The sequence below is a fragment of the Mauremys reevesii genome, linkage group 8 (genome assembly GCF_016161935.1).
Source record: "Mauremys reevesii isolate NIE-2019 linkage group 8, ASM1616193v1, whole genome shotgun sequence".
Classification (NCBI taxonomy): domain Eukaryota; kingdom Metazoa; phylum Chordata; order Testudines; family Geoemydidae; genus Mauremys; species Mauremys reevesii.
Genome location: NC_052630.1, coordinates 45,469,622 through 45,540,801, shown reverse-complemented (window position 1 = coordinate 45,540,801; position 71,180 = coordinate 45,469,622). Strand labels below are relative to the sequence as shown.

At 46.1% G+C, this 71,180-nt stretch overlaps 2 protein-coding genes across 5 annotated transcripts; both read left to right on the top strand.

Annotated features, from left to right (window-relative positions):
• Nucleotides 1-5,633: 5,633 nt before the first annotated feature.
• LOC120370805 (dimethylaniline monooxygenase [N-oxide-forming] 3-like) lies at nt 5,634-31,208 on the top strand. Of its 2 annotated transcripts, none has more exons than XM_039486009.1 (9): nt 5,634-5,713; nt 6,072-6,209; nt 18,091-18,279; nt 19,388-19,550; nt 21,077-21,219; nt 21,729-21,928; nt 24,120-24,478; nt 24,771-24,843; nt 29,365-31,208. In XM_039486009.1, exons 2-9 carry the CDS (start codon nt 6,078-6,080, stop codon nt 29,702-29,704), a joined length of 1,599 nt encoding a protein of 532 aa, XP_039341943.1. In that variant the 5' UTR covers nt 5,634-5,713; nt 6,072-6,077; the 3' UTR covers nt 29,705-31,208. The 2 variants fall into 2 exon arrangements, with proteins under 2 accessions (XP_039341943.1, XP_039341944.1); XM_039486010.1 differs by having other exon boundaries at nt 5,660-5,713; nt 6,033-6,209.
• Nucleotides 31,209-47,292: 16,084 nt separating this feature from the next.
• On the top strand, nt 47,293-70,395 carry LOC120371096 (dimethylaniline monooxygenase [N-oxide-forming] 2-like). Of its 3 annotated transcripts, none has more exons than XM_039486606.1 (9): nt 47,293-47,370; nt 48,934-49,187; nt 54,380-54,568; nt 57,461-57,623; nt 59,316-59,458; nt 61,771-61,970; nt 64,230-64,585; nt 66,948-67,020; nt 69,116-70,395. In XM_039486606.1, the coding sequence occupies exons 2-9, from the start codon at nt 49,056-49,058 to the stop codon at nt 69,462-69,464; spliced, it is 1,605 nt and encodes a 534-aa protein (XP_039342540.1). In that variant the 5' UTR covers nt 47,293-47,370; nt 48,934-49,055; the 3' UTR covers nt 69,465-70,395. The 3 variants fall into 3 exon arrangements, with proteins under 3 accessions (XP_039342540.1, XP_039342541.1, XP_039342542.1); XM_039486607.1 differs by having other exon boundaries at nt 47,320-47,370; nt 48,787-49,187; XM_039486608.1 differs by having other exon boundaries at nt 47,326-47,370; nt 49,043-49,187.
• Nucleotides 70,396-71,180: the final 785 nt, after the last annotated feature.

Here is a 71,180-nt window from a genome sequence, read left to right as displayed (position 1 = left end):
GCTGCAGGGCCCCCTTCCACCCCTCCCGCTGCCCACACCCCCAGCCCCACCCCTACCCCAGGCCCCCTCACTCCCCCTTCCCCCACAGCCCCCCTTCCCCAAACCCCCCCCCACCCCCCACACCCCTCGCCAAACCCTGTGCCAAACCCCCCTATGCAAAAACCCCCCTTCCACACACCCTCCAAACCAACCGTCACCACACCACCCCAAATGTCCCCACCCAGGAGACCCGTGTAGAGCAGGACAACCTTCAGTACATCAGCTGTTTCCAGATGGCCAACACATTTTGAGTATGTTTCAACCAACCAACAGAAAACAAAAGTCAACAAAAGATTTGTAATTAGACAAAAAACACAAAGTAGTATTTATTTATGACTGTGATTAGATTCATCTTTGCAAACCGGGTTTTGAGTGGGTGGAAAACAAGACATGGAACAGCTCAGGAGATCCAATCTCATGATCAGACACTCTAAGACTGCACTGCTCAGCACGCTACTCTCGGGGATCAAGTCTTCAAGCGCCTGTCCTCTGCTTCGCTTCAAAGCCCTGTCTGGATGATCTCCTCCCTGGGTATTCGCTGGCTGGGCACGCCTTCCTCTGCTCTCACAAATGCAAGCGGCCACTGATGCAAACTCCTCCCCCCTCAGATTCATCTCGCACACAGCTGCAGAGCATGTGGAGCAGGCAGCAGCGAGCCAAGCTGTTTCCGAGCGAGTCAGTAGCCAGCGCCAAGCCCGAGCACTCCTAGCCAAGACTCCCGTCACGCCACAGCACCAGCAGCCACACCGGCACGAGCACAGAAGGGGTCTCAGAGTTCCTCACTGTAGTTCGCTGCTGTCCCCGATTAGCGGAGTAGGCCAGGGGATCCCCACTGTAGGGTGTCCCACTTTGAAGAGGAGAGTTTTAGGTCCAAAGACAAGGGGCCAGAAGGCCAGTGAACAGAAAAGAAGCCCTTCCATTGCGTCACACGCCCCAGAGTTCCTGAACACCACCCATGAATTGAGAGAGCTATGGCCACTCGCTTATGCACACTCAGGGCTGCTCGCATGCGTGTGTCCTGGCGCTTCAGGGCAGGGGACATCAAGTCACACAGTTCAAGGAAAGTGCCCTTACGCATCCTGAAGTTTCGCAGCCACTCTGTGTCATCCCAGACCCGCAGACCACCAGTCTGTGCTTGTTTCCCGGGCCCAGAATCGCCATTCCACACCATGAACGTGACCCATTGCCACCATGATCTCCACTGCGCGGCGTACCCTGCTTTCTGAGAGGTCTGCGCCACTCTCCTCACCGCGCTGCCGGAGCCTCCTCACCCGGTTTCTCAGCAGCTGACTGTGGAAGAGGTGGACGATAAGGTGCGAGGAGTTGACAACGGCCATAAGTGCAGCGATGATCGCAGCGGGCTCCATGCTCGCAGTGCTGTGGCGTCCGCGCTGTAACCGACCAGACAAGGGCGCGAACAGATTTCCCGCCGGCGCTTTCAGGGAGGGAGGGCGTGATTGACGGTTCAATGACGACAGTAACCCAAAACCACCCTCGACACATTTTTTCCCCCAGCAGGCATTGCGAGCTCTACCCAGCATTCCAATGGGCAGCGGGGACTGCGGGAACTGTGGGATAGCTTCCCACAGTGCACCGCTTCCAAAGTCGACGCCGGCTCCCTTAATGTGGACTCAGAAGTTCGAATTAGTGTATTTAGTGTGGATACACAAATTCGACTTCATAAGGTCGAATCCACAAATTCGACTTAAGTAGATTTGAAATAGTCTTGTAGTGTAGACAAGGCCTAAGATTGTAGCGCTTGTAAGTTTCACCTGCCTTGCTATAGTTTGCTGTTTTGTTGCTCCGTATAGTTGCTTGTTATAGTTTTGCTTAGAATTGTGATATTTGTTGTTTTGCCTAGTCATTGGTTAAGATAGATTTAAAAAAGCCATTGCCTGGTTGTATTCTGTACCTGTTTTGTTACTTTGTATAAGCTGCTTGTCATTTTATATAAGTTTAATTAAGTTAGACGATAGATAAGGTTTTTTGCTGTTTGAATTCGTCTTCCCGCTGTCCCGATCTCTCCCTGAACTTTCCCGTGTCTGTTTTTCCCCCGCTCCAATCTCCCCCTCTGTGTATTTCTCCCTGTCTCCCTGTTGTAACCCTTTGCTGCTTTTTCCCCCGCGTCTGCATCACCCTCTGAACTTCCCAAACCCCTTGCTGCTTCTCCCCCTGTGTAACTTCCCAAACCCTTTGCCGCTTCTTTCCTTTTTTGGGGGGGGGGGGTGTCCACTTGTTGCTTAAACCTCCCTCTAGCCCTTCTTTACACTTCTCTGCTGCCTCTCCCTGTATCCCCTGTGTTCGTGCTCCCGCTTCTCTGCTGCCCCTCCCCTACCGAAGATCACCATCACACTGCTCCGTTTGTCTTCACCCCGCTGCTCCGCAGCTTGCCTGAAGTGCTCTCCGCTGCTGCAACCTGTTTCTTCCCTTAGCCGCTCCCCCATTCTCCACGTGCCTTCCCATCGCTTGCACGTTCAGCGCCCTCCCCTCTTGCTGCTCCCAGACTCCCCTTAAGTGCGCTCCAGCTGCTCTTGTCTCCCGTACGTCCAGCCTGCAGGCTCCTGAAGACTGCTCTGGGCTTCACCCCGCAGGGCTCCAGAGTCTCTCACTGCTTGCAGCTGCACTCTCCTCTCATCAGTTGCCACTGATCATTCGCCCCCCCTCCCCACTCCTGGTTCTCAACCCAGCCTTTGGGTACACTCTTGCAGATTATCTGCTATCACAGCCTCACAGATTAAGTCATTAATTTTCTTTTATACTGTTACATTGCATAATTTCACTTATCACCCATATTGTATCATTGCACTGTGATTCACATTTTACTTGTGGTTATAACACCCCATTGGTTGCCTCCACTTTCCTGATATACTTTGTATTTGCATTGAAGCTACCATTTTACTTTGCATTTCTTTTGGGTACATTTTGCATTCCACACTGTATCTAAAGTTGTTCCTATATAAAGTTGAGTTGCTTATTGACTGTACTGTATCCCATTGTGCTGAACCCCACTTACTGTACCCCACTGTTAGAACTCCCTACACTGTTCAATAAGAACCCCCCCATCATTGTCTATTGTAAACACCCTATACACCCCATCCCATCGTATTTCATTGTTAAATTCCCACCACTTCCTTTTTCCTTTAATAAAGAAATTAATTGGCACCCCTCCTGTGTGGTAATTGCTCCCCAAGATCCCATATACCTGTGGGCAGGGACACCCATCTCTGCCACTGCCTAGCTATGTGACCTTGGGCAAATCACTTTGCTTCTCTGTCACTCAGTTTCTCCCCGCACCCTTTGTCCAGTCTAAGACTGTAAGCTATTTGGGATAGGGACTGCCTAACTGTGGCCACATCTTCACTATGCACCACTGACGGTGGCGTGTAAGGTACGTGTAGCTATGCACCGTGATGAAAGCAGATTGCGTCCATGTTATAGTATGTAGCTACAAGTGTCAATGAAAGGCTCTGGCAGAGGAAGGCAGCAGAGAAAGGCTCCATCTCTGCTGCCGGAGGCTTTTCCTGCTGGGGGTTATGCATGTATGTACATTACACACCACTGAAAGACGCACGCAGAATAGTTATACCCCCTATATATGTACAGTGCCTAGCACAACTGAACCCCAAACTCTTCTGAAGCTCCAGGTATTGCTGTAATACAAATATGTAATAGGCTATCTGGGCAACATGCATCCATGTGCTTTACTCTGCCCTTTTTTCCATAGCTGTCATGACTGGGACGTGGGCAGGCTGACCCAGTAGGGGCAGGTAGCACAGTGGATGCAGCCCTGAGCAGGAGAAACCCAATTGCACAGACAATTTCCTGCTCCTCTGCTTGGTTTCAATAGGAGAAGGGAACCAATCAAGACTCCTGGAGTTCCACCAATGAGAGCCCAGGACTAGAGTCCTCTGTCAGGGTTGAGCTTCTCATTCTGGCAATTGTTACCAGGTCTCTAGGAGCCAAAAAGTTCTGATTGGCTACCTCAGAGCCCTGTAGACCAGGGTTTGGGACCCATGGTCCCTGATGACACCTAATGATTTTTCTCCCCTTGTCCATTGCACTCTCTGTCCCACCAGCCACTGTGCTGGTTCTCTGCTCTCCTGGATTAAGTCCCATTGATCTTCCTGACTGGCCCCTGTGTACGATTGTCCTTCAGCTCTCACGCACTCCTATCCTTCAGAGCCTCAGCAGCCACTCTCTGCTTCAAAGCTCTCCTTTACAGATGTGATTATGCAAATAATTTTCAATAAATAGCCACATAAAAAAAATGGCAAACTGGTCCCAGACTACTCGTGAACAGCGAATGAGGCTGAATGTGCCAGTTACAGCATGTGGCGGGTGCTCTATGTTTGTATCCATATGAACAGATGAAGGGCCAGTCAGTGGCCCTCAAAAATATGCCGGGTCAGTCCTGGTTTTTGAATAACCAACACAACTTCTTCTTGTCCGCTGCTACTAACCAGCTGCACACAACAAGTTACTTGCCGTGGATTATTCATGCAGCTCCAGCATTGTGCAATCTCTGACACACAGATCTACTGCAGGGAGATGTGTACCCCATGGATCTAGGGCCAGGCAATGACTTACGGGTTTGTTCAGGTCTAGCACTCGCCGGCGAGAGGACTCTGTGCCTAGCTTGTGGCTGGTCAGAAGGAAGTGCCTGCTCACTCGGAGCCAAAGGAAGGCATGTGGAAAATCTGGACGAGCCAGACACCCTGAAGAGTGTATAAATAGGGTTTCACTAGATACCTCAGCTTTCTTTAGCACAGGCTGACAGGTGAATATACACCCATTTCGCTGCTGGTGGGGTTTGTGCTGTGTGCAAACCAGGACTAGAATCATCACTAGTGTCCCAACAATCCCTCTCTAGGGCTGAAATGAGGAGCAGCACACTCCTAACAACCGCTTTGCATTAACAACATGGCAAGAACTAACCGAGGTATTGGGACTCCACCATTCTGGGAAGAACCGGCAGCTGGCGGGACAGTGGGGATCAGGCAGACAGCATATAAGAAGCCTTCTATAAAATAACCCTTGGATGAATGGGTGGTTTAGGTTCCCCAGATGCTGAGCTCCATCCCGCTTCCTCTCAGAACATGACCAGATCACCCCACTTCCGTGTATTCCTTTCTCTCCCTGCTGTTACCACAACTCTGGGGATGTGATCTAAGACTATTTCCAGCCTGTTTGCAGGGTCTGTGGCTTCTAGGGACCACTCTGCGTGGGCTGGAAAGTGGAGTCAGAGCCAAGTGGGACGTGGAAGGAGGGCATTTAGGGAATCACTGTCATGCTATATCCCGATGGGAATCAGGGTTGGTCACCACTGCCCAATGACCCCAGGTGCTCTCTGGAATAGCATCACCTAGACAATTTATTTCTGAAGCAGACAGCTCAAATCTCCCAGCTCCTCCTCGCTTTCCACTCCAGGGATGCTAAGTTCCAAAAATCACCACCAATACTGTACAGACACACCCTTACACAGCCCTGCCAGCGAGGCCTTCCCCCTGTGATATGGTGTGTAAAAGTGGCTTGTTCTTTAAGGGAAGCTCCTCCCACATTTCAGTTGCTTTTCTGAAAATAATAGGTTCCAGGAAAGGCATTTGCTTTCCCCGGTGCCTGCCTGAAACCCACTCACAGGCATCACAGACTGGGCTGGAGAAGAGAAGGAGCAAAGGTAATGGTGAAAGCGGGACATCGCTTTGGGGAGGCTAAAAAGAGAGAAATGGCTAAAGTGATTGTAAAACTGAAATGCAGAGTGGACAGCTGACAACTGTGAGTTTAACATTCCTGCAGATCTTGGGCAATCAATCACCTCCATTTCATTCCATTATCTGTTTCACATCACTGGGTGTTAATAGGAATCAGAACAAGCTACCACTATATTTATAGAGTGAACTTGTGTGCGATATTTCTGCCCATAAAGGTGGCCTAGTCTTCTCTAGTAAAGTTCTAGGCCATTCTGCTGAAATGCTGTGGTTTCTGCTCACCGACAGCTCTATGCACTGAAGAGGTGTGCTTCTTCTCTGCTGCAGGAGACCATGGTACAGAGAGTGGCAATCATTGGAGCTGGCGTGAGCGGACTGGCCTCCATTAAGTGTTGTCTGGACGAGGGATTGGAGCCCACCTGCTTCGAGAGAAGTGATGACATCGGAGGGCTCTGGAAATTCACAGTAAGTGGGAAGCTCATTGGCGGATGACAAAACATTCTGATTTCAGAATATGTCTGGTCTTGTCACATCCCAGCTGTCACTCCATTCTGCATACGCCCTGTCTTGTATCTTGCTTTCCCTGATGCCTATAGACTGGTTTGCTCTTCAGGAGAAGCATCTGTTAATTGTTTAGAACAGATCACTAACTTTTGAGCACCATGTCTTTCTATGGCACTTGCACAGGGTGGTGAAATCTGTTCTAATGGTCACTTTACTAACCACAGTCATAGCCACAGACTGATTTGGAGAAAAGCTGTGCACCCCCAACTTCAGTTTAAGTAGAGGGGAGCTGCGGGTGCTCTGAAAATCAGCCGGTCAGTCCCTGTAAAAGTTCCTTTGTGTTAATCACAAGGTGCTGTGCAACCACGTGTTAGAACAGCCAGAAATATAACTGACCCTGTGGAAGCTCTATTGAGATTTCACTGCTTAAGCAGGGCTGGCCAGAGGGTGGGGCAAGTGGGGCAATTTGCTCCGGGCTCCGCAGGGGCCGTCACGAGAATATAATATTCTATAGTATTGCAGGAAGTGGGGGGGGTCAGATAGGGGGCAGGGCCAGGCTGTTTGGGAGGCACAGCCTTCCCTACCCTAAAGCTCTTCAGCAGTTTGAGGCTTGCAGAAGAGCCAAGCTGTTAGCTTTTCCATTAGGGCTACCATCCCTTTCACTTCTCAAATGCCAAATTATAGTCTGTATTTAATTTCAGGGTCATGGGGAGATTCGTGTCAGGGGAGGGTAGCTTCATTTAAAATTAGCCACTGGGGGAGGGATCACATGAGAAGAGCAATATCCTACAGCACCTACCTCCTTCCTGACCCTACCAAGGGAGACCCGCCCCCCTCCGCTGCATTCCCTGAGGCTTCAGAGGGGTTAATTCAGTGGTTCTCAAACTTTTGTCCTGGTGACCCCTTTCACATAGCAAACTTCTGAATGCGACTCCCCACCCCTTATAAATTGAAAACACTTATTTATATATTTAACACTATTATAAATTCTAGAAGCAAAGCGGGGTGTGAGGTGGAGGCTGACAACTCGCGACCCCCAGTAATAACCTTGTGACCCCCGAGGGGTCCCAACCTCCAGTTTGAAAACCCCTGGGTTAATTTAATTTTAGCATCCTGTGTCCATTCACATGCATGTGCTATTTTGAGCATGTCAGTTTTCACAACATAAGCTCATCCCAGATTCTGGAACAAGCTCAAATGCTCAGTTCGTGGAGTATGTACATAAGCTATACTAAAGACAAACCCACAGTAACCATCTCTAGTTTGTGAGGGACCCCATGGAGCCAATCTCTAGGAAACAGATAAATGCATGGAGGTTAAGTCCATGAATGGCTATTAGCCAGGATGGGTAAGGAATGGTGTCCCTAGCCTCTATTTGTCAGAGGGTGGAGATGGATGGCAGGGGAGAGATCACTTGATCATTACCTGTTAGCTTCACTCCCTCTGGGGCACCTGACATTGGCCATTGTCTGGGCTGGATGGACCTTTGGTTTGACCCAGTATGGCTGTTCTTATGTTCTAACTTAAATGAACCCAAAGTTATGGAGACAGATATGAGTCAAGGAAGCCAGTAGAGTATCAGAAACCTGGAAAAATCTCGGACTGGATGGGCTCAGGTGTTTGGTCACAAGCCGAGGTGGTTCAAAAGTTTTGAATTTTTTTTAAGCAGACTTTTTTATTGTTTCTTTAAACAATCAAACACAGCAAGCAGCCAATATTTGGCCACACACTTCTGAAACCCCAAACCATATTCAGGTTTTGGCAGACTAATTTCACCTTTTCAATTAAAAAAACTACAACAAATTTTGAAGGAAAGCAGATATTGTCTGTGATTTTTTTCTGCTTTTTAAAAACCCTTAGTTTTCAATCCAAAAAAAGTTTGACGGAAAATATTTGTCCAACCATTTTAATGAGCTTTAGTGCCTTTTAGCACTAGCTGATTCTGAGAACCAGTGATACCTTGCAAAGAATTTTTCTCAAAACTGGGTTTGTGCCAAGATGTGGAAGGTTTATTTTCCCAGGGCCGCCCGTGGGGGGGAGCAAGTGGGGCAATTTGCCCGGGCCCCACAGGGGCCCCCATGAGAATATAGTATTGCAATTTTTTTTATAGAAGGGGTCCCCAAAATTGCTTTGCTCCAGGCCCCCTGAATCCTCTGGGCGGCCCTGGTTTGTCCTGCCTCTCGGCCCTTCTTGAAGGTCTACAAAGCACGTGGCATATCCCGGGTGCTGCCCTAAACAGCAGCTATATGCTGATTTGCACCCACTCTGAGATAGGGTGACCAGATGTCCTGATTTTATAGTGACGGTCCCGATTTTGGGGTCTTTTTCTTATATAGGCAGCTATTATCCCCCACCCCTGTCCCAATTTTTCACATTTGTTGTCTGGTCACCCTACTCTGAGAGCTAGGATGACAAAACCACACATGCGTCTTGACTGTGATTCAACGCAGGATTTCAACTCAGGCTTTCAGAGGGACAAGGCTAGTGCCTTAATCTACCTCCCTTTAATACGAATATGAGAGTTTGAAATGTAGAAAATGCAGAAAATTAAGAACATAAGAATGGCCATACAGGATCAGACCTTTGGTCCATCTAACCCAGTATCCTGTCTTCCAACAGTGGCCAATGCCAGGTGCCCCAGAGGGAATGAACAGAACAGGTAATCATCAAGTGATTCATTCCCTGTCACCCATTCCCAGTTTCTGGCAAACAGAGGCTAGGGACAGCATCCCTGCCCACCCTGGTTAATAGCCATTGATGGACCGATCCTCCATGAACTTATCTAGTTCGTTTTTGACCCTGTTATGTGTGGCTATTTGGCTTTGTCTGCTTGTGAAATGCAAAGGTCTAATGCGACTCTATGGAATTAGTGCTAAAAATCCCATTGATTCCAGTGGGTGCAGGCTGTGGCCGGAGTTGGTTAGGATGGTGCAGGGGGAACTAGCTGGGAGCAATAGGATGTAATTTAGAAAAAAAGAGTTGGACTGAACATCCCAACAGATCTATTTTGTTGTGTACTAGTCTCACAGGGCAAGTGGTGCATGTCATGAGATATGGAATCGCTGACTGTCTTCACTGGGAGGCATTTATTAAAGAAAACAGCTACATGTTACTGAAAAACAAACAGGCTTCCACACAGCTTGAGTTCCAGTCTTGTCTCTCCTGTTTGACATGGGGTGGGTTTCCGAGACAGAGCTCCAGCCCAACCCAGAAAGTCTACGTGGCTATTTTTAGTGCTGTAGCCTAAGCTACGAGATTCTCTGCCATGGGTTTGTTTTATTGTTTGCTGTATAGGCGTACCTAGAGACAGTGAATGGCTGACTATCATACTGCAACCTGTTACAGGGCAATCACTAATCTCCTAGGAGGTTTAAAACTTGACCAAGGCGTTGAGAAATAAAACGGGTGGGAAGAACCTTGCATTGGCAAGATGGGCATAAAACAGAGAGCCCCACTGATACTTCTCTGCTAAGCATTAATTTGATCAGTAGTTGGGAAGCTGCCAGTGACCTAAGGGTTAAAGTAGGCTGTTGCCAATTCATGCTGAGTGTTTAAAGTTACCTGATATGTGTGCATTTGGACTTGTGCTCTGCAAATGGGAATGTGAAGTAAGAAGGGTTATGTAATGAAAACAGAACAAAACACATAGTTCCCTATTAACAGGCAATGAGGTGCAAAAAAGGGAGTTGAACCTTTGTCAACTGCACGCTTCTTAGCTGCATTTTCGTTGCAAATACAGGAGTATCTTTACCTATTAAGATAAGGAGCTTTATAAACATCTGTCATGGGCCCTGCTTTTATTCACCGCACTCAGTTTAACTGATTAAAGAAATACAGGATCCCCCTAAAGTTCCTCTGCTTTGTCTCAGATGCTAACAGATTAATGACTCTTTGCGTGACAGCCTGGCTATTCTTAAGTGACAGGCAGAGAAACCACAACTGTGTTGTTTAAACACAATATCACTGTCAACAAGTTTGAACAAGCAATGGCCAGGAGAACTGCACAGTGAATTGTCTGCCAGATGCAAAGCTTGGGGATTTCGAGACATCTAGACAGACTTATGTGCAGTGCTGGGGAGGAGCCGATGGTCATGCTACATGAAAGAACCAGTGACATAGGGAAAGGTAGGAGAGAGAGCCTGGCGGCCAAATTTAGGATTGAAATCCAGGACCTCCATAGTAGCATTCTCTGAAATGGTTCCAGTTCCACAACCAGGGCCAGTAAAGCAGGCAGAACTGCAGGGTCTCAGTGTGTGGATGAGGTGATGGTGCTGGGAGGAGGGATTTAGTTTAATTAGGGAATGGAGAACCTTTTGGGAAAGGAGGAGCCTGTACAGAAAGAATGGGCTCCACCTACACCAGAACAGAACCAGACTGCTGGCATGTAAAATTAAAAAGGTCATAGAGGAGTTTTTAAACTAAGGGCTGGGGGAAAGCTGGTGTGGAGGAGCTCATGGTTCAGACAGAGACATCCCTTAGGGGAGGATTTATTAAAGAGGACATAGGTGCCAACTCTGTGGAAAAGGGATTCTCTATATCTTAGTGGAGAGGAGAGGACAAAGTACAGGTAGGAACTGAAGAGCAATAGTCAAATGAAAAAGAGTCCCAGACAATTACACCACAGGAGGGCAGAGAACTAAATACGGACAAGTTTTATGAGTGTTTGTACACAAATGCTAGCAGTCTAAATACTAAAATGGGTGCCTGATAGTAAATGAGGATATTGATATACTAGGCATCACAGAACCTTGGGGGAACTATGGTAATCAATAGGACACAGTACTACCAGCGCACAAAATATATAGGAATGAAGTGTTGGTCGTGCAGGTGGAGGAGTGGCACTGTGTGTGAAAGAAAGCATAAAGTCAAATAGAATAAACATTTTAAGTGAATCAGACTGTACCACAGAATCTCTATGGACAGAAATTCCATGCTTGAATAATAAAGAGTATAGAGAAGGAATGTACTACTGACCACCTGATTAGGATGGTGATTCTAAAATGCTCAGGGACGTTAGAGAGGTTACAAAAACAGAAAATCCAATAATAATGGGGGATTTCAACTATCCCCATATTGACTGGGTACATGTCATCTCAGGACAGGATGCAGAGATAAAATTTCTAAACACCATTAATCACTGCTTCTTGGAGGAGTTAGTCCTAGAATTCACAAGGGGAGAGGCAATTCTTGATTTAGTCCTAAGTGGCACACAGGATCTGGTCCAAGAGGTGACTATAGCTGAACCATTCGGTAATAGTGACCATAATATAATTAAATTTAACATCCTGATAGGGGGAAAATACCAAATAAACCAATCACAGTAGCATTTTACTTCAAAAAGGGGAACTACATAGATATGAGGAGGCTAGTTAAACAGAAATTAAAAGGAACAGTCACAAGAGTGAAAAGCTTGCAAGCTTCATGGAAACTTTTTAAAAACACCAAAAAAGAGGCTCAAACTCAGCAGGGTCACTGGACAATCAAGGTGCATAAGTAGCACTCAAGGAAGACAAGGCCATAATGGAGAAGCTAAATGAATTCTTTGCATCGGTCTTCACTACAGAGGACATGAGGGAGATTCCCATACCTGAGCCAGTCTTTTTAGGTGACAAAGCTAAGGAACTGTCCCAGACTGAGATATCAGTAAAGGTGGTTTTGTAACAAATTGATAACTTAAATAATGATAAGTCATCAGGACCAGATGGTATTCACCCAAGAGTTCTGAAGAAACTCATATATGAAATTGCAGAACTACTAACTGTCGTGTGTAGCTTATCACTTAGATCAGCCTCTGCACCATATGGCTGGTGGACAGCTAATGTGACACTGATTTTTTAAAAAGGCTCCAGAGGTGATCCTGGCAATTACAGGCCAGTAAGCCTGACTTCAGTACCAAACAAATTGGTTGAAACTATGTAAAGAACAGAATTATCAGACACATAGATGAACACTACATGATGGGGAAGACTCACCACTGCTTTTGTAGAGAAATCATGCCTCACCAATCTATTAGCATTCTTTGAAGGGATCAACAAACATGTGGACAAGGGTGATCTAATGGATATAGTGTACTTGGACTTTCAGAAAGTCTTTGTCTAGGTTCCTCACCAAAGGCTCTTAAGCAAAGTAGGCAGTCATGGGTTCAGTAACTGGCTAAAAGATATGAAACAAAGGGTAGGATTAAACGCCCAGTTTTCACAATGGAGAGAGATAAATAGCAGAGTCCCCCTAGAATCTGTACTGGGACCTGTGCTGTTCAACATATTCATAAATGACCTGGAAAAGGGGGTGTCATAGGTCTTCTCCCCCACTTGGAGCTGTTGGGTTCCAAGATGGGGACCTGCATGGACTCCTCTAAACTAAAATCCTAGTTTAGATCTGGTTCTCACTGCCACCAGTCAGTTTTAAGTGTCTGACACACTCCCTGTTCCCCCAAAAACTTCCCCTGGGGAACACAGATTCAAACCCCTTGAATCTCACGAGAGAGAGAGAAACAGCCAGTTCCCCTCCCCCCCTCCTTCCCTCTCTCCAGCCTGCTCCGGAGAGATTACACACCGAGTCAAATCCTTGACTCAACACAAAGAGGGACTCACCTCCCCCTCCCCTTCCCTAGTCCTGGAGAGAGATACCTTGATTCAAACTCCTTGAATCAAACAAAGAGGGATTCCCTATCCCCCCCATCCCTTTCCCCTAGTCCTTGGGAAAAATACCTTGATTCAAACTCCTTGAATCAAACAAAGAGGGATTCACTTTTTCCCCCTCCCCTTCCCCTGAAAATCCAAACAAGGGAAGAAATCAATCAAGTTTTAAAAAGAAAAGATTTTATTAAAGAAAGGAAAAAAAGTACACTCTCTCTGTATTACCAGGATGCAAAAATACAGGGTCTAACTTATAAAAACTGGAGAGACTTCCCCCTCCCTCCTCCTCAGAATAATCAGTAACAGCAACAGAAATAAAGAATTTCCTTCAGCAAACACACAATTGCAAATATAGAAAGCAACTCAAAAGACTAATCCACCTTTTTAACTAATACTCACTATACTGGATAGTAGAAAATACTCCAGGAGAACTTGGAGACATGTCTGGCCTCTCTTAGATCCAAAGAGAGCACACAGAGCAAACAAGGAACACAGACATTGAAATTATCCTGTCCCTTGATTGGTCCTCTGGTCAGGTCTTCCTCAGGTTACTGAGCTTGTTAACCCTTTCCAGGTAAAAGAGACCTTAACCCTGATCTGTTTATTTATGACAGGGGGTAAATGGTGAAGTGGCAAAATTTGCAGATGTTACAAAATTACTCAAGATAGTTAAGTCCAAACCAGACTGCGAAGGGTTACAAAGGGATCTCACAAAACTGAGTGACTAGGCAAGAAAATGGAAGATAAGAACATAAGAATGGTCATACTGAGTCAGACCAAAGGTCCATCTAGCCCAGTATCCATCTTCTGTCAGTAGCCAATGCCAGGTGCCCCAGAGGGAATGAACAGAACAGGTAATCATCAAGTGATCCATCCCCTGTCGGCCATTCCTAGCTTCTGGCAAACAGAGGCTAGGGACATCATGAATGAAATTCAGTGTTGATAAATGCAATGTAATGCACACTGGAAAACAATCTCAATTATACTTACAAAATGCTGGGGTCTAAATTAGTTGCTTCGCAGCCATGGCCACTCTGGCACAATTAAGATCAGACAGAAGTTGGCCGGGGACCAAATGCCATTTCCATTCGAAAGCTCTGGATGTGATGGAATTATTGCAACTTTCGCCCGAGGAGTTTAATGTGCAAGAGTTTAATGAGGAGTTTAAGATCTGGCTTGACAAAGCCCTGGCTGGGATGATTTAGTTGGGGACTGGTCCTGCTTTGAGCAGGAGGTTGGACTAGATGACCTCCTGAGTTCCCTTCCAACCCTGATATGCTATGATTCTATGCAGGACCCCAGGAGGTGGGTTAATGATCATGTGTCCCATGGCAGCTGTGTCCCTAGCCTGTCGGCCATTCCTAGCTTCTGGCAAACAGAGGCCATCACCTCATCCACACACAGAGACCCTGCAGTTCTGCCTGTTTTACTGGCCCTGGTTGTGGAACTGGAACCATTTCAGAGAATGCTACTATGGAGGTCCTGGACTTCAATCCTAAATTTGGCCGCCAGGCTTTCTCTCCTACCTTTCCCTATGTCACTGGTTCTTTCATGTAGCATGACCATCGACTCCTCCCCAGCACTGCACATAAGTCTGTCTAGGTGTCTCGAAATCCCCAAGCTTTGCATCTGGCAGACAATTCACTGTGCAGTTCTCCTGGCCATTGCTTGTTCAAACTTGTTGACAGTGATATTGTGTTTAAACAACACGGTTGTGGTTTCTCTGCCTATCACTTAAGAATAGCCAGGCTGTCACGCAAAGAGTCATTAATCTGTTAGCATCTGAGACAAAGCAGAGGAACTTTAGGGGGATCCTGTATTTCTTTAATCAGTTAAACTGAGTGCGGTGAATAAAAGCAGGGCCCAATCTCAGATGTTTATAAAGCTCCTTATCTCAACAGGTAAAGATACTCCTGTATTTGCAACGAAAATGCAGCTAAGAAGCGTGCAGTTGACAAAGGTTCAACTCCCTTTTTTGCACCTCATTGCCTGTTAATAGGGAACTATGTGTTTTGTTCTGTTTTCATTACATAACCCTTCTTACTTCACATTCCCATTTGCAGAGCACAAGTCCAAATGCACATATATCAGGTAACTTTAAACACTCAGCATGAATTGGCAACAGCCTACTTTAACCCTTAGGTCACTGGCAGCTTCCCAACTACTGATCAAATTAATGCTTAGCAGAGAAGTATCAGTGGGACTCTCTGTTTTATGCCCATCTTGCCAATGCAAGGTTCTTCCCACCCGTTTTATTTCTCAACGCCTTGGTCAAGTTTTAAACCTCCTAGGAGATTAGTGATTGCCCTGTAACAGGTTGCAGTATGATAGTCAGCCATTCACTGTCTCTAGGTACGCCTATACAGCAAAAAATAAAACAAACCCATGGCAGAGAATCTCGTAGCTTAGGCTACAGCACTAAAAATAGCCACGTAGACTTTCTGGGTTGGGCTGGAGCTCTGTCTCGGAAACCCACCCCATGTCGAACAGGAGAGACAAGACTGGAACTCAAGCTGTGTGGAAGCCTGTTTGTTTTTCAGTAACATGTAGCTGTTTTCTTTAATAAATGCCTCCCAGTGAAGACAGTCAGCGATTCCATATCTCATGACATGCACCACTTGCCCTGTGAGACTAGTACACAACAAAATAGATCTGTTGGGATGTTCAGTCCAACTCTTTTTTTCTAAATTACATCCTATTGCTCCCAGCTAGTTCCCCCTGCACCATCCTAACCAACTCCGGCCACAGCCTGCACCCACTGGAATCAATGGGATTTTTAGCACTAATTTCAATAGGGTCGCATTAGACCTTTGCATTTCACAAGCAGACAAAGCCAAATAGCCAAACATAACAGGGTCAAAAACGAACTAGATAAGTTCATGGAGGATCGGTCCATCAATGGCTGTTAGCCAGGGTGGGCAGGGATGCTGTCCCTAGCCTCTGTTTGCCAGAAACTGGGAATGGGTGACAGGGAATGAATCACTTGATGATTACCTGTTCTGTTCATTCCCTCTGGGGCACCTGGCATTGGCCACTGTTGGAAGACAGGATACTGGGCTAGATGGACCTTTGTTCTGACCCTGTATGGCCATTCTTATGTTCTTAATTTTCTGCATTTTCTACATTTCAAACTCTCATATTTGTATTAAAGGGAGGTAGATTAAGGCACTAGCCTTGTCCCTCTGAAAGCCTGAGTTGAAATCCTGCGTCGAACCACAATCAAGACACGTGTGGTTTTGTCATCCTAGCTCTCAGAGTAGGGTGACCAGACAACAAATGTGAAAAATTGGGACGGGGTGGGGATAATAGCTGCCTATATAAGAAAAAGACCCCAAAATCAGGACCGTCACTATAAAATCAGGACATCTGGTCACCCTATCTCAGAGTGGGTGCAAATCAGCATATAGCTGCTGTTTAGGGCAGCACCCGGGATATGCCACGTGCTTTGTAGACCTTCAAGAAGGGCCGAGAGGCAGGACAAAGACAAACAGGAGGAGGTTAGAGGAAGGGGAATGCTATATTGGGATCTTTATCCACATCAGTTAGGTTCACTATTGGCAGCACAGTAAAAGTGGATCTTTAAATAGGGACAGGTGAGACCTTGTGGAGGAGCTCAGAGAGGTTGAACCAGGCATAGGTGGCTGCGAAGAAGGAGGGGATTGTGCAAAAATCTGACGAACAAGCAGACAAGGAGGGGGGTGTTGGTGGAACAGCGGGGATTGGGAGCCAAATTCCTTGCCCTGCTTTGAGCATTGGTTTTATGTTAGCAGCTCTCTGCAGCAAAGCAACCACAGACCTCCTGAAGATCTGAACTATGGTCTCAGCCAGTAAATGGAGGAGGAGTTGATTACAATAGTCTGCATCTGTTTAGAGTCTTTCATCTGAGGATCTCAAAGTGATCTTAGCTAGCGTAGTTTTATTATCCCCCTTTTATAGATGGGGAAACTGAGTCACGGCAGCCTTGTCTCTCTCAGCAGTGAAGTAACTTTCCCAAAATTTCACAGCTGGCCCGTGGCAGAGCTGGGAATATAACTCAAGTCCTGGTTACTGGTCACCTTCCCCAGACAACACTCCCTCCAACTTTGTTTTAAAGAGTATTGATTTGAAGTTATGCATATGTTCTTCCTTCCCTGCCTGTGATAGAATCTGAGAGCCGCTATGAAAGGAGCATAGGATTGGAGAAGGCAACAGCACTTCTGTACATCTATTATATTAAAGCTTGGAGTCGTCTTTCTTGACTGGATTTATTTTTATACCAAACATTTCTGTCCGTCCTTAGTGGGATTTGACTGGTGAATTCTGTACTCTGTAACTACATGGTAAAAACATGGGCCCTGATTCAGCAAAGCACTAAAACACACACTTAATTTTAATCCCATTGAAGATGGGATTTAAGCATCTGCTTAATTTGAAGTACATACTCAAGTCCATCCCTATTCAGCAAAATGTGCTTAAGTGCCTTGTAGAATTGGGGCTTAGGGGTCTGATCCTGCTCCCATTGAAGTCAATGGGAATTTTGACCTTCTAGCATATTTCTCTGTAATTGTGGGATAGCTGACATTTTGACTAGCACACTGGAGTTCAAACCAGGCAGGTATCTCAGGAACTAAAAGGATGAGTTTCCCCACCTGGAGCTGAAGAGTCACAGCAGACTCACCCAGATAGAGAGGGGAAGATGGCATGCACACGGAACATGGGTTACAATGGCACGTCTCCAAATAACCCAGTGTTGCTAACCCCAGGTGTTCAAAAATCATAAATCAGGCCTGAAAAGATCACGAGATTGGCATAAAAATCATGATTTTGTTTAAATGGTAAATCTGGGGTTCTTATTACTTGCCTCCAGGGGACACTCAGGTCACATTTTCAAGCTTTTCTCTGCAACCATGGGCTACAGCTTATTCTGTTAAAAAATGAAAGATTGATTCTCATGTCATCACTTGCTTCCAGGAGCGGGGGCTTTAAGATAAACACAAAATGTTGCAAGCTGGCAACACTGGTAGAACACTGTAACTCATCATCAGCTCACGCTTCTCATCTTATGTGTGCAGGAACGCTGGATGAAGCATCCCAGATAAGCTGAGAATTGTGTCTCTGTGGCTAATTCTTTAGTGAGTGAATCTCCACCATGTTACAGCAAGGATTGCAGCCACCTTCTGCGTGGATGTTTCTGCTGTTTTGTTAATTATTATTATTCTCTGTAGGAATGTGCCGAGGAAGGCAGAGCCAGCATTTACCGCTCTGTGTTCACCAACTCCTGCAAAGAAATGATGTGTTTCCCTGACTTCCCTTTCCCTGATGATTTTCCAAATTACATGCACAATTCAAAACTCCAAGAGTACATCAGGATGTATGCCAAGCACTTTGCTCTTTTAAGATATATAAAGTTCAAGGTAAGACTTAGAGCCGCTAAGGCCAGTGCATGGAGGGCCGGAGCCATGGCTTTCCCTACTTCCTGTCCCCATTAGAAGAGTGGCTCCTAGTGGTGGAGTAACTCACTCCCAGCCCCTTACTCCTCTGAGGGCAGAGGCTGGAGTTCTACCCCTACTGACCTCCTTAGATGGGCACCATCAGGACTTAACTGACTAATTCAGAGTAACCAACAAATATAATCAGTCTGTCTGCTGGTAATTCACAAGGGCAAATGGCTCACACTGTGCTTCTCAAAACATCCCCTCTGAGTCTGGCTTCTATGTACACGATGTTTTGGTGGTGGAGTAATTGAATTTTAAACAGGAGACGCACAGGGATTAAATACGAGTTAAGCCTTCCTCCTGTTTATAAAATAAATGTTTCGGTCATCCAAGCAAAACAATCCCGTGTGGCTTAGATGACATCACACAGCGAGAACAATGAATTAGGTATAGCAAAGAACTGGTCCTTAGCAATCCATTCACGGGCTGAAATTTACCAGAAGCATTAATTGACTGAGTTTTAATAATGAACAAACCTGTGAAAATCAGTCTGCTATTGGGTAAACACATACCAAAAGGCTACATTTGTCCAACTCTGATTCCAAAAGGTCACCCAGCTCAAAGTGATTATTATTATTTATCTTTATTAGCACCTAGGACCCCAGGCATGGACCAGGACCCCATTGTGCTAGGAGCTGTACAAACAGAACAGAGAGACAGTCTTTGCCCCAAAGAGCCTACCTTCTAAGAATGGTACATCACTGAAAACACATCGCTGTAACTGACTTCCATCTTTGTAAGATGTCGCTTTGGCGAAGCAGTAAGAGAACACCAGGCAGGAGAATCAAAATAATTTGGCACATTGTTATTGGGGTCAAGGCCAGTTTATTAGCTCTTACACATGTATTCCAGAATGAAATCCTGGCCCTATTAAAGTCAATGGCAAAACTCTTGTGGACTTTAGTGGAGCCAAGATTTCACCCAGCTCTCTATTGTGAATCCAGTAAGACTGATGACACTTACAAAGCTATCTGCCTGCAGAATCATGTGCCAATGAATATAAACTGATGTGTTTGTTTCTTTTAAGACTATGGTCAGCAGTATAAAAAAACGCCCCGATTTCCCAGTCACCGGACAGTGGGATGTTATTACAAAACGGGACGGGAAGGAGGAGTCAGCTGTATTTGATGCGATTATGGTTTGTTCGGGGCATCATGTGTATCCAAATTTCCCAGTTGATTGCTTCCCTGGTGAGTTGTGTGTGTTCAGTGCATATATTATAGCAAATACTAGTCAAAACATTTTCATCAGCACATTGGGGAGGTTTTTTAATTGAAAAAACTAAAATTTTGGAAACAAATTCAGTTTTCAAAAACTTCACCAAAACCTGAAAATTTGTACTAATAATGATTTTTTGAAAACAAAATCATTTCAGTTTCCTCTCTTTCATAGGAAATTCAAAACAAAATTGCAGAAAATTGTGTAAAATAATTTTACAATTTCACACAAAAAATATGTTGTATGCCTTGTAGCTGTAGCTGTGTCAGTCCCAAGATATTAGCGAGACAAGGTAGGGGAGGTCATATCTTTTATTGGACCAATTCCTGTTGTGAGAGAGACACTTTCAAGCTTTGCAGATCTGCATAAGAGCTTTGTGTGGCTCGTAAACTTGTCTCTCTCACCCACAGAAGTTAATCCAATACAAGATATCACCTTGCCACCCACAAAAAATAAGCATTTTTCAATTTGTTCTAATTATAGCTTTAAAAACTTGCCAGGCTTTCGTAATAACTGTTTAGTTCAGAACTATAAGCAGTATTAAAAACCAAGACCATATAATTGTCAAGTACAATGTTAGCAATTACGGTATATAAACCCTAGCTTTTTGTTTAGAGAAACATTATGCAACGGTATAGTCATCAAATTTTACTATTTGGCAGGGCATTACGAAAGCACAGGATTAATCTCTTTAGAACGACTTGGAGAGGTTGTTTCTGGGGATTTTGTTCTGCCCTTTGTTCATGTTAACAATTCAAATCCTCTCAAATAATCAAGGCCTATTGTCAAATGCAATGTTTTTTTATGCAAGCAAGTTTTCTCGTCTTGAGGTTGGAAGTCTCACCAAAAAATGTCAGCAAAATGTGCAGGGCCAGGTTCTGCTCTCAATGACCTCTGAGTGCTTCTATTATCTGCGATTTCATTGGAGTAACTGGGTTCTTGATGTGGTAATCAACTAAGATGCTGTGGCAGAACCTTTATGCCTGGTGAGGATGAGGATGCTTTGCATTTACATAGTGCTTTCTGTCCAAGCGTCTCAACATTCTTTACCAGTGTGAGTGAATTCAGCCTCACCATACATGATTTTACAGTTGGGAAGACTGAATCTCAGAGGGGTGATGGGCCTCATTTGCACAACTGCTGAGCACCCACCACTCCATCTGCAACTTCTCAGAACTTCGAAAAACCAGAAAAACTAGACAAGCTGGAAGAGCTGGACACGGAACCAGTGCTACTGGCTTCTTGTTGTGTGCCTTAGATTGTTTCCAAGGCAAAAAAGAACCCCCTTGAACTATCAAATCCTAGGAGGAGTTTGTAGCATGAGTAGTTTGAACCATCCTTTTTGTGACTTGTGAAATGAGCAAATCTGCTGTGGAAATCAGATAGTGACTAAATGCCGAACCCCACAAATTACTGCAAAGGGGTCCAGCCGCAAGTGGGTAAAATCTATCCCTTTAAATATCCAGATGAACTCATTTTACTTTCCACTTTTCCTCAGGGTTACTGAAGTTTAAAGGTAGCTACTTCCACAGCCGGGAATACAAGGAACCAGAAAAATTCAAGGGGAAGAGAGTGCTTGTGATTGGACTGGGAAACTCTGGTTCGGACATTGCTGTGGAACTCAGTCACACGGCCTCCCAGGTACAATTCCTTGCCTTGCTGTGGAGTTGCTAGTTCTCATTATTGAGGTACAATAATTGAGGGTTTCAAAGTGGTCTCATCATGGATTTGGACACCCAATTAATGGGAATAGGCATCCAGGTCTTCTAGGTGGCTTTGATGTTCGTACCCTTAAAATAAGCTTAGAATGGTCGCATGCCAGAGTAATACAGTATGTGGCACAAATTGTAATCAAGAGCAGGCCAAGCGCATAGCACTGTGGGTGTCACTCCCGCAATGTAGGCTTCTTTGCAGTATATCTTCCCACCAGTTCTGGGTTGGAACTGGAAAAGTGTGAAGTGGGCCTGATTCACCACTGCTTCACTCCAGTTCTACCCCAACGTAAGAGCAGTGGAGTCCGTGAGATGACACTGGAGTAAAACTGGAGCACTGAAGTGGTGAAGAGGCCTCTACCAGTGATCAGTCTGCTGTAGGGGACTGATTTCTAGAATGGTAATGGCCTCACCCTGCTTTGTCCATTCTTTTTTTAGGTTTATCTCAGCTCTAGAAGCGGCTCCTGGGTGATGAGTCGTGTCTGGGACAAAGGCTACCCCTGGGATATGTTGACTGTGACTCGCTTTGAAACATTTCTCAGGGATACCCTTCCCACCTCTGTCAGCGACTGGCTGTACGTGAGGAGGATGAACACATGGTTTAAGCATGAGAACTACGGCCTGATGCCTTTGAACAGGTAATTTTATGAGATTCTCCCTGCAAAGCATTTGAGGAGGAAGGCAAAGCCTTGCTCATCTTTGAAAAGGCAGCACAGTGTTATCCTGGTTGCACTCTACTGGTAACATCCATGTACTTTCTTCTCATCAGGCAGCAGGTTTATAGCAGATTAGCTTAAAAATAAGAGCTCAGGACAAGTGAATGAAATCTCACGCTTCAGGAGCCATACGAATTACTTGCAAGAGTAGGAAAGGAATCCTCCGTCCCTTCTAATCCATATGGGCTCAGAGTTATGCAACCGGAGAGGTGCACATGGCTAGTTTGCTATGCTCTCATGCATTGTTGCTGGAGATGGGACTCCAAACTATCAGGGCTAGGTCTGGTCCAGTACAGCAATGTCTTTCCTAAGCCATTAGAGAAACAACTTCTGTCGGTGAGAGAGACCATTTCGAGCTTACACTGAAGAAGAGCTCTGTGTGTCTCGAAAGCTTGTCTCTCTCACCAGCAGAAGTTGGCCCAATAGAAGATATTCCCTCCCCCAACTTTGTCTCCCTAATATCCTAAGACTGACACCGCTACAATTACACTGCATACTTTTTTAAACAACGTCCACTTCTTTGCCTAAAGCCAAAAACACATCACTACCTTTAGTAGGTAATTCAAGGATTAATTTACTTCTGAAACACCCCAAGTGTTGGCAGGGACTTCAGAATGCCAGTGAAGTCCATGTTTGGACTGACTTTGCTTTTAAACCTCATTGCACCATGGGGATGATCTTAGTTTTAGCTCTAGCTGAAAGAATGGGAAACATGCAGTATTCCATACGTTGTTCAGTATATGGAGATCAGTGGACCCAATCTCATTGATTAGGGTAGAGTAACTCAAACGCTGGCAACAATAGTTTTTTTTTTCAGCTAGACACAATACCACAGTGATGTTACCGAATCTCAAAAGTGAGTTATTTCAAGGGACAGCTGTAATTATGTGATGTATGCAGTGTTGTTGCAACCATGTGGTCCCAGGATTTGAGAGAGACAAGATGGATGAGAAAATATCATTTATTGGACCAACTTCTACTGGTGAAAAAGACAAGCTTTCGAGCTTACACAGAGCTCTTCTTCAATATGGGAGAGGTCATCAAGAATGTTCACCAGATTACCTTTTCCAGACCAGAAATGCTAGGTGTAGCGCGAAAGCTTCTCTTTTTCACAAGCAGAAAGTGGGTCCAATAAAGATATTACCTCCCCCACCTTGTTTCTCTCATAATTAAATGTCAATTATAATACATATAAAAAGACAGCGTCCAGATTATTAGAACTCAAAGTTGGCCAAATATTGAAAAAAAATTGTTTTATTCAAATTTTAAATGAATTTGATTTGTCAATATTTCTGTGTTTTGCTTCTCACAAATATTCATTTATCATGTGTATTACAGTAGTACCTAGAAGCCCTAGTTCTGGCCCAGGACTCCATTGTGCTGGGTGCTGTACAAACACAGACCAAACGATGGTCCCTGTCCCACAAAAATGAATTTATTGGTACCAATATTTTTGTAAAGGAAACTTCAAAATTGCATGCAGACCTGTTTGTGGAAACTGGCTTTTACATTCATGTCTATGAGCATGCATGCCAGAAATGCTTATGCCCCAGTTTACCAGGGAATACAAACAATACCATGTGACTTATCTGACCAAATCTGGGTTCGAATAGCAAATTTAGAATACAAACGACTTGTGAAGCACTGTTTCCAATCCAGCCATAGGTTGGGTATTTTTAAAACACAAAAAAATAGTGTTGAATAATTTAAAACGGTAGATTCTGAGGAAATCGTGATCCATTCATAGATATCCCATAAGCAAAAGAAAGATTCTAAATTAATTGTGAATTATTTATTCAGACTTAAAGCGATTACTATGAGAAAGAGGGTTCTTTGAGGTTTAAAGGATAAAAACCTTCATTGCTAAAGTGATCCTATCTTCAGAAGAGGTACTCCAGCAATGCCATGTAAATCAGCTCATGCTTGAGTGCTAGTGTTGGGAGGTAGCAAGCTGGCAAGTACAGGAATTAATACTGTGGAGCACTGGTGATGGGTAACCATAGGCTCAAGGAGAAAGGGTTAATACAGAAACACAATGATCTCTCTGCTTCTCCTAGCCAGGAGACAGGCAGCACTTTATACTACAGGCCTCTGTGCTTTTCTTTCTTTATAGAACCAGCCGTAAAGAGCCAGTGTTCAATGATGATCTCCCGAGCCGCATCACATGTGGAACAGTGGTGGTGAAACCCAATGTGAAGGAATTCACAGAAACCTCAGCTATATTTCAGGATGGGACTGTGCAGGAAAACGTTGATTTTGTCATCTTTGCAACAGGCTACAGCTACTCCTACCCCTTCATGGAAGACAACACCATCATCAAATGCAGAGACAACGAGGTCACCTTGTACAAGGGCATCCTTCCTCCTCAACTTGAGAAGCCAACCATGGCTGTCATTGGCCTGGTCCAGTCGCTTGGTGCAATTATTCCAACATCAGATCTCCAAGCTCGCTGGGCTATAAGGGTGTTTAAGGGTAGGTGAAGGGAACTAGGGCGGTGGAGAACTATCCCAGATGAGCTTGCCTGTGAGAATGCAACCTATAGTTCCTTGCAGATTCAAGCGGGGCATCTGGTCCAAAAAGAGAAGCAGGCATACATTTGTACACCTGCAGACCTCATGGGATTTACTAGGCCTAATCATCCCAGAAGTTGTAGATGAGTGGGAGTACAGCTGGTTTAACTGAGTGCATGGGTGAGGGGCTGGAGGAGTATTTCATTACTCAGGAGATGGAATAAACTAGTGACCTTGTACCTGTTCTTTTCTAGGGCTATATAAGCTTCCCCCAGTGAACGACATGATGGAAGATATTGATGAAAAAATGGGGAGAAAGCTCAAATGGTACGTGCAAGGTGCAGTTCTCAGGTAGCCCTTCGAGCTCTGTGTGCATGAAAAAGGCCACCACCGCCTGTCTTTTCTGTATAAACCCGACATAATGTTATGGTCTGATCTCTTTAATGCATATGCCCTGTCAGATACATTATAATAACTTGCCATCCAATAAGCAAGTGGCTTTCTCCAAGGAACCACTCTTTTAAACTCCCACTTCGCACCCCAGCACACATCTCAAATATTGTATATAACGTGCTCTCCTCAGCCTGGGAACTTGGTTCTCCCCTGTTTGGCCCACCAAATAAATATAACTGAGGAAAAACTTCTGCAGCACCAGGTTCAGGATCATTAAAAACCCTGTGGCCTCCTCAACAAGCATTCAGCACCCTCCCCTCCCCCGCCCATACCCCATTGTTCTGAACCTCTCTCACTCTGATAGTGTGTAGCTGCCCTCAGAATGGTGGAGAATCCTGTTTACAGGCCTGACCCCCAGGCCTCATTAAAGTAAATAGAAGCATTTCCCTTTACTTCAGCGGGAGTTGTATTGGGTAGATACCTGGTCAGAAAATTTCCAATGGGGCGTTTTTCTGTCAGAAAATGTGGATCTGTTAAACTTGAAACATTCTGTGAGAGTGTGTCATTTCTGACAATCAAAATCCAACCTTATTGGACTGGAACTTTCTGAGTTTTCAATTTTGAAATTACTTTTTGTTTGAAATGTATTTATTTTTATTTTATGTTACATTTTTAATGTTTTTACATGTTTGTGTTATTTTATAAACGACAACAGAAAGCAGAGTCAAAATCAAAATACAACCTTGCTCTGAAGCTAAACATTTTAATTTTGCGGCACATTTTGAAATTTGACTTTTCATTCCAATTCAGAATTAATGATTTTTTCAAAATCATGGAATTCCCTGCAAAATGCAAATTCAGTTCCTGACCAGCAAGGTTAGTTCCAGTCTCGGGGAACAGTCCATTATTATAGGCATCTTCTCAGCAGGGACAAAGTATACAGGCACTCCATAAGTGCACTCATGGAAAGGGTTACAAACAGAACATAAGAATGGCCATACTGCGTCAGACCAAAGGTCCGTCTGGCCCAGTATCTTGTCAGTGGCCAATGCCAGGTGTTTCAGGGGCAATGAACAGAACAGGGAAATTTATGGAGTGATCCACTCTGAGCTTCTGGCAGTGAGAGGTTTAGGTACACCCAGAACATGGGGTTCCATACCTGCAGGGGCGGCTCTAGACACCAGCGCGCCAAGCAGGCGCTTGGGGCGGCCGTTTCCCAGGGAGGCGGCATTTGGCTCCGGTGGAGCTCCCGCCGGCATGCCTGCGGCAGGTCCACCGGAGCCCGGGACGAGCGGACCTGCCGCAGGCATGACTGCGGCGGGTCCCGTCTTCCCGCGGCTCTGGTTGAGCTCCGCAGATGACTGCGGCAGGTCCGCTCGTCCGGGCTCCGGTGGACCTGCCGCAGGCATGCCGGCGGGAGCTCAACCGGAGCCGCGGGAAGACGGGACCCGCCGCGGGACCGGGGAAGGGCGGCGCAGCGCTCCGCGCTGCTTGGGGCAGCCAGATTTCTAGAGCCGCCCCTGCATACCTGGCTGTCTTGGCTATAGCCATTGATGGACCTATGCTCCAGAAACTTCTCTAATTCTTTTTTGAAACCAGTTATACCTTTGGTCTTCAAGACTTCCCTCTGGTTCTCTGCCCATCATGTGATTTTTTTCAGGGTGGGGCTATAAAAGAAAGGGAAGCTGTCGCTAGAGAACCTACCTAAGTGCAAATGTCCTATCCCCACCCAGCTTGCTGTCAGCTGGAAAGCTGTCAGTTGTTACCAAGTGTTCTCTGTTACTTTGATCCTGTTTTGGAATCTTCTTTCTATTGAGAAAGCTGGCCCTGAGGAAAGGACTTGAACTGACCTAGCGTTAGGGCTTTATTTGAACTCCCTTGCTGGTGAGGTTGCCAATTTCAGTTGGATGAATTCCTGGAGGTTTTATCACATGACATAATCTTTAATTAAAGATTAATTCCTGGAGACTCCAGGACAATCCTGGAGAGTTGGCAACTCTACCTATCTGCTCACAAGCTTACCGTACATCACCTTTAAAATATGAGGTGAGAGAATTACATGATCTATAACAAATGGACAACTGTCACTGGAGTTAACAGAGTGTGGTCTTATTTGTAGTACTCCTGCCAGCCAATGTACTTGCTTTTGCATCCCTTACAAAGCCAGATCGTAGTGTTGCCATGGGATGTGTCCTCAGGGCCAGGTATTTGGATCCAAGAAGGCATAGAATAGAAGGAGTTTGGGGCCTCAGGGCCATTTCTAGTGAACAATAGTGCAGAGTACCCTTGTCGCACTGGTGTAACACCCTACCTGCACTGGAGGCTGCTGGGGCAAAAGAGCAGTGGAAGAGAGCAAGGCTAGTAGTGAGTGAGGCAGCGACTGGCACCAGAGAAGAAGGGATGCAGAAAGTGGGGAGCTAAGTTGCATCATCGGAGGGGCAATGAGGACAGAGCTGAAAGGAAGAAAGTCCAGTTCAGGAAGGACAAGAAAGACCGAGATCACAGGAAGAGAAGGGAGAGCCACAACAGGGACAGGGCCTAGGAAGAGGCAAGACAGTGGTACACAAGGAAAAGAGGAAAAGTTAAAGGAAGAAAAGTACAGTTAAATGAGGGGAAAGGACTGTGTCTCTAAGTAATCTAAGAAATTATTAGAAAAAGAGTGTTAGAAAACTGTGAGAAAGGTAAAGCAAGAATGAATGTGGGGAAAATAAGCAGCAATAAAAAAAACTCTAATGAAAGGGACACAGACTTAAGAAACAAGGAGGAAGTGAGCTGTAGCACAAGGAAGGAAATAATAATGACTGTAAAACAAAACATCTTAAGGTAGACAAGGTGAAGTGACAGGAATAGTGAAAATGTCTGAGCAAAGGGACTGTAAGCCAGAAAGGAGAGGAGAGAGAATTGTTCAATCAAGAAGCCAGCACATTACATCAAGGAGTACATACATGCCTTTATTTAAGCTGAATCTTAGAACAGTGAACAAAGATTGCACAAGAGACTTGCTCAATATGTAACTAAACATCCTAAGAGTCTCTTCTCCAAACCCTGGGCTTACAGAGGGTGCAAATAAGAAACTGACCAAGGAACGTACAATGGTGGGGTTTATGTTCTGGTCAGGGGCGGCTCTAGGCACCAGCAAATCAAGCTGCTGCCTAGGGCGGCCAAATCTAGGGGGCGGCAGGCTGGGCCAGTGGACCTGCCGCAGTCATGCCTGCGGGAGGTCCACAGCCGTGGACGACCGGACCTGCCGCAGGCATGACTGCGGAGGGGGCGCCCGTCCCGCAGCTCGGGTGGACCTCCCGCAGGCATCACTGCGGCAGCTCAAGCGGAGCCGCCGGAGCCGCGAACCGTCCGCAGCCGTTCCCGCGGCTCCGGTGGAGCTCCCGCAGTCATGCCTGCGGCAGGTCCGCTCGTCCCGGGGCTCCGGTGGACCTGCCAAGGGAGCTCAACCGGAGCCGCGGGAAGAGGGGACCCGCCGCGGGACCGAGGAAGGGCGGCGCAGCACACCGCGCTGCCTGGGGCAGCCTATTTTCTAGAGCCGCCCCTGGTTCTGGTGCATTGTATTTTCTAATTGAAAATTCTGTTATTTCATTAATTATTGCCTATAACATGAGTTTAATTAAGATAGTAATAGTCAACAGACTGTAGATAACAGTGATTGTTTACCGGAGGTTACAGTTTAAGCATGAATAGTAGTTCCTGCTAAAATAACTAACTGATTTACTTGTGGTTATTCTCCACTTAACTGATTTCTACATTTCCCCAACTGATTGAGATAAAACATAATCTGACCTCTAGATTGCCTCTGCCTCTCTTTCCTGCTTGGATTCCAAATCCCCCCCCATTCGGCCCGTTACACTGGCTGCTTTAGTGACACCTGCAGCACAGAGGCCATGGTTGAGAACAGAATATCTTCTCACCCTTGGAACAGGGCCCACCGGCTCCCACATAAAGCACACAAGTGAGAGGCTTTTGAGGGCAGGGGGGACACCTACACTGTAGTTGTCCGCGCTGCATGTCTTCTGTTAACAAATATAAGGCTTCTCTCTCCAGCGGTATCAGACTGGCCCTTTTCAGATGTAATCCAGTCACAGTCCAATGCTGTATATCAAACACATGAAATCACCCCTTCTGAACAGGTCTCAGAAGTAGCTTATTCAGAGCAGCCCCAGTCCCTGCAACCCTCACTCAGGCAAAACTCTCACTAAGGCAATGAGAAGTAAGATTGCAGTGAGGTAAATGTGTTTTTGCTGCAGTATTTCTGTGCAACAATAGCATACCGCATCACAGCAACAATAGATATACTCCATGGTGTTATCTGTCCCTTCTACCACCATATAGAAGTGCACAGTTAACCTTGTGTCCATTAACCAAATGCCTTTTTTCTATAACAATACTGAGTACAACAATCCTGTACTCAGCAATGTATTATATCTTCTCCCTTCCCACCTTAAGGTATGGGCAGAGCAATACCCTACAGACAGATTATATTTCCTATATGGATGAACTCGCCTCTGCTATTGGTGTGAAGCCCAATTTTCCACTGCTGTTCCTGACGGATCCAAGGCTGGCCCTGGAAGTGTACTTTGGCCCGTGCAGTCCATACCAGTTTCGTCTGACAGGACCGGGGAAGTGGGATGGAGCCAGAAATGCCATCCTAACCCAGTGGGACCGGACGCTGAAGGCTACGAGGACCCGAGTCGTACATGATTCTCAGAAACATGTCTCCTTCTTGAAATTGCTTAGAATACTTGCCTTCCCTCTTCTTCTTGCTGTTTTTCTGATGTTTAACTAATCATCAATTTTAAGGCTCTCAACGTGAAGTTAGCGAATAGAAAGGAAAATAGAAAGGAGAGGAGAGAATCTTATCACTTCACATCAGTTCTGACCTACCGTCTGTGCAGATAGAGATGTTGACAGATAGATAGATAGATATACCACACATGCATGTATAAACTCAATAGGCCACAGCCTCCGCTGTGTAAACTGACATCGCTGCATAGAAGTCAGTGCCAGATGTTCTTTTGGTGTCAATGAGCATAACCTGATTTGTGCTTTTCTGTTTGTATCCTAGGAAATACTGAAAGAACAGACTCATTACAAGGGGAATATTGAGATAAATAAGATGTTATCTCCGTGTTTTCTTAAACCCCAAGCCCTTCATATCTAGAGTATTCAATAGTGTGAAAACTTAGAACTGGTCAAAACACGAAAATTATTTTTCACTGGAAATTGTTTTTTAAAATTGTTTTACGTTTCCCCACTGAAATTTTTGATCTATCGTTGAAAAAACGAAACCAAAAATTTTTCAGTCTTCAAAAACAATTTTTAGTTTTAGTTTTCAGTAAAACCCAATTGTTTTTATGAGAACCTGTTTTGCGGACTTGGGCAGTTATACCCCCCTGCCCACCCAAAAAATCAGTTTCAATTTTTTTCTCAAAAAAAAAAATTTCCAACCAAAATAAACATTTTAACCACAGTAAAAATATTTGTGGAAAAAATTGTTTTTGTCAAAAAGCCATTTTTTGTTGAAAAAAATCTTTCAGTGAGAAAATTTCTATTGGGTCTTGTAATAATTCTCTCTAACAACATGTTCAGCTGCAGCATCTGCCTCTTACCAAACAATCTGAAATGCATACACTACAGAGCTATCAAAATAACTAGCCTAGCTGGAGTGGGGTAAATAAAATATACAGTTTCCTGCTGGCTTTAGAGAGAACTTCTCTGAACTCATCAGCGAGGGCTTGACAGCCAAGTTGTTGCTCTCCACCTTTCCCCAGTCATGATTTAGTAAGAGCCCCCAGAATCTTCTTTTTCGTTTGGATAAATGTTCCCTTGAAGCAGTGTGACATGCTAGTTAGAGCAAGAGACCGGGGTATGTTTACACTGCAGTCAGAGGGGCAACTATGCTATTTGCATGTGTGTTGGTTTTTATCTGTAAAGCAGGGACTGCTGTCAACTTTGTAAAGTGCTTTGCATTCTTTGTACGAAAGGCACCATATATGTACCAATCAACATTATTATCTGAAGCTGTTCAGTCTAGAACAGGCTCATGTTAGCTATCCAGTATCTCCTGCTTTTGACTGAATGCTGTGGTCAGATCCTCGCTCACCCAGACAGAAGAGGGAGGTTTTAACAGTCATGTTTAAACCAGATGCATGCCCAGATGTTCCGCGGTGGGATTACATTTGTTGCGTCTCTTCTCCCTAGCCTGAGCTAATCACCATGGAGCTCAATGGAAAGACCCACCCACCCCCCATTGACTTCAATGGACATTGGATCAGGCCCCTATTGTACAAGCCACCATTTAAAAAAAAAAGTCAATTACAATATTGAAATTAAAATGTATTGGAATCTTTTCACCAGTTTCCTGATTCTCTCTCAGCTAGGAAACAATGAATCATTTATTACGAGGGGTTTATGTAGCTAGCAACTGTAGTATTGTGTAAAGTGAGGGACTAGGATGTCGATTATAGTGATTGGCGCTAGGGGAAAAGGATGCTGATTTATACCAAGAGGATGGGATGTACTAAGTGCGCATTGGATGGGAAAACCTCACAGGGTGGTGAGAGATTCAGATAAGCCTCTGGAAGGGTAGAAGCTGGCAACACCATATGCACTAAGGGAAGCAAGAGAAGACTCTGGTCCCAGTTCTGCATTTGGATTCAGTCCAAAGTATTTGGTTTAATTATGTTTCAGGGATTTGATTTTTAAAAACTGTTCGTGGGAAGGGGGCAGAAACACGTCTGGAAGTCTAGGTAGTGGATAGCATGATTTCAACTGCAAATTAATAACTTCTCACTTAAACTGCACCTACAGCTGTTTTGCAGGTACCAGAAGAGAGCCTAGTAAATTGCACAGTAGAGGTGCCTTAGGGCATGTCTACATGAAAAGGTTATTTCAATATAAGGTAGGGTGTGAATTTAAACCAATGTGGTTATACTGGTATAACTCTGTATGTGGACACTCTTATTCCAGTCTAAAAGAGCCTTTTTTCTAGTTTAGCGTATGTCACTTTGGAAGGGGTTTAAGCTATACCAGAAAAAAACACTTTAATACTGGAATAAGTATGGCCACCTGAAGAGCAATGCTACACTAGCTATTCTGGTTAATTTCCCCATGTAGACAAGAGGGCAGCCACACAGTAAGAGAGCAGGAGCACTGGCTGTGGTATGTGGCTGCGGAAAGCAGGGTGAGCAGCGCTAAAAGGGTGCTGTCAGGACTTATGAGGTGTTGAGGTACAGCATCTGTTTGTGGGATGAGCAGTGCTGTTGAAAAGAATTTAGGGCAGGGGCGGGCAAACTGCGGTCTGCGGGCCACATTCAATTTAATCCATCCCTCAAGCTCCTGCTGGGGAGCAGAGTTGGGGCCACTCCGCGTGCATGTGTCACGGCTCCCGGAAGCAGCGGCATGTCCTCACTCTGGCTCCTATGTGTAGGGCAGCCAGGGGGCTCCGCACACTGCCCCCACCTCAAGCGCTGCCCCTGCAACTCCCATAGGCCGGGACCCAGCCCCAATCCCCCTCCTGCCCTCCGAACCCCTCGATCCCAGCCCCATCCCAGAGCCCGCATCTCTAGCAGAGCTCTCACCCCCGTCCTACACCCCAACCCCAATTTCATGAGCATTCATGGCCCACCATACAATTTCCATACCCAGATATGGCCCTCAGGCCAAAAGATTTGCCCACTCCTGATTTAGGGGATGATGGAGCACAGAGAGAGAGAAACTTTGTCAGAACGTTGCGGCAGGAAAGTGGAGGTGTCGGGTAGGAGTCAGCGACAGGATGGAACGGACAGCAGAGAGGAAGATGCTCCTGGCTGGAGCTGAATAGTGTCTTTTCAATGTTTTCTTCTCCCTTGGTGATGAATAACAACATCTGAAAGTTCCATGATTGCTGGATCACAGCAGGTCCCATTTATCGGCTCATCTGTCTGAAAAGACCACCGGAGGCAGCAACAAAAATCAGCTCCTAGCAGAAGTAGCCTTCTAACACAGGATTGTACTCAAACAACTAAAAACTATAGTGACAAGGTCGGGGAGGTAATAGGTTACCTCCCTCACCTTGTCTCTCTCATATCCTGGAACCAATATGGCTACAACTACACTGCAAATAAAAATTATTTTAGATGCCCAAATATTTTCTGTATAAGACTCCACTAAACGAATGTGCACACAGCACTCATTACATGGGCATGTAAGTGCTCTGTAGTCTTTCATTTTGCTAACTGTCCCAATATTTCCCCATGGTTTATTGCTTCAAAGCATTTGTGAGTGATGTTCTAGGAACCACGCTGGAGAGTCTTCCATTTTTATCTTTGTTTTCATCCTCTGATTCACTTTCTGTTGTCAGTAAATGGACAATATTTCAGTCCCAGGCATCAGTTTCAGTCTTTGAGTAGCTGGTTTCAGTACATTACACACAGAAGATCTCTGTTGTAGCAAGGGCCTCTTTTCACAAAGGCTCTGTGTCAGGGTTCCCTCCCCACTCTGAGGTACAGATGTGGGGACCTTCATGAAAGACCCCCTAAGCTTATATTTACCAGCTACGGTTAAAAACTTTTCCGAGGCACAAATTCCACCTTGTCCTTGAACAGTATGCTGCCACCACCAAGTGATTTAGACAAAGAATCAGGGAAAGGACCACTTGGAGTCCTATTCCCCCAAAATATTCCCCCAAGCCCTACACCACCTTTCCTGGGGAAGGCTTGAGAATAATATCCTCACCAATTGATACAGGTGAACATAGACCCAAACGCTCGGATCTTAAGAACAATGAAAAATCAATCAGGTTCTTAAAAGAAGAATTTATTTAAAGATAAATGAATCACCTCTGTAAAATCAGGATGGAAGATAACTTTACAGGTAACAAAAGATTCAAAACACAGAGGATTTCCCCTCTAGGCAATACTTTAAAGTTACAGAAAAAAACAGGAATAAACCTTCCTCTTAGCACAGGGAAAATTCACAAGCTAAAACAAAAGATATTCTAATGCATTTCCTTGCTATTACTTACTATTTCTGTAATATTAGATGTATCATTTCAGTGGGAGCTGGATTACTTGCTTGGTCTCTCCCTTTGTCTCCAGAGAGAACACCCACACAGCACAAAACAAAGCCTTCCCCCACCCTCAGATTTGAAAGTATCTTCTTTCCCCATTGGTCCTTCTGGTCAGGTGCCAATCAGGGGATCTGAGCTTCTTAACCCTTTACAGGTAAGGAGGGATTTTATGCTACCCTTAGCTGTATGTTTATGACACTCTGTCCACCTGAGAGAAGAGGTCTCTGAATATTGGTAACTTACTGTTGAAAACCCTTTGGGCATGCAGTATGGTGGTCACCTCATTAGAGGATAGGTTTGACATTATTTTCTAGTGACTCACCCATCTGCACGATGAGTCATGATTCCGACAGATCATTGTGAGCAATTAACATCACATTGTGTATGAGATATACACCTGAAACCCGAGATACGTCTGGCCACTGAGTTTACTATCCAAGAGATACTACAGTGTGTCAGCAAAGGTCTTCTTAACTGAAACTTTTCTCCTTTGCTACATATTTCACTGATAAGCAGAGGGGGGCACTGATAGGGGAACTCCTCCATTACCTTCCCAGCAAAGCAAAACTATCAACGCAAGGCCTATTGAAAAGTTCACATGAATAATCATAAGTTTTTGTTCTATTTTCCCAGCTATAGTGCTGCCAATGGCCTCAAGGCTACAAAAAAACATGGGCTTATCTGTGCTTCACTGTCGCTTCTTGTCCTCCCGACCGCTGTTTGCCTCACTCCCACTTTGGCCATGGCTCAGTCTTTCTTAGTACTTTGCCAACTTGTATTATTTCCCTGCAGTGTGCAGTGTCATGAGACTCGCAAGTTGAGTGCATGTCATTGGACTATATGCATTCCCCTCTGTACGGCCACTGAAGTGAATGCACTTGTCCAGGTTAAAGCCATTTTCCTCCCTTTGGTGTGTCAGCCAGCAATCTAGTACCAGTGACCCGATAGCTAGAAGTGGTAACCATGGCCCATCATCCCATAACAGTCTGGGAGGAGATGACATTGCATTGCTTCCCTTTACTTAAAAAAATGTTTTCCAGTGAAGCAAGCAAATGCTTGCCTGCAAAATGCCAACAAGGCATAAAGCAGGGCTGCCTCTCCCCTTTTCAAGAGGAGAAAATGCATGAAGCATATGAGTAAACAGCTATCGGAGAATGGCAAAGCAAGATCCTTCCTGCTTCTGGATAGAAATGAGATCTACTTGTCCAAGGAGGGGTTAGAATGAGAGATCCAAATATAGTGCTAGTGAAACTAAAGAAAAACCATTAGACCTTTCACCCCATCAGTAAATTTTCAAGAACCACAATGGAACAGACCTTAAGGGGTTGGGATAAAATCAGAAATACAGCTGGAATTCATTTGCTCAGCTGAGTCAGCCTCTTTTTGGCCACAATGAGTAGGCAGGATATATATGGGGAGTGCCTGGGAAAAGATATTCTGCATGTTTGGCCCCAGTCACATATACATAAACCATGTGATTATGAATAAATAAGAAACAGCAGCCCTGAAGAAATCCAAAGTGCAAAGACACTGGTGAAGACAGGTTATTTAAACTTGGATTGGTGCCATAGTTTGCTTGATCATGGTGGAGAAAGGAGACCTGGAAGAGTTTGTTTGTTTTTAAAATAGGGGGTTTCCTACTTGTTTGGCACCTGAGAAGTATAAAAAATGTGATATGCTTAATACAATAAAGAACGTACAGCGCTTTGAGATCTACTGATGAAAAGTGCAATATAAGAAATAGGTTTATTATATTCACAGGGATGGCTTAAGCAATCTAGCTCATTCTCCTATTTGAAGAGGGAAGAAAAACCCCAAGACATTAAGCCAACACAGAGGTCCCCAGGGTGTGTCCTAATATGTATATAACACTCTGGGAATGTCTTGAAAGACCCTAATATCAAGTTTACAACGGACACAACACAATGGTGTGCTACCTCCTTTAATGGCAATCCGCTTACAGGTTCTGATGGACAGGTCTGGGTTCTTTTGGATCCCGCCACCCACTCAGTAGGGTGAATCTTTGTTCTTTTTTTTTTGGTTATGAAATTAGTTGGCGGTGCCTCCACCCCCCTCGCTCCTTCCTGGCAGGGTCACCAGGGCAGCTTGGGCGGAAAATCCTAACTACAGAGGAATCCCCACTTATTTGCCAGATAGTTGGAGACTTCCAAGAGATAACACAACACATAAAAATATATTCAACACAACAATTATATTAAACAGGCAACAAATACAACATAATAGGGGAAACACTATGTTTAGGGTCACCGGTGCCCACACTTAAAATACCCGTGTCTGGATGTAACAAATGTAAAACTAGTGTCCTGTTGGTACGCGTACCTTGCTGGGGCCCTTGATGACCTATACAATTCTCTGCAGAGGTGTAGCAGTGTGGCTGACTGGGTTCAGTACAGCCCAAAAGACCCACAAGTGGGAGGAGGTGGTGAATCCCTCCACAGGTGTAATAAGCGGTAGATTATAAAATCCTAAAACCCTCAATCCCTGGCTTGAGGACACAGTTCAGGGAGTAGAGGGTCCCCAAAACAAATTCCCTAACTAACTAAAGACAAGGCACTCACGAACTCCACAAATGATCTTCAGGGTTGAGGATGACGCTGGACGATTTCAGGGGCTGCTGTCCGCTGGCAGGGATCCTCCTCAGGCAGGAATCAGCCCTGGACTAGCAGCGCTGACCATGTGGGGACTGGTCTCACCAGGGGAGCTGGAGGCGAACCCAGCCTGGCTGGGGAAATTTCTCAGCAAACATAACAATTGGGAATCATCCGTGAGGAAGGAAAACCCAGCTGGGGAATCTGGTGTCAGGTCCCTAGAGGCCAGTTCTCAGGGGGAACCCTGCTTGCAGGCCTGGGACTCACCAGCTCCCCACACAGCCAGTTTGGCCTTTTCCCTGGCTGGCTCCAGCCTCTCCTCAAAATGGCTTCTCCCTCTCCTCAACTCCCTGGGAGGGGCATCTCCACTCCCTATTGGTTGCTGGGCAGACTCTGAGTTTGCCTTGGCTCCTCCTCCCTGAGCTGCCAGCAGACAGAGCTCCAGGAATCTATGTAATCTCTTTGGGGGTTACATATGCTTAATACAATAAAGAACGTACAGCGCTTTGAGATCTACTGATGAAAAGTGCAATATAAGAAATAGGTTTATTATATTCACAGAGATGGCTTAAGCAATCTAGCCCATTCTCCTATTTGAAGAGGGAAGAAAAACCCCAAGACATTAAGCCAACACAGAGGTCCCCTGGGTATGTCCTAATATGTATATAACACTCTGGGAATGTCTTGAAAGACCCTAATATCAAGTTTACAACGGACACAACACAATGGTGTGCTGACTGCTGTACACCACAAATGTGGATTTAATAGCAGGGGCTGAAACGTGGGAACTTTAGAGTACATTGTTTCTAGGGGGAGTGGATGGTAATGTTGCAGGGATTGTAACTCGCTGGCTGCAGTAAGGGCTGGTTCTCCCGTTCCTCTATTTCTCTTGTTAAACAGATGATGATGATGATCTCAAAAAGGAAGATTTATTTCACCCTATATCTAGGAACTTGTCATGCACCAGGCCCCCCATTGTGCGAGGGACATAACAAATATTCACGGGTCTCTCCAGCGTGAGGTGATGCTTTCGACTTCCACTGGTGATAGCATACTGCCTCCACTTTGGTAACATGGTGAAAGACAATGGAGACTCAAGCCCACTATAGGAACGTGGGAGCCACCATACCAGATCAGATTAGTGATCTCTTTTGCCTGGTGTTCCTGTCTTTGTCAGTGGTGAGTGCCAGATGCTTTAGAGAAAGGTGCAAAAAACCCCAGGGTGGGATAATTATGAATGTACCCGTTCATAGCAAAAATGTTTTCCCAAACCCCATCAGATTGGGTTGGATTTTCAAGTGCCTAGTGCCCATCATTTGAACCAGATTAGTGCTCGACTCCTGTGTAGGATTCAAAATCAGAACTGGATTTTCCACAGTGCCCAGAGCCCAATAGCTCAAACTGGGACACTAATGGCCAAACTTTCATTAACGCTCAGCACCCAACAGGCTAAATTCTTCTGAAAATCTGGCCACTTACTCTAGTGCGTAAATGGAGTTGAGCTTCTTTGGAAAATCTGTCCCTTACTGGCTGGATTATGCCTTTAAACATGAGGGTTTATAGTTTACATTTTTTTAAATAGTGTATCAATTCTAGCATAGCTGCTAATGTTCTCTTTGTTCATACACACAGCCAGTCCTCTTTTTGACTCTTGGCCTCAATGAAAGCTTTCAGCAGAGTTGCACAGATTGATTATGTGCTGTGTACATAGCATTTACAAGCCAAGGACGCTGTGGTATGGAGAATGAAGGCCTCTCTTGCGTCCTGTAGATTGCTTTGCTTTTATCCAGTGCCAGCTTTATAAGGCTTGTTTATATAGCAGCTTATGGGCCTCATTGCCATGATAGCTCTGGAAGTGCACAAGGCCCAAACCAAACTCCCGATTCTGTTTGAACTGGCAGTTTTGCCCATTGATTTTATTTAAAGCCACTTGGGTGTACGACCAATGTTAAAATCTATTGATTCCTTCGGTTCTTCCTCCAAATGACCCTTGCTGCCAGGGCTGGCCTTAGGGAAAATGGCACCCTGGGCAAACTTGTACTTTGGCACCCCTGGCCCTCACTGCCTCCCCCTGGCTCCCCATGCATCCATCCACCACATCTCCCTTAGCCCCCACTGCCTTCCTGGGCTCCCCATCGCCCCTGGGCCCCGCTGCCTCTCCCCGATTGCCCCGATCTCCCTTCTCCTGCCTCGCACCCCAGACTTTCAACAGTGCCCTCCTGACCACAATGCTCTGGACAGTCACCCCCATCACCCACGAAAGGCCGGCCCTGCTCGCTACCATAAGGAGCAATAATTAGCTGTATATAAAGGTCAAAAAAGGATGGTTCCCTCACACCTTTGTCCCCCTATTCTAGGCCCCCAAATGTTGTCACAATCAATCTGACAGGAGATAGCATTGCTGAGTCCAAAGACGAGAGATCAGTGTTATTTCAAATTCAACTCTGGGGAAAGGCTGCTGGGACTAACCTCAGTATCACCAAAACCAGATGTTCAAAAATCTTAAATTGCCCAACCCCCAAAAAATCATGAGGTTGGCTTAAAAATCTTGAGGTTTTTTTCATAATAAATGTGGGGTTCATTTCATTTGCCTTCTGTTTTTTGAGATTTTAGGATGCACTTGTGTCACTCTTTCAAGCTTTTCTCTCCAAGAATGAAAGCTAGAAACTGCCTGTAGTTAAGGTTGCCCAGCGCTTTCCTTCATAAGGCCGTTTTCAGTTGCTTCTTGCTTTGCCAACCTTTCACTATTTTGACTGATCTTTTCCATTTTGGGTGTCTGACTCAGGCTGAATTCTTCTTAGAAAATTTCAGCCAAAACAGTTCAGCGGTTTCTCATAATGAGGTTAGCGAAACATATGTTGTTTTGCTCAGGTTAAAAAATTCTTATGTAACCCTTCTGCCCCTCGGAGTTTGCAGCAACAAGGGCCGGGTTCACTATCCAGAGGTTCCATTTCAATAACACAATGCAAAACCGGCTCAAGCTCCCACCCACTGACCTGGGACAATTACATACCACCACCCACCCACCCCCCGGGCGCCTCTAGGAGGCAATACTTCCCCTCTTACAAGCACAGAGTCTGAGTCTAGCAAAATCCTTTTAATAAAGGAGGGAAACAATGTGGCATCATATTGGGGAAACACCACAAACAGGATTCATAACATAAACCATGAGCAAAAGACCCACCAAGTAAGTTTTGGCAATGTCCTTTTCCCCTTAGGGTCTTAAGTCCAATCACCCCACAGTCCAACAACCCAAAAGTCTGTCCCTGGTCAGAGATGCCCCAGAGTTCAAAAGTTTATCTGCAGAGTTTTCCCCCCCACCAGCCTGGGTGGAAATGGAGGGGGGCACACAGGGTGTTAAGGGGCACCTTACGTGGGCCGGGGCCAAGTGCCCCGCCTCTCCATGGAATTCTGCTGCAGCCTTCACCACGACCGGCTCCACTCCACCAGCTGTGCCGCTCATCCAGCTGACCCACAAGTCGCTCCAGCCATCCCCACAAACCTCTCCACTCCACTCGCTGTTCTGTGGGCCGCTCCAACCATCCCACAAACCACTCCGCTCTGCTCCACTCACTGTTCCATGGGCCACTCCAGCTGTCCCGCAAACTGCTCAGCTCAGCTCCACTCCACTCACTGTTCTGTGGGCTGCTCCAACCATGTTACAAACTGCTTAGCCAGTTTGCTTAGCAATAGAGCTTCAGGCTCCCCCACTAGTTAACACAGCACTCAGCTCCATAAGTTTAGCTCTTTTTAGCAATTTCAGCTTGTAGTAGAGGAGCCCCACTACTGGTGCACCATTAGCCCAAAACAAATTCAGCTCAACAGCCTCTAGATGGACTCCTAATAGAATCAAAATTAGCTCTGTTCTTCAACAATGGAAAGAGAAGGAGGTGCAATTGGTGTTCTAAACCCTCAAAAAGGACCTATACCATCAAGTACACATACCAATCTCACCCTCTCTCAATTCACTAAGTTTTGGAATCCATCCCTTGTTTAGCAAGTGCTAGTTAGTTGATAGTGATATCCTCTGTCATAAAACAGGTTCATAGTCCCTCATTCACATAATCAGGATAACAACACTTCATTCCTCCTGCCCCAATAACAGAGAAATTGAGGATCCCACAGCTGTCAAAGTGACCATTTTAGGCTGCCGTGGGCTATGCTAGGTGGGGTGGGTGTGCCTATGCAAACAAGATCAGCTCCTGAAATTCTTTTCCACACTTGCCATAATTCACCACCAGATGTCAGGGTAGAGCTCATCCTGACTCTGCTTATACTTACAACTGTTTTGTTGAGCAGATCTAGCACCCTGGTGTGTTGGAATAAGGACTTAAAATATGGCAGGGGGTCACCTGGCTGTCAGGGAGATTCCTTTTGCCATCTCTGTAAAGAACCACCCAAACATGGCCAAGTTATAATCCTTTGAAAAATCTCTGTGTCAGCATGCTCCATAAAGACTTCTTAGATTTTGGCAGCTAAACCTCTGAAGATTCCATCTGCACTGAGCATGCTCCAGCCCCTCATAGGTCCTATGTGCCTGATGGACTGTGCATGCACCATCCCCACAGAGCAACTGAGCATGCTCTGCCCAGGGCTGCCGGGGTTAAGCAGGAATTTCCCTGCAATTGCTCCTCTTGGCTGCCAGCAGCTGCTGTGGCACTGGGCATTGGAACAGGGTGTAGGGAGAGACTGTCTCCTGTGCTTTCATGTTTCCTCTGCCAGCACCTAGGCAGTGTGGAGGAAGCAGGCCTAGGGGAATGGGGAAGAGTGGGACACAGAATGGCATGGGAGGAGGACTGGGATGTGGCTGTGGAGCCAAGTGTGGGTGGGACTGATCATAGAAGATTAAGATTGGAAGGGACCTCAGAAGGTCATCTAGTCCAACCCCCTGCTCAAAGCAGGACCAATCCCCAGACAGATTTTTACCCCAGTTCCCTAAATGGCCCCCTCAAGGATTAAACTCACAACCCTGAGTTTAGCAGGCAATGTTCAAACCACTGAGCTATCCCTCCCCATTTGGGACTGAGATGAGAAGCTGAGGAAGGGTCATTGGGACATGGAGACATGCAGGGAGACCTGGCCTGGGCTGTCGAGCCCAGAGGTAGGCAGTGGTGGAGAGACCAGGACAGGGATGAGGAGCTGGGTGGAGGAGACTGGGACTGGGGCTAGGACAGAGACAGAAAGGATCAGGCTTGCCAGGGGCAGGAGCAGAAGGCCTAGAGTGTGCTCAGACCTCAGGATTCCTGAGCCTCAACATCCTTCTGCAAATATCTGTGAAGGCCCCTGGGGATTTAATCTCCCAACGCTCCTATTCAGTGTGTATCTGAAGCTGTTTTGGGGTAGGATGCTGGGGAGAGAAGAGACCAATCGTGCCCAGGTAGCACCAAATTCTAGAAGGCTGGCAGAAATGGTGGCAGAAACTAGGAGAGCAGTAAAGTCAATAACAGAAGCCCTTGGTAGTGATAAGAAATTTATGGAGATTGAAAATAATAAGAGAGAAGCGAATGCAGAGATTGTTCGACAGCCAGTGAAATCAAGCTTATCCTGGATCTTCATTACTCTGGACATTAACTCAGTTATATTAAAATCTGGGCTGCACTCGCTTAGCCAAATATAATATTCAGGTATCAGAGGGGTAGTCGTGTTAGTCTGGTTCTGTAAAAGCAGCAAAGAATCTTGTGGCACCTTATAGACTAACAGACGTTTTGCAGCATGAGCTTTCGTGGGTGAATACCCACTTCGGTTACTCACTGGTTACACACTGGTGGTGTGTGTGTTACAGATCCCCCTCTGTGCTGATCTACAGAGGACATGAATTGTTACAGCTCCCAACTGGAGGGGCTGTCTCTTTAGCTCAAGCTGTAAAAGCTCAGGCTTTTAGCTTTGGAGATCCTTGGTTTGATCATGGTATGTCAACTAAGATGCTCTCTGTCATGCTGACTGAGGAGATATCTGAGCCCTTGGTGATTATCTTTGAAAAGTCATGGAAGATGGAAGAGATTCCAGAAGACTAGAAAAGGGAAAATATAGTGCCAATCTATAAAAAGGGAAATAAGGTCAACCCGGGGAATTACAGACTAGTCAGTTTAACTTCTGTACCCAGAAAGATAATGGAGCAAATAATTAAGCAATCAATTTGCAAACATCTAGATGATAATAAGGTAATAAGTAACAGTCAGCATGGATTTGTCAAGAACAAATTGTGTCAAATCAACCTGATAGCTTTCTTTGACAGGGTAACAAGCCTTGTGGAAAAGGGAGAAGTGGTAGATGCGGTATATCTTAACTTTAGTAAAGCTTTTGATATAGTCTCGCATGACCTTCTTAGAAACAAACTAGGGAAATGCAACCTAGATGAAGCTACTATAAGGTGGGTGCAAAACTAGTTGGAAAACCATTCCCAGAGTGTAGTTATCAGTGGTTCACAGTCATGCTGGAATGGCATAACTAATGGGGTCCCACAGGGATTAGTTCTGGGTCCAGTTCTGTTCAATATCTTCATCAATGATTTAGATAATGGCATAGAGAGTACACTTGTAAAGTTTGTGGACAATACCAAGCTGGGAGGGGTTGCAAGTGCTTTTGAGGATAGGATTAAAATTCCAAATTATCTGGACAAACTGGAGAAATGGTCTGAAGTAAATAGGATGAAATTCAATAAGGACAAATGCAAAGTACTCCACTTAGGAAGGAACAGTCAGTTGCACACATACAAAATGGGAAATGACTGCCTAGGAAGGAGTACTGCAGAAAGGGATCTAGGGGTTATAGTGGACCACAAGCTACATATGAGTCAATAGTGTAACGCTGTTGCAAAAAAAAAAGCAAACATCATTCTGGGATGTATTAGCAGGAGTGTTGTAAGCAAGACACGAGAAGTAATTCTTCCACTCTACTCCACGCTGATTAGGCCTCAACTGGAGTGTTGTGTCCAGTTCTGGGTGCCACATTTCAGGACAGATGTGGGCAAATTGGAGAAAGTCCAGAAAAGAGCAACAAAAATGATTAAAGATTTAGAAAACATGACCCATGAGGGAAGATTGAAAAAATTGGGCATGTTTAGTCTGGAAAAGAAAAGACTGAGAGGGCACATTACAGTTTTCAATTACCTAAAAGGTTGTTACAAGGAGGAGAGAGAAAAATTGTTCTTCGTAACCTCTGAGGATAGGACAAGAAGCAATGGGCTTAAATTGCAGCAAGGGCGGTTTAGGCTGGACATTAGGAAAAACTTCCTAACTGTCAGGGTGGTTAAACTGTCAGGGGATTGGTCCTGCTTTGAGCAGGGGGTTGGACTAGATGACCTCCTGAGGTCCCTTCCAACCTTGATATTCTATGATTCTATGAACACTGGAATAAATTGCCTAGGGAGGTTGTGGAATCCCCATCGTTGGAGATTTTTAAGAGCAGGTTAGACAAACACCTCTCAGGGATGGTCTAGATAATACTTAGACCTATCATAAGTCCAGGGGACTGGACTGCTCAAGGTCCCTTCCAGTCCTATGATACTATGCTTGCTCAGGACCAGCCTTAGGGGAAATGGTGCCCTGGGTGAATTTGTATTTTGGCACACTTGGTCCCCACTGCCTCCCCCGGTCCCCAGCCCATCCTCCCCATTGCCCTGTCCCCTGCTGCCTCCCTGGGCCCTCCCCATCGCACCCAGGCCCTGGTGTCTCCTCCTGCACATTGCCTCAATCTTCCTTCCACAGCCTCGCACCCCAGACCCACCCCACTCCTGAGCTTGTTCTTGTAGGAAAGAGAACAGGAACAGATTGTTAAAATCCCAACGTTTTCTAGGTCTGCATATCTCCTGTTGCTAAGTGTTTTTCTCCCGAACATGCCCCCCCTCCTGCTCCCCCCAGAGATTCTTGCCCCAGTGATTCATTGGGCACTCTTCTCACTCCTGGAGATAAGAACAGTATTTTTCTATTTGTCTACATGTTGCCAGGCTCACCAGTGATGTCACAGAGAAAAGTAATAAAAAATTGATCACTTCGCCTCATAAAAACTGTCAGCTTTAAAAACCTGTGATGTGAATGACTTCCCTTGGCAGGTGGAATCATACTGATGTCCTTGTGCTTCCTAGGAATTGGCTAAGAGTGAGGGAGTACATGTCCCTAATGGTGCATTGTAATGTGTAAAGGGCAGTTGCACCTACAGCTAGGAAACTAAAATGACTGTGCATTATACAGAGCATTATATTAGCAGACTGCTGTTCAGACCCTTGTGACACTAGCAGACCAGACGCCAGCTCACGTCAAGGCCCCTAGGCCTCATTGAACACTGACAAATGCATAGCTTAGGCAGGGGTGGACATCCTGAGGCTGAGAAGGAGCCAGAATTTACCAATGTACTTTGCCAAAGAGGCACAGTAATACATCAGCAGCCCACCATCAGCTCCCCCACCCCACTCCCAGCACCTCCTGCCCATGGGCAGCTTCACCAATCAGCGCCTCCCCCTCCCTCCCTGCACCTCCCGATCAGCTGTTTCGTTGCTGCAGGAGGCTCTAGGAGGGAGAGGGAGGAGCGAGGTCATGGCAGGTTCAGGGGAGGGGGTGGGAAGGGGTGGAGTGGGGGCAGGGCCTGTGGCAGAGCCAGGGGTTGAGCAGTGAGCACCCCCCGGCACATTGGAAAGTTGGCGCCTGTAGCTCCAGCCGTGGAGTTGCTGCCTATACAAGGAGCCAAATATTAACTTCTGAAGAGCTGCAAGTGGCTCCGGAGCCACAGGCTGGCCACCCCTGGCTTAGGGTGACCAGGTGTCTGTTTTTTGACTGGAACACCCGGTCAAAAAGGGATCCTAGTGGCTCCGGTCAGCGCCGCGCAGCTCCCGGGAAGCAACTAGCATGTCCACTCTCCGGCTCCTATGTGTAGGGTCAACCAGGGGCTTCCCCCACTGCCCTCACCCCAAGCACTGCCCCCACAGCTCCCATTGGCTGGGAACTGTGGCCAATGGGAATTACGGGGGCAGCGCCTGCAGACAGGGAGGTGTGCAGAGCTGCCTGACTGCGCCTCCACATAGGAGCCAGAGGGGGGACATGTTGGCTGGTTCCAGGAGCTGCTTGAGGTAAGCGCCGCCCAGAGCCTGCACCCCAAACCCCTCCCAGGACCCAACCCTCTGCCCCAGCCCCAGCCCTGATCCCCCTCCCACCCTGTGAACCCCTTGATCCCAGCCTGGAGCACCCTCCTGCACCCCAAACCCTTCATTCCCAGCCCCACCCCAGAGCCCTCACCCCCAGTCAAAGCCTTCACTCCCCCACCAACCCGGTGCCCCTGCCCCAGCCCAGAGCCCCCTCCTGCACCCCAAATACCTCATCCCTGACCCCGCCCCAGAGCCCACACCCCTAGCCAGACCCCTCACTCCCTCTTGCATCCCAACCTCCTGAGCCAGACCGGTGAAAATGAGTGAGTGAGTGAGGGTGGGGAGTGCAAGTGACAGAGGGAGAGGGGATGGAATGAGTGGGGGGTGGGATCTGATTTGTAACAGTCTGCCCTGAGGTTGGTACCCACTCAGGATCCACTCCAGAGCACCTGACAATACTGACTAATGAAGCCTCTCAACACCCCTGTGAGGTAGATCAGTGTTTTCAGCACTTCGCAGAGGAGACGGTGGTCATATAACATATCCAAGGCATCACTGCACATCCGTAGCAGAGCAAAGATTAGCACTCAGGAGCTTCCTGGATTCTAGCCTTACATACAAGCCGCAGCAGATCACTGCCTCAAAAGTTAGAAGGGTTTGTGTATGCTGGTATGTAAGGTATGTGGGGGAGTGTATGTTATGCAATGTAAGTACAACTTAGGTGATCCAGGTTGTAATACAGTATGTTGGGTGCAGGGATGGTTACGAATACTGCTACACACTAGGGAAATTTGAATATGGATCCAAACATTGTAACTCGAGCTCAAGTCCAGTGGATCTGAAGTTTGATTGTTGGGAGCAGAGGGGAGGATTAACTATATATTTCTTTCACTGCTTAGCGTTGCTTCACTGTCACTACAGACACCTACAACGAACCTGTCAATTGGAGTCCAAACCACCCGTGCCAGCTGAACTCACACTCTCATTTCCTTATTGCCAACCCCAAAAGTCCAAAAATGAGAGACAATCCTTTTGTGCTTTGTATTCACCTTTTGTTTTTTCAAGCTGTGAGGGCACATTTGGGTCACATTTTCCAGCTTCTCTGCAACCCTGAGAGCAAGAAACTTGCTTTTAAACAAACAGAAAAATGAGATTTCTCCCGTAATCACTTGATTCCAGGAGCTGGAGCTTTAAGTCAAGCATCAACTATTGGGAGACTCACAAGAGTTGGCAACACACGATCCTTGGTGGAATCCCAGTCCAACGTTCTCTTTTTTATTCATCTATTGAATTTAATTCTAAATGTATTAAAATTAATAAAAACTTATCCATGAGGGTCCCAGAGCTGAGAGGAGTCATGAGAGTACCTTGCCAATGGCTTCTAAGGGTTTGTGTATGTGAGGAAAAATTATTCCAGTCAATTTCCCAGCATAGACAAACTATGCTCCCATTTCCCCTGCCTCCAGGCGTCTGGTTTGCTTTTGATTCAGGCTTTACAAGACAGATCCTCCGGAGCCCAAACTCCCAGCGACTGTTTGGGTCGTCTCTATCAGGAGCCCGCAGAGCACATGTCTGAGCAGTGAGATAAACACTGGGAAAGGGAAAGGTTGACTCCTCCCAAGTATAAAGCCCCTTGCTCTGTTAGGGTGTGTTAATCTTCCTACCCAGCAGCCTGTGAAGAGGCAGCTTGCCTGCTCCATAGGGGAAGGGAAAAACAGGTAAGACATGGAAAGACAAAATAGGAGGAGGAGGAACAGGGGAGGGGATTCAGACAGCATGGCTTAGCTACAAACTACAATTACCTTCTGAGCTGCTGCCTCTAGTTCTCTAATCTAAGGCGGAGAGGGACTCTAGTTACAGTAGGTAGACCTATGAACGTTGTGTTTTGGGGGCACATAATGGTGGTTGCATTTGGGGATAAAGGGGCAAGCCAATGGGGTGGGAGCAGTCAGGTGGGATCATGAATAGGTGAGTGGGGGGGAATACACACATGGTATAGCTCAAACAGTGTTTGTATGTTGGTTTTTGCAAACTTTCTCCAAATCCATTTATTTTTACTGCCCCATGTCTTTCCTGGTTTCACAGCAAAGAGTGTAGTTTGGGTGAGGAAGGGCAGGAGGGATGCTGCCCCCCAGACTACAAGCCTTGGGCAGGTGTGGAATTTCCCCACACACACCTGGCCCCATTGGCCTGGCTGGAGCTGGCCCCCAAAATATAGAAATCAAATGACACCACTGGTTTCACTCCTCCCTCTCTTCATTTTTTCATTCCCTTCATGCCCCTTTCTTTCCTTGTATGCTGGATCTTACACTCGTTTCAGTACCTTTTCCCTGGATCACAGTTTACTGTAGAATCCTGCTGTTTTTCCCTTGCATTGATCTCTTTCCTACTCTCCTTTCTTTTCAAACAGCTATTTTGATTGGTCCTCATGCTTCACTTTCTTATTTTCCCTCCCACATCATGTCTTCTCTCCTCTTTCACCCTCCATTTGTTCCCCATTTCCATTCCTTTCCTGAAGTCTCCTTGACCTCCTGCAGACCTTCCATACCGCTCCTTGAGTCTTCCTCCCAATTCCTCCTTAAATCCAGCCTTCACCTTGCCTCTCACTCATCCCTGCATCCTGCTCTCAATCCCCCTCCTTCTCCCCAAACTCCCTCACTGGTGAACAGGGCTAGGAAGCTAGAGACCTGGGCTCCACACTCGGTGCTGCCACAGAGCTCTGAGCTTGGGCCACTCATTTGGCCTGCCTGTGCCTCAGTTTCCCCATTTCTAGCCTTACACTATTCTTGTGACGGTTCAGTCACTCATGTTTCTGATGCACCGTGAGGGTGGAGAGCATTCTGGGAGTGCACAGTATAGTTATTATAGATCTCCTGTGCCTATCCTGCAGCTCCCATACATTATCCCCTGTCCCCCAAATGTCTCCGATCTCCCAAATCATCCATTCTCTTCATCCTGTCCCCCAACCATGCCCTAACCTCATACCCCTTCACGGCCACCTCCCCAGCATAGTCAGAACCTCCTTCTTTTATGCCCCTCTCCTTCCACGGAGCTTGTGCTCTGGAGTCCCCGACATTTAACGTACTCCCTCCACAAAGCTTAATTCATTCTCAGCATCTTTCCTACCCCACCAGATGGCTCCCTTTATCCCATTTGGGGAATCAGAAAGGACTATAAGGGGCAACTGAGGAGCAGGGCACTGCTGGGAAGCTCACAGCAGCACTGGCAATACTCAGAACTCACCTGAACACTCAAGACTCCATTCCATCCTCCTCCCACAGAGCAGAGTCGAGGACCCACTGCCTTGAATTCCTAAACCATTCTGCTGAGCCACGAGGACCCCATTCCCTGGTGATTCCTGGCACTGACCAGACTGCTTGATCCTCCCAGACACCAGGACACCATGGCCAAGAGAGTTGCTGTGATCGGCTCTGGCGTGAGTGGACTGACCTCCATCAAGTGCTGCCTGGATGAGGGGCTGCAACCTACCTGCTTCGAGAGAAGCGATGACATCGGGGGGCTCTGGAGGTTCAAAGTAAGTGGGGGGTTCGTTGCCTGTGGAGTTGGCACACTGGCTGTTTTTGTAAACTGGACCCTCCTCTGTTCTGCCCTTCCTAAAGGGACTAAGATCCCCTCTGCTGTCAGGCACAGAAGGAAGCAAAGAAGGGAAACAGTGGGTGGAAAAATCCTGAAGGGATGGGGGAGGAGTAGCCCTGTAGCACATTCCTTCTGGTGTCTGGGAGCTCACAGAAGCTGTTCCATGCCAATGGCACTGGGACATGTCGTATGATCAGTGGAACTAGAGAAAAAGGGTCACACTTGAGGAGGAACCTAGTTCGGTGTGAATTCAGGAATGCAAGCCAGGTCCAGGCTGCTTGCACACACATCCTGGAGCCTCAGTACATACCCCTGGGCTCTCAGCATGCATAACACAGATCTCTTTCCTACAACTCTGCCTGCTTATTGCTAATGGCACAGGGCAGGGCTGCACAGCTGTGTTGGGGGGGTCATGGTTACAGTCACGTTATAGGTAGAGTTGCCAGTTTTGGTTGGACATATTCTTGGAGGTGTCCTCACATGACATAATCTTGAATTAAAGATTAATCTTAAATTCCTGGAGACTCCGGGACAATCCTGGATGGCTGGCAACCGTAGTTACGTGACACGTGATCTATGACATACCACTGGGAAAGTCACTGAGACTTCAAGGCTCTTTAACTCCTCTGTGCTGCCCCCTGCCCAGCCCCGTTCTCCTTTGTGACAGGAGCGACTGATCGCAGCCTGGCTCCTGAACTTGCCCCTGGAGCCTGGAAAGTGACTAGTGAGGGATTTTGTGACAAGCATGTCTCCTCTTTTTTGCTGCTTTTTGATGCTTATGGCAGGCTTGAAAGTCTAGGGGCAATGGGCTGTTATTTATAAAGGTGATTTTGTTTTGTTTGATTTTACTGTGTAAATATTAGGTAGGACAAGTCTGCTCTCCCCTGGTTTTACAGGCGGACTCACAGGGGGTGGAGAAAGTTTAATTATGTTCATTTGCTGGAGATGTACATTGTGAGCTCTAATGGAAAGAGGTTTTCAATCTTTAACAAAGACATTCTTCCTTCCAAGTGTCCAGTAAACACTGGAGATAAATAGGTGTTAGCCAAAACAAACAAAGCGAAGATTTAAACACTCTGACTAAGTGAACTTTTAGTCCATTTTCCTCTCAGTTGCCCAGTTTATCCTCTCTTGCCTATTTGTGTTGTAATGTTAGTAGCTCTCCAGTTGCCAGGAGTCTTTCAGACTAGACAAGAGTGTAAAAAAAACCACTGGAGCAAAACTTTTTTTTTTCCCTAATCAAACCCTTTTCGGTCTCATTCATTTTTCATAAAACAACAAATGAAGGACTCAAGCTCAATATTTCTTCCTTTTTGGTCACCTTAGCTCTTGCATTTTCCCACATTTTGTGTGTTCACATATGTGAAATGTAACAGTGCATGAATGCAGGTTTTACATTTAATCAAACAATTCTAAAAGTAAATTTACTGGCTCATGCTGTATTTCCCTGAGATCAAGATGACATTGTGTTATATTTAGACCTGGGGTAAGCAAGTGTATCTCCATTGCATTTCACCTGCGTTCAACAACTAAATTTTGTCTGAGAGTTCATTTATTTCCCTCTGTCCTTTAAACATAGAATCATAGACTTTAAGGTCAGAAGGGACCATTATGATCATCTAGTCTGACCTCCTGCACAATGCAGGCCACAGAATCTCACCCACCCACTCCTGTATCAAACCTGTGTCTGAGCCATTGAAGTCCTCAAATCATGGTTTAAAGACTTCAAGGTACAGAGAATCTTCCAGCAAGTGACCCGTGCCCCCACGCTGCAGAGGAAGGCAAAATCCCCCCAGGGGTTCTGCCAATCTGCCCTAGAGGAAAATTCCTTCCCGACCGCAAATATGGCGATCAGTTAAACCCTGAGCATGTGGGCAAGACTCACCAGCCAGCATACAGGAAAGAATTCTCTGTAGTAACTCAGATCCCACCCCATCTAACATCCCCTTGCAAGCCATTGTGCATATTTACTGCTATTAGTCAAAGACGAATTAATTGCCAAAATTAGGCTATTCCATCATACCATCCCCTCCATAAACTTATCAAGCTTAGTCTTGAAGCCAGATATGTCTTTTGTCCCCACTGCTCCCCTTGGAAGGCTGTTCCAGAACTTCACTCCTCTAATGGTTAGAAACCTTCGTCTAATTTCAAGTCTAAACTTCCTGATGGCCAGTTTATATCCGTTTGTTCCTGTGCCCACACTGGTATTGAATTTAAATAATTCCTCTCCCTCCCTGATATTTAGCCCTCTGCTATATTTATAAAGAGCCATCATATCTCCCCACATAACTGAATGGAGAATGAATTACTGAAGGCTGTTTTTATGTTCACTTTCAGAGCTGGCCGAATAACTGTTAATCTCCACAACATGAGTTAATTATGCTAATGTGGCTTGTTTACCCCCTAGTGAAACCTTTGTGAGGGGGAAAGGTTGAGAGAACAGTATGTAGTCAAGGCAAAGACAGATAAAAGTATGTGCCATTTTTCTGTGTCTTTGTAATGTCTAAAGAAAACCTAAAAGTTTGGGGGAGACGGTAAGTTTTCTTGTTTGGCTTGTGTTTTACTTTACATTGTGCTTCTGCCTAGCAACAGTGTTACATACATCTCCCAGTGGGCATGGTGACCGGTGTGACACAGGCTTTCAGTAGAGATATTACATGACACTCTATGGAAGTGGTCCCTAAACTGTGGGGTGCACTGCCCTAAGAGGGTGAAGGAACATTCGGGAGGCACAGCGGGGCACAGGCCAGCTGCCACAGGGCGGGTGGGGACGGAGCATCACTCAGCCCCTGACTCCCAGCCCAGCCACAATTCAGCACCCAGCAGCCGCCCCAGCTGCCGGCCCCGACCATGTCCCAGTCATGACTCCGCTCCCAGTCCCTCCGCCAGCCTCAGCCCCTGACTGACTGCCAGGGGCGGCTCTATGAATTCCGCCGCCCCAAGCAGGGACCTCCCGCAGACGTGCCGCTGGTCCTGCGCCTACGGTGGACCTTTCGCAGTCATGCCTGCAGGAGGTCCACACAAGCCACGGGACCAGCGCACCCACCGCAGTCATGCCTGCGGGAGGTCCTGTTGTCCCGTGGCTCCGTTGGACCTCCCGCAGGCATGACTGCGGAAGGTCCGCCGGACCAGCCTGCCGCCCTCCCGTTAAAATGCCGCCCCACGCGCGCGCTTGGCGCGCTGGGGTCTGGATCCGGCCCTGCTGACTGCAGTCCAGCCATGGCTCCGCTCCTGGCCCCTGCCCCAGCCCAGCCCCCAGCTGGCCCTCAGCCCCCCGACCATGGCCTGTGGCTCCCGGCCATGGCTCCAGCCCCAGCCTTGGGCCCCACCTTCCCTCTGTCCGTGCACCCCCTCGGGAGCCGTGGCCCCACTCCTGGCCTCGGCTCCCAACCATGGCTCTGGGGTGGAGGGCAGCACACAGCGTGACAAGTTTGGGGATCCCTATAATCCTTTGGCACCCTGAGCCCTCTGCCAGATGACACAAAGAGGAACCTTGGTTGCAGTCTCCCCTCTTTTCAACCCAAGAAAGATTTATTTTCTTTGCCATGTCACATAAGCAGAGTGATCCAGCTGCAATGTATCTGGACTTGCGGGTGTGGTTGCCAATCTTTAAGGATTGTCCTGGAGTCTCTAGAAATTAAAGATTAATATGTCATGTGATGAAACCTCCAGGAATATGTCCAACCAAAACTGGCAACCCTACGGCTGCTGGAACTCAATACCCTGTTAATTCTCAGCTGGGTCTCAGTAACTGTGTATAAGCAAAGGGGATCTGTGTTGGGCAATGTTTAAATAATCACCCTCCAAGAAAAAATGGCCCCAGCACTGGTGATGGCTAGAAGCCACACTGCAAGCACTGTACATTCACAGCAATTCCTCTAACACCCCAGCAAGAAGAGACAAAATCATGCCAAATGTGTGTTTGTAAGTATAGAGTTTAATTTTATACTTCATAGAAAGGATCAAATGCAGCCTTGATGGACAGTCTATAGAGGTTCTTACCACCTTCATTACCAAAATACCTGAGCACCTTCCAGTCATGTGTTAAGTGACATGACTAAGCTCTGTCACGTATGGTTCATTCTTTCTCTCACTCTCTCCCAAAGGAGAGAATTGTGCATGCCGTGGAGTGTTTTGATGGAATTTTTAAAATATAAATTATATGTACACTGTGCTGTGTTTGACAGGAGGTGTCTACCATGTAATGCCAGGGATGAAATTTTGCCCTAGAAGAATAACCTCATTAGACAGCAACCGTGAATGGTAAATTACAGCTCATACTGCCATTCCCCCAGTTAAAAATGTAGCTGAATTATGGTGCCAGTGTAAATAGTCTATTGACACTAGGGCAAGCATGCAATTCTGTGCTGATGAGCTGAAGCAAGTTATACTTTTCCTGTATGTCTGCCAAAGGATGAAGAAGCCCTTAGGACACAAATGAGTCTTGCAAAAGTTTTGCAACATGGGAGTGGACTGTAAATGATCTTAGATGGCCATGAAATAGTGACCTGTTCAAACTTCAGTAACACCATGAACCAAGCTTGCAAAGACCACTCACAAGTCATAAGAGTTGCTACAACAGCAGCCATTCATGTGTACTGTTGTTTATTATTTGTATCACAGCAGCATCTAGATGCCCCAACAAGGTCCCATTGTGTTAGTACTGTACATACACCAAGTGAGACATCCACAAAGAACTTAAAAATCTCAATAGACAAAGCACAGGAAAAAGGCAGTGGCATTATCCCCATTTGACAGATGGGAAACAGAGGCCCAGATTGATCCTCAAAGATATTTAGGCTCCTAACTTCCATTGGATCTGGACCTAAGTGACTTCCACACGGTATCATAGTGCGTCTGCAATTCACATCTCCTGAGTTCCAGCACAGACTCTTAACTACAAGACCATCCTCACAAAGGAGAACATTTGCTACAAAGAAAAACTTGTGGCAAGAAAGATCACTTTGGCTCTGCATTGGGAAGCTTAGACAGAAGTGAGAGCCCACACAATGCATTGGGCTATCACAAACCTTCAGACTCATTGAGCATCACACAGCAACAAGAAAACTGCATATTTGCACTATCTAGTAACATTTTAAAATACACATTTGTTTGTCTGATGTTTTCTAGGAAAAGGTAGAGGAAGGCAGAGCCAGTATCTACCAATCTGTATTCACCAATTCCTCCAAGGAGATGTCGTGCTTCAGTGACTTTCCGATGCCTGAACACTTTCCAAACTTCCTGCACAACACCAGATTCCTGGAATATTTGAAACTGTACACAAAGCGCTTTGATCTTCTGAAATACATCAGGTTCAAGGTATGTCCTATTAAAATAGGGTCCTGCTACTTATTTATTTCCTATACTCAAAAGCCAGTCCCCTACTTACAGGCTGTATAACTTGTCTTTTAAGTTAAGGAAAACAGCAAAATAAGAAAGAACAAAAGTAAAGTCTGTATGAGAGCAAGCACAACTTCAGAATGGCTTGTTACATAATGTAACCTACCGATTCTGCGTGTGTGTGTAGAACTACAGCTGTATGCATTGTTGTTGTAGCCATGTTGGTCCCAGGATATATGCAAAATAAGGTGGGGGAGGTAATATTTCTAGTGGACCAACTTTGGCTTGTGAGAGAGACATGCTTTCGAGCTTACACTGAAGAAGAGCTCTGCATAAGCTCAAAAGCTTGTGTGTCTCACCAACAGAAGTTGGTCCAATAAACAATATTATCTCCAGCACCTTATATCTCTAGAACTATAGCTGACCTGGCTACTGGGGAACAGATTGCTTTCTGATAATACTCTGCGTCAGGTTAACTCTCTACTGGGTGGAGGATCTGGGGAAGGCTGGCAGAATCAATATTATGGAAGAGAGATGAGGCTGTCACAGGGTGACTGAAAAGGGACAATGCGGCGACAGGGGAAAGGCAGCAGGGGCATGGATTAGATGCTAAACGAATTCAGATTCAACAAAGTAGATGATCGGCCAAAATTCTGACCAGGCCCTCAATAGTGAGAGGGGACACTTGCAGGATTCTGGCCTTTTTCTCACAGATTCAGTCCCAACCCCCGTTTCTACCCCACAAAGAGCACTGGATGTCAGGACAAGGAACAGTGTGAAGAGATCAGGCTAGTGAATAGGATAAAGAGACCAAAGCATCATTTTTCTTTGGGTTTCTTAAATTGCTTTAAACCAGGTGAATACAACTCATTCTATTACAAGGGCCAAATTGCACATTTAATTAGGTCTGTGTTGCTCCCCAGGGGTACCCAGGGCTATGAGGTACCTTGCTACTGTCTGCCCTTCACATGAGCAAGCCCCGACTGTACCAGCTGGGCATCAGCTCCTCGACTCTGTGGGCAACACAAGCAATGCCCTCTAGGTCTGTGCTCTCCTCCCCGCAGGTTAGCGATAGGTGTCCTCCAACTTCCGAGCATCTCTCTGTAGTGCCCAGCCCCTAATCCACTGCGAGTTAATTGCGTGAGTTAACTGCAATTAATTGACAGCCCTACTCATAATGACTCTGACCGATGCATTACTGACTGTTGGTAAAGACAGTGTATGCCACCCTTTAGTGAATAATTATGCATATATCTGACCCAGGGGATCCCTGTAAAACCCTGTGCAACTCTCATGCCCTCTGCCTCAAGAGGTCACAAGATCCATATGTGGGGTCTACAGAACTGGGACCCATGTTCTATGATCATTCCAAAATGGATCTCTCAGTGACGAGAGCGCAATCTTTTGGCAAATTTGCACATCATCCCGTGGGCCTCATAAAGTAACCTAACATTTATGCCAACGTGTACACATATTTTGCTTCACGTTTGGGGGTGTTCCAGTTATGATTTCTGTGGCCTGATATTCAAAGCACCTGATATCCAAGTCATTTGGAAACATGGGTGCTCAGCACCTGGAAAATCCAGCCCTGGATTCTGACACACCCAAAATTAAAGGGAAGTTTGAAAAATGTTGCCCTCAGTTTGATTACTGTCACATTCACCATCACAGAGTGGGAATAAATGATGTATGGTACTTCTAACACTAGGATTATTTCTGAACTTTGCTTTGGTGTTTGCACATGCAGTTGGCCGTTTTGCATGCATAGGTGTAGTAATTGTGTGTGCAGACAAGATGCACAGTTGCAACCTAAGCTACCTGAAAACTTTCCCCTTTCAGCTCTTTTCTACACCAGGCTTTTAGCCAGAATTTTTCACTGTTGCTACCAGCAGTTCAACTCTACTAGTGGTAGCAGGGCCGCCCGGGGTTGGGGGGGGGGCAAGTGGGGCAATTTGCCCCAGGCTCCGCAGAGGCCCCGGGAGCCCTGGCCCGGCGGCAGTCCGGGTCTTCAGCGGCATTTCGGCGGCAGGTGGCCCTTCAGTGCTGCCGAAGATGCGGAGCGACTGAAGGGCTCCCTGTCGCCGAAATGCCGCTAAAGACCCAGACCACTGCCGAGTGAGTACAAGCGCCACAGCTCCCCCACTTTGCCCCAGGCCCCCTGAATCCTCTGGGCGGCCGTGAGTGGTAGCAACATTTTTACCTCTCTGTCACCCAAACCTGCTCTGAGCGATGCTAGGCAACAGGTAATAAAAGCTGGTAGCAACAGTGGGAGACATAGTGTGATGAAATATTGGTGTCAGGTGACATTTTTACCGCTCTGTCACCCAGATCTGCTCTGAGCGCCACTAGGCAACAGGTAATAAAGGACAGCAGCAACAAGAACCTGATTAGCCTAGCGTTGCCATCATTGCTACCACCAGTGGAGAGGGAGCAATGTGGGGAAACTTTTGGCATGAAACCCTAGTGTAGAGACAGCCAAAATGTCACCATAAAGCGTAAGAGTTAATGCCCAGTTAAGGTGAACTGGATCAATTCACTCGTCTCTGAGCTGTTTCCGGCTATGGCAGTACTATGTTCCATTCACAGCTGGAAGTTTATGTTTGCAGCCGTAAGGGCTACAGTCTCCCTTGTTAGTTAAATGAAAGCTTGCATTCTGGAAAGTCTGGATCTGTCAAGCAGGCTGGATTAAATGTACCCATTTCTGGCCTGTAAATTACATGGTTGACATTCCTGCTTTAAGTCAAACCTGAATGTGAAGCCCAGTTCACTCCTAGCTTCTGAGCTCCTCTGAGTATGTGAGTCACAATAGATCACCTCTAACACATGGTGCCGGGCCAAAGCACTGATGTATTTTCTCGGGTTTACTTTCAGACCACAGTCATCAGTGGAAGAAAATGCCAGGATTTCTCTACCACCGGCCAGTGGATTGTTGTCACCGAGAGTGATGGGAAGCAAGAATCCACCGTGTTTGATGCCGTTATGGTGTGCATGGGTCACCATATAGAATCCTTTATCCCGGTGCAGTCTTTTCCTGGTAAGAGCTGTGTTTGCAAAGCCCTCCTACAGGGTGTATTTGGGGTCCAAATTAACAAGGTGAAAAAACTGGGAACAGCTAGGGACAATTGTTTATATTCCTGTATTGGAGTGAGAGCCTATGGCTCGCTGCATGACCAGTTTAATTGGTTCCTCCGGATCTGATTATTCCTTCTTGTCTCTCTTGAGGCTTTCGTCCCTTGGAACCATTACAGTTATTGGATTATCCAAATCATTACTTCAGATGGACCTGGATCCCACGTCCTCTGAAGCCAGTGGATATCTTTCCATTCACTTCAATGTGTGCTAGATAGGGCCCAGCTGTTTGCTTTCCTGATACAACCAGACTAACTTAAAGCAAGAGCATTGCAAAATTCTGTACATTCAACAAATACCTGGCCATGAACAATGCAGAGCTCAAATCAAGAAGCTGTTATCTGTTTGATTCTATTGTCTCTCCTATATTGTTGTGTATTTTATATATATAATAGCACCTCCACTGCCATATTTTACATGCTGATTCTTCTTTTCTCTGCTAGCTTTCTTCTTCCTTCTCTTCTTTTTGCCCTGAAAAATCTCAGTCACAATGTTTAAATTCTCACTCTCTCCAATATTTTCAGCTCTTCTGGTAAAAGTAAAGTTTGGGGTCAGTTGGTTTTGAACCAAGGTTGGTTCAGTTTCTACTTTAGCGGAATGGTTTTTCCTGGTACTGAAGCAAAATTGTTGGCATGATCAAAGTTTGGCACAAACATACATCAGGCACAAACACAAAGTTTGACACAAACATGCAGCTAGGCTGGTGAGTGGATTAGCTGAACATACCAGACACACTCAAATATTTGCTCCATTCTTAACACTTGGCACAGGCCAGCTGGCATCTCCACCCAATTAACTCTGAGAGTGAGAAATGATTGCAGACAAAGGGCTCAAACCTCCACAGCAATGAGCGTATACTCAGTGCAGCTAAGGAGTGGGGGGCCACCTTTCCATTCCCCCAGTTCTGGACCAGATGAGGAACATAACAGCCCCTGGGGTAACTTAAAGCAGCTTCAGAGCTGCCATGTTATGCCACCTGCACCCAGCGTTGTGCCCTGCCCCAGCACATCCCTCCTACACCTCCAAAGAACGGTGTGCAGCGGGGAGGATCTCCAGCCCTTTCAATCAACATTCATCCTGTTCACGGCCTGAGCAGTACACAGCAGGTGGAAGAGGGCCTGAGCGCTACACCCAATGTGTCCACAAATGAAAGGCGCTGCTCTCCACTGAAACTTCTCATTTTTGTTTCTAATAAAACATATCTAGACGTCTTCTCAAGCCAAACACCCTACATCTCATCTAAATGCTGGGAGGAGGCAGGAGGGTTGAAATACAAACTTGGATCTGAATTTTATATTCATAAGAGGCCAAACCAATTGACATCCCCACAAAACCTGCAGCCAAATGCCCCAGAATTTTAAGATGCTCCAAATCTGGTGCTGAGGGTATGTTTACACTGCAATCGAGAGGTGTGATTGCAGCATGTGTACCCCAGCTAGATCAAAGCTAGACTGAATAACACTAGCGGTGAAGCCATGGCGGCACAAGCGGGTTAGCCCCGCCCACCCAAGACCCAGGTACAATCGCATACCTGAGCATTAGCAGTTTAAAACCCATCTCTGCACTGAGATTCCAATCCTTCCTTCTTTCCTTGTAGGTATCGAAAAGTTCAAGGGCCAATATTTCCACAGCCGGGAATACAAGAGCCCCGAAGGATTTCAGGGGAAGACAGTCGTGGTGATTGGAATGGGGAACTCTGCATCGGATATTGCCGTGGAGCTCTGTCAGAGAGCCAAACGGGTAGTGTGACTTAGCCTGCTACCCTTGTGATTTGGGGTGAGGGCAGTGGCAGGCATCCATATACTGTATCCATAAGATATACTGATGTGGCATGCAGGGCCGGCTCTAGGTTTTTTGCCGCCCCAAGCAAAAAAATTTTTGGCTGCCCCCCATCCCAGCCCTGGGCTCCCCCGCATCCCCCTGCTGCCCCACCCCTGGGCTCTCCCCCACCCACCCACACCCCCTGCCGCCCCAGCGCTGGGCTTCCCCCTTTCCCCCCCACCAGTGCCCCCCACACACACTTCCTGCCACCCCAGCCCTGGGATCTCCCCGCCCCCTCACCTGCACCCTCCTTCCACCGCAGCCCTGGGTCACTGGTAACTCGCTCCCAGGGCACGTCATTCAGCAGGAATTTTAGATGTGCACAGAACACACACAGGATTGGTTCCCATATGGTTACAGAGCTGCAGTAAAGTGGAACAATTTTCAGCTTGTGTGATTGGAGGATATCTGGATGCATATCATAAGGCTGTCCTCCATAAACGAGGAAAAGTTGAGGTGCCTTTATTATTATTTTGTTCCACTCTTTCTTTCTATGGGGAATTTGCCAATGCAATATCACTGTCTTCCTTTTAAACAAACAAACAAAAAAAAGGCAATGGCTGTTGAAAATAGCAATTCCAGTCCTAATAACCACTGGGAAGCATTTCTTGCTCAATTTTATCCTACTTTTTCTACAGCAAGTTACAGTGGATCAGTATATTTGATTTGGGAGAAATGAAGTAACAGCTGCCCAAACTGAGCTTGAGCACTCCTGAATTTTGAGGTGTTCAAATCTGGAAGGCAGGTGCTGGGTGTGTGTGGGGGGGAGGGGCTGTGGGCTCCGCAGGGGAGCACGGCAGCATGTATGCAGCAGCATGTCTGGAGCTGCACGGAGCCAGACACGCTGGTCTGAGTGGCACAGTAAGGGGGCTGGGGGGCTGGAGAAGGGGTAGGGGATTCCAGGGGGCAGTCAAGGGACAGGGAGCGGGGTGGGGGGTGGATGGGTCAGAGCTTCGGGGAGGCAGTCAGGGGACAGGCAGCGGTTGGATAGGCATGGGAGTCCCAGGGGTTTGTCAGAGGACAGGTAGGGGGTGGGGTCCTAGGGGAAGTTGGGGGTCTCAGGAGGGGGCAGTTGGGGACAAGGAGAAGGGAGGCTTAGATAGGGCGTGGGGTCCTGGGGGGCAGTTAGGGGCAGGGGTCCCGGGAGAGGGCGATCAGGGGACAGGGAGTGGGGGGGGGAGGAGTTGGATGGGTTGGGGTTTCTGTGGGGGGCAGTTGGAGGGAGTGGATGGTGGCAGGGTGGGGCTTCCCTCTCCATGGAGTGTCCTGTTTTTTGAAATATGGTCTCCCTACCATTCACAGCACTCACAGCGCGCTGCCGCATGAGGTCCCCCTCCTTTCTTTCCAATTGGTAGTGACCAAGGGAATGCTGGGAAATGTAGTTCTTTCCCTGCTCCAGGGCTGGCTCTATAGGCAGGGAGCTAACCAAGGAACTACAGCTCCCAGGGCCCCCTGTTGGTTCTCAGCTCCCATGCCGCCCCTGCAAATGGGCTGCCCCAAGCAGGTGCTTGCTTTGCTGGTTCCTGGAGCTGCCCCTGGTGGCATGTAAGTAAATTATATGCCACATCAGTTTACTGTGGCCCAGAGACTTGTTAAAAGCAGCGATCACCTAGAATACGCAGCATCCCAGGCATTAAAGCCCAAATCTTTGCTTCTCTGGAGCAGGAAAAAAGGCCTCTAAAGATTGGTTGCTATTATTTTGATTGTTTATTCTATGTATTTCAGTAGGGCCTAGTGGCCCCACCTCAATCAAAGTTCCATTGTGCTAGGCCCGGTACATACACACAGCAAAAGGTCCTGCATTCAGACCAGCCTAAAATTTAAAAAGACAAGACAGACAAAGAGTGGGAGAAAAGAAGTGGCGTTATTCCCATTATACAGGTGGGAAACTGAGGCAAGGAGAAGTTAAGCAATTTCCCCAAGGTCACAAAGGGAAGCTGGAGCCAAACCCAGCTCTCCTGAGTTACACAAGATCACCCTTCCTTTGAGACTGGTACATCTAGAATCAGCCTCCACAGCAATGAAAAGCAATCTCAAGCGGGTATTTTTTCCCAGCCCCCCCAACTCTGTTCTGAGACATTGTTTCTCTATTGTTTTAACCTCGGTAGCCTCAAGCAGAAAAAGATGTTCAATGTCTGGAGATAAACCTAGGCTGAGATTTACAGTGCAGATAATGTACATGCTGCGGAAGACTGTCACTGCTTAAAGTGGAATTCTCTATTGCCCTGTAGGTGTTCATCAGCACCAGAGGAGGCTCATGGGTAATGAGCCGTGTCTACGATGATGGCTACCCTTGGGACACTGTATTTCACACCCGATTTAGCAATCTGATAAGAAGTATCCTGCCTTGGCCCCTTTTGAAACGGGTGTATGAACAGAAGATGAACCAATGGTTTAACCATGAAAACTATGGCTTGGTGCCTCAGAACAGGTACTCACTTTTAACGTGCAGCTGATCTGTGGGTAGTTGGAGAGGAAAAGGAATCTGAATCATGTAATTATTATGAGGCCATACTCTGGCCTCACTCATGCTTCACTCATTCCTTACTCAGGCTAAACTCTTACTGAATATAGGACTGGCCAGACTAGATCAGACCTGAGGTCCCTCTACCCCAGTCTGTCTCTGACACTGGCCAGGACCATATGCTTCAGGGGAAGGTGCAAGAAATTTTGTAGTGGGCAATTATGGACAATCATGGGCAAGTTTCTTCCTAACCAACATCACTTCGTGGTCAGATTATGCCCTGAAGCAGAGGATTTACACTTTTGGATGTTCTTGTTATCCACACACATGTGTAATTCTTTTTTAATCCTGCAGTAGACCAAACTAGCCCTCCAATCTTAACCCCCCCAAAACACTGGGATTGAAATGTGGATTCAGATGTAAAGGGTTGGGCCTATCTCTGCTTAAAATGCCAGGAAAGGGTCCAAGATCAAAACATGTACATTCTCCAGGAAAATAAATGTCGAGGGAGGAGGGAGAGGAGATTCCATAGAGTTTAAAATCATCAAATTTTGGTGTAGAACCATTTATTAGCCAACCCCTGCTCTTTGATGCATCATTTTTTTACCAAAAATATTCGTCTTACAAACGAGTATATACGGTACCTCTTAGCATAGGGAAAATTCACAAGCTAAAACAAAAGATAAGCTAATGAATTTCCTTGCTATTACTTACAATTTTTGTAATCTTAAACGCTTATTTCAGGTAGAGTTTTAGGAGATTTTTTTTCCTGCCCTGGTCCCTCTCTGTCCAAGAGAGAACAACAAAGAGACCACAGACAAAACCTTCCCCCACAGATTTGAAAGTATCTTCTTCCCTTATTGGTCCTTTTCGTCAGGTGCCAGCCAGGTTATTTGAGCTTCTTAACCCCTTACAGGTAAAGGAGGGATTTTATGCTACCCTTAGCTGTATGTTTATGACACGCCCCCCAAATCACAGATGGTGTTGGACAGCTTGCTCCACACTGGCTGTGATTTCTTCCTGGAGCTCTACGAGAAAACAGAGTTAATAAGACACATGCACCTCTAGCTACTACTGATTATATAAAAACTAACAATATTTCCCACATGTCAAGGATGATTTTAACCAGTTGATTCTGGGAAATGTTCACAGGAGAGTGCATCAGCCACTTTGTTAGAAGATCCTGAAATGTGTTGTATTTCAAAATCAAAATCTTGGAGAGCTAAACTCCACCAAAGAAGTTTTTTGTTATTTTCCTTGACAGTATGAAGCCACTTCAGTGCAGCATGGTCGGTTTGCAGGTGGAAATCCTATCCCCAAATGTATGGGCGTAGCTTTTCCAGAGCATATGCAATGGTGTAACATTCCTTTTCGGTGATTGACCAGTGTCTTTCCCTCTCAGATAGTATCATCATAGACTGCAAAAGTCCACATTCCTGACCAGCCCTTGTACTGGACAGGCAACTTGGCTGTAGGCAAGTTTAAAGAGTTGGACATGAAGGGTTGAATTGTGACTTGGGCCTCTGGGTTGATGAATTTGGGGTCCACTAAGGATTGGTGAATAGTTGACACCTGTGCTCCTGTGTCCATCCATACGATAACCTTCTTCCCGCCCACACTCACAGCTTCCCTTCGCTCTGAGGGTATATGGGAGGAATCTGGGCCTGGGGACCTTTGGTGTGATTCCGGTGTAATGAACTGCAATCTTTCTGGGTTCTTGGGGCAGTTGGCTTTCACATGCCCCAACTCATTACATTTAAAACATTTTAACCTCTTACAAGTAAAGGAGGGATTTTATGCTACCCTTAGCTGTATGTTTATGACAGCTGCATTGAAAGAACTGGCCCCAAGGTGTGGAACCTGGAATGACTGTATGATTCAGTGACACTCTATTACTACGGACCCTCCTGACCTATGAAAATAGGGATAACAGGGTGTAAAATGGGTATTCCTAACATGCTATTTCTACCCCACGTTTCTTGTCTGTAGTCCTATCAATATGCATTTTGTCAGCTCATTCCAATCCTTCAGTCTTACTCTTCTCCAAGGTATGCCTGATAGAGTGAAATTAATAACAGCTTCACTGCAGCTGACTAGCTGTGGGAGCTTTGGCACTCAGTCCTGGCAGCCCCCAGGTTATTTATTGGAGGTAGGATGTAAAGACTTAGCACACTGTTTGCATGGCCTCAACAAACCAGACACCTCCACCATTTTGTTTCTTTCCAGAGCCCTGATGAAAGAGCCAGTGTTCAATGATGACCTTCCAAGCCGCATCCTCTGTGGCAGCGTGGTGGTGAAGCCCATTGTGAAGGAGTTCACCGAAACCGCTGCCATCTTTGAAGATGGGACTATGGAGGAGAACGTGGATGTTGTCATCTTTGCCACTGGCTACAGCTTCTCGTTCCCCTTCCTGGAGCAATCAGTCATCAAAGTGGAAAACAACGAGGTCGCGCTGTACAAACAAGTCTTCCCCCCTACGCTGGAGAAGCCAACGCTGGCTGTCATTGGCCTCATACAGCCGCTTGGGCCCATCATGCCAAATGCAGAGCTGCAGGCTCGCTGGGCTACAAGAGTCTTTAAAGGTATGTGGACGGGTATGTTGTGTTACATGCATAATAATTGCCAACACGCCAAATGTGTGAACAGATTTATCCTTAAGTGGGCACAACTGCCATTGAAATCAGTACTAATTGGGAGGAGGGATAGCTCAGTGGCTTTGGCACTTGCCTGCTAAACCTAGGGTTGTGAGTTCAATCCTTGAGGGGGCCAATTGGGGCAAAATCAGTATTTGGTCCTGCTAGTGAAGGCAGGGGCTGGACTTGATGACCTTCCAAGGTCCCTTCCAGTTCTACAAGATAGGTATATCTCCAATTTATTAATTAATACTAGTGCCCTTTGCATCAGGGTTCAATTTGGCTTATCATCCCTGCTGCAAGATGCTTACATGCTTGATTTAGATAAGAATGATACATGGGAATACAGGACAGGGAGAGAATGGCAACGGATACCAATTCTGGCAAAGGTTCTAAATTCAAAAGTTTCACATTTGTTGACTCCCATTCATGGGACTGACTCCTTAATATCCCTCATTAGCATGCTCAGTCTGCACAGACCACTTCTGATTTTTCTTTTAACTGTGAGGGTAATTAACTGCTCTAATCTAGCTCAACCACAAGTTATGGGCTGGATACAGGAATAACAGGGTGAAACTCCCTGGCCTGTGTGATGCAGGAGGTCTAACAACATGATCACAATGGTCCCATCAGCTTTAACATGTATTAATCTCGAATGTAGCTTACTGCCGGGGATCTGAAAGCAGGGAACTGCGGTGTCAGTATTCTTATCCAAGAGTGTCACTGCAGCCAATAAGAACCAGTAAAAGAGATCCGAGAATATCAATGGGATATGATCATTATAATAAATATGTAAAATTGGGAACTGGGGGAGAAATCAAGAGCTGTGAGCTGCAACTGGTTTGACCCTGGGTTGCTCCTGCCACAGAAATACAGCTGAAAGCATATTTATCTGGGAAGGGAACAAGGCTACACTTCTTACAGAGCAGTCTTCTGAAGCAGCTGTTTAGTGTCCACTGCTTTCATCATTGATATCTTACTTAGAATCATAGAAGGTTAAGATTAGAAGAGACCTCAGGAGGTCATCTAGTCCAACCCCCTGCTCAAAGCAGGACCAACCCCAACTATCTCTTACTTCCCTGATAATCTTGCAAAGCAGTTGGGTTATCAGAATGAACGAAAGGTAAACTAAAGCACTCGCCTCCTGAAGTGCACAGATCAGTCTCTGACTCCTGTTCATAACATTCAGACATTTCCAAATTAGGTTTAATCTTTCTAAATGTAAGTTTCACTTCAGAATGAACAGCTTTGATATTTTTCTAGGCAGCAGTGTTATCTAGTGGTTTATCAAATAGTTAAAGGACAGAAGTTGAAACCAGGACTCCTGGGTTCTATTTCCAGCTCTGGAACTTAGTTACTACCATAGGGTCTTGGCCAAGTGACCTAAACTCATTTATCCATCTGTAAAATTTGTATAATATTCAGACATTTTTTTCCCTCTTGAAATAAATTATCAAGACTTAGTCACCCTCTTGGATCAAAACTTATCTTAAGGAACAACAAATCTTGAAAATAGCCAAAAGAAAAGTCAATACATGTAATTGTTGCTATGGATGCATGTAACAATCTTTCAGACAGCTACACTAGAATTCTGTCTCATTGTGCAGCTCTCTGTAAACTTGCAAGAGCTTCTCTGTAAAGCGTCATGAGCATTTATGGTGCTACAGAAACAAAAGCTGCTGGCAGTGTATTGTAATTTAGGTATTATCCTTTTAAACTAACATTGTAAAGGAAAGGTTGAATTAGAGGAGCAGAAAAAGATTTCTTCCCCTTATGAGAGTTTAATAGTTTAAACCAAACTCCTCACTAAGGAGATCAACTAGAAAAATGCACTGTCTTGCCACATGATTGATTTCAGCCAGCCATAAGCTAGGATTTGCTACTTATATGTAACAATATCTCCCTGCCTAACAGGAGTTCTCTGCCGTAAGGTTTAATGAGTGTTTGTGAAAGCGCTGAGGCCCAGATCTGCAAGGTATTCCACTGAAGTCAGTGGAAGTTAGGAGTTTAAGTAACTTGGATGATGGGCCTCAGAGACCCAAGGCTGAATTGGAGCCAGGTGCCACAAAGGCAGATTAAATGAATTTGTCTTGTCACAGTCCCCATGGCAAAACTGGAGCAGCACGATGGAGAATTAGTCCCCATTGCTGCAGGGGCCTTGACAAAGCAACACTTTTAAGCATTTGTCGTGGAACATGCAAACTACTTGATGTAACAGATCAGGGCAGGAAGCGTCCCAAATCCAGCTCTGAACTTGGGGTCCCTCTCTAATTCTTGTTACTTATTAGTAACAGCCACTTTAATTTTCTAGGGCTGACTGCGCTGCCCTCTGAGAGCACCATGATGACTGACATTGTCAAGAGGAAAGAGAAGAGGATCAAGTGGTATGAAACACCACCTAATTAATATTACTATTCTTCACTCATCATGGGAGCAGTTTATACATATAGAGGAAATATTTCTCCTTCCTCTCACGCTCCTCAGAAAATACCGTCCAAAGTCTTCTAGAAGCTTTGGCTGGCATTCATGTCTTCATGTGTTTAAAATATAACATCTGCTCAATGACTAGCTTGCTGGCAGATATTCCAAATGCCTTGGGTAATTGCATTCCCCTCGTTTCTTTTCTGGCTGCCAGACCTGTGTGTGTTTTCCCTCCAGACTGAATACTTTAACCATGCTTGCACAATTCCACTGCCCCCAGGAAAAGGATTATGGAACCATGTCAACCGCATATATCAGTGTAGTCTCTTGAGTATTCCTAGTAGCCCGTGATGAACATAACTCCAAACTAGCCAAGGATGCCTTCTGCTATTTTGTGGCAATGAAATGCCATTCTCGTGCTTGTTCTGAAAGGAAACAAGGACACCTTTCAGACCACTTTCCAGAAGAACTCTGCCGCCACTGTCTTTAGATCCAGCCTCCCTATGATGTGTCTTCCATCTCCCTTTTCGCTCCTGTGTAAGAGTGGCAGTGGGTTTTATCCTTCTTCAGATTGGTGGGTGTTGGATATTATATTCATCAGCCTTAAACCACATGCCCTTTTGGTTAGTTACAAATCCTCATCAGAGAGTCTATACGAATTTCCCCAAGGGTCTTTCACATAGTTTATTTTGTTGATCAGAGAGAGACCTCATTGAGAAGGCAGCTACAGTAGAAGATGGCCAGGCTCACTAGCTTCCTTGTCCCGCAAAAATATGAAGCTTATACCACATGCTGGTCCTCTGGAAATGTTAATCTGTGCGTCTAATAGTTGAGGTGCCAAGAGTTAAGGGCTCAGCAGGTTGCAAAAATTGGAGTTGAAAGTTTCTCTGTAGTGTCCATTGCTGTCATGTCCAAGCACTGAAGGCATAGCAATAATTCTTCACATAAAGTTCTGCTCATTCCAGCCTGAAATATTTCACAGGGTGTCTTTTGAAATGAAAAGGTTTCCATTTTTCTAATCTTAACCTGAAATCACCGGTAGTCACCTGTGGGCTGTAATACTGTGGTCTAATTTTGGTTGTTGGGTGGTGGGTGCTGGGTGGTGTTAGTGCCCTGAGATATACAGGAGGTCAGACTAGCAGATTGATGGTCCCATCTGGCCTTAGATTACATATTATAGAGTTTTGGGGAGTGTAAGAAGATGGTCTGAGTAGAACAGGTCTTTTCCATCTCTGACTACTATGAGGCTGTGATCCTTGCAAAAACGTGTACACCAGTCCAGCCAGAACAGCACCATTCCACATGCCAATGACCTGTTACATGTAGGTGGTTTGTATGCACACAGTTCTGAAAATCTGTCCCTTGGGCCCATAATGGGGACTCAACTGCAGTTGAAAGGGATTAAGATTGTCTAAGGTATGAGAAATGCACTAGGTAGGATGATATTATTTGTAATGCAAACATGCCGGGTTCTTCACAAATAGTACGTGACCTGCTGATGCCAACGTTCGGTAAATGTGCCTTGTTATCTGCAAATTCAGGTCTACAGTTTTTTGGCATGGAGGCAACTATAATTCAGCCAGTTTTAGGGTATGTCTGCATTGCAATATGGAGATGAGATTGCAGCACATGTAGACACACCAGAAGTAGATCTGACCTTGATTAATAATAGGAATGTAATCATGGCAGCTTAAATATGTACCCAGGGTCATGGGCAGGGGGGGCTGCCCCGAGCAGCTGCCCATGCTGCCACAGCTTCACTCAAGCTAGCTTTGCTCGAACTGGATGCTACATCAGAGAGCCGCAGCTATCCACAAGTCTATCTGGGGTGCTTCTTGTGGCTCTGAATCCCATTATTTCTCAGTCTTCCCATATCTTGTCCGCTTCCCTGTCTTTCTCCTTTCTCTCTTTTTAGCAATAGGTTAGCGTGGTATTTGCCAGTTCTCTACATGACATCTCTTTAGCACTGTATGAATCAGGAGCATCAGATTCAATGTACATGGGTCACTGAACAGTTATGACAGTTGTGGGGCTTCTCTTTCTTTGCTCTCTCCTAAGGTTTGGTACCAGCCGCAGCCAGACGTTGCAAACCGATCACATTGAATATCTGGATGAGCTCGCCGAGGGCTCAGATGCAAGACCCAGAATCCTTCCGCTGCTTCTGAAGGATCCCAAACTGGCCCTGACAATTTACTTTGGCCCCTGCAGCCCCTTCCAGTTCCGCTTGACCGGCCCTGGGAAGTGGGATGGAGCCAGAAATGCCATCCTGACCCAAAAGGCACGGATCATCAAACCCACAAGAACGCGAGTGGTGCGCGACTCTTCAAACAATTCCCTGGTTTCATATTTGCTTAAAATCTTTGGTCTCCTTGCTCTCTTCGCTGCAATTTTCATTAGTCTCCAGTAGTCCTGAGCGCTGTCCTATGTCAGGTCTCAGCAATGTGAAGTGATGCTCTGCCCTCTATAGAAGTCTTTCCCTTAAAAATAACAACCTCCTTGCCATATACCAACCCATGGGTCTGATCCAGAGAGGTGCTGAGCATCTGCAGATGCTGACTGGCGCTAACGAACATTGTGGGTGCTCATCATCACTTTTTAAAATCGGCCCATTTGATTGGAGCTCTCTAGCAAAGCTATGGGTTTAGGTCAGACTAGATGGTTGGGTGGTCCCTTCTGGGCCTAAACTCTGCTCACGCAATTCCCATTTCAATTAACATGAGGTTGTGTTACTAAATCTCTTAGGCAGCTTCACTTTGATCTGTTGATTTGGGCTGTTTAAATGCTGAGGGCCTGTCTATACACAAAAGTTGTACTCCTTTGACTGTACTGATATCATTATACCAGTACAACCCTCAGCGCTAACACGACTTTAATGGAATAAGACACCTTTTATGCCACTATTGCTGCTTCCTATATATGGGAAGGGGAATAATCTATACTGTTATAACTGCCTCCACACTGGGGGTTGTACTGGTATAACTATTTTAGTAAACAGTTGCTCCCTTACCCAACATAGTTATACTGGTACAAAAGTTGGGAGTAGACTAGGCCTTAGTGTGAGAGACTGTTTCTGTTACTCCAAACCTCCCCATTTCATATTTGAAAGCAAGATCTGGAATGACAGTAGAGGCAGAAACACAGACCAGTTTTTGCAAGCCAGCAATTACAGACCAGGCCCTATCAATGTCTGTACAGACCAGGCCCTATCAATATCTGTAAAGTGTGCTGTGTCCTTTTCCCTGCAAGAAAGTGAGGCCTACCCTCTAAAGTAGCTAACAGACCCAGACCAGTGGGGTACAGGAGTCTGGTAGAGGGCAAATATACTGGTCACTGGATGAATAGTTTTCTGTTCCCTGAGTGACCAGAGCAGGGGCTGCACTAGAGTAATCAGGAACCTGCTAGAACCAATTAAGGCAGACAGGCTGATTAGAACACCTGCATCCAATCAAGGCAGGCTAATCAGGACACCTGGGTTTAAAAAGGAGCTCACTTCAGTTTGTGGTGTGTGTGTGAGGAGCTGGGAGCAAGAGGTGCAAGGTGCTGAGAGTGAGAGGGTGTGCTGCTAGAGGACTAAGGAGTACAAGCGTTATCAGACACCAGGAGGAAGGTCCTGTGGTGAGGATAAAGAAGGTGTTTGGAGGAGGCCATGGGGAAGTAGCCCAGGGAGTTGTAGCTGTCATGCAGCTGTTACAGGAGGCACTATAGACAGCTGCAATCCACGGGGTCCTGGGCTGGAACCCAAAGTAGAGGGCGGGCCCGGGTTCCCCCCAAACCTCCCAACTCCCTATCAGACACAGGAGGAGTTGACCCAGACTGTGGGTTGCACCAGAGGGGAAGATCACTGAGGTGAGCAAATCTGCCAATAAGCGCAGGACCCACCAAGGTAGAGGAGGAATTTTGTCACAGTACATTTAGTTTGGACCTAGAGTTGGACCTGAAGTGGAGCCTCAATCAACCCCAGTCAACTTCAATCAACCCAGTCAAGAAATCTCAGTCCACACCAGTACTGAAAGAGGCTGGGTGGAGTTTTCAGAAGCACTCAGCATTGGCTTAACTCTCTTCCCACCGAAATCAAGGATAAAACTCCCTTCCTGCACAAGCTAACTTCTCAAAGGCCTCACAA

Coding starts and splice junctions, on each gene's coding strand:
- LOC120371096 (XM_039486606.1), top strand. CDS start 49,056: ATGGCCAAGAGAGTTGCTGTGATCGGCTCTGGCGTGAGTGGACTGACC. Junction 57,624..59,315: donor CCCGGTGCAGTCTTTTCCTG/GTAAGAGCTGTG, acceptor CTTTCCTTGTAG/GTATCGAAAAGTTCAAGGGC. Junction 64,586..66,947: donor GGCTACAAGAGTCTTTAAAG/GTATGTGGACGG, acceptor TTAATTTTCTAG/GGCTGACTGCGCTGCCCTCT.
- LOC120370805 (XM_039486009.1), top strand. CDS start 6,078: ATGGTACAGAGAGTGGCAATCATTGGAGCTGGCGTGAGCGGACTGGCC. Junction 18,280..19,387: donor TAAGATATATAAAGTTCAAG/GTAAGACTTAGA, acceptor GTTTCTTTTAAG/ACTATGGTCAGCAGTATAAA. Junction 21,929..24,119: donor GGCCTGATGCCTTTGAACAG/GTAATTTTATGA, acceptor CTTTCTTTATAG/AACCAGCCGTAAAGAGCCAG.